Genomic DNA, 72,089 nt, shown 5'->3' with positions numbered 1-72,089 from the left:
CTGAAATCCTTCACATTAACAATTTGGGTGTTGAGAAACATATTGCAGTTGTTTTGGAAAATAAATTAAAATTCCGTTATTTGTTAAAGCCTGGGGCACATATCAATATGTCAAATCCATATGGCAAGAAGTAATGCCTGCCTTATACCAATTAAAAAATATACTTACAAGTTTAAAGGTTCTTATCAGTTTCTTTGCACTCCTAGGAGCAGTGTCACAAATGAGCTCAAACAGATTAACATCTGATGGGTCCATGTGGTCTGTGAATGTAATGCATGACACCATTGCCAATGTGGATTAAAAACTGTTAAAGAGTATGGTTGGTAATTTGTGCATTTTAAAACAACTGAGTCTGAGTAGCAATCGCAGACACTGTTACAGTCAGTGACTGCATCAGAGAGATTGGACTCCTAGAGCACCAAGTTCATAAGATATGTTAGTGCCCCTTGCACCAACCCTACACCCTCACAGATGCACCTGTTAGCTGCATTGCACTCTCTGCTGCTCAAAAGATGGGCAAATATATAAAATATATATCATGCACTCTAGTACAACATATCATATAGTGACATATAAATTCATTAAAAAAAGGTTTTATTGCTGTATACAAAACCTTTTATCAAAAAACTTCACAAAGCATTTAATTACTATTCATTATTGGATACATAGAGTAAATAACAAATATTCACCATAAAAACACATTCATACACTCAAACACACCATTAATTTTTTTTTTTTTAGAGAATCTGTATAATACATTTATTCCACTTCCTCTTTTCACCATTGTATTCTATTTCTCCTGTTGTTCTACTTCCTCCGTTGTTCTACTCCCTCCATTGTTCTACTCCCAACATGTTTCGCCATGCAATCGGCTTCTTCAGGGGAGCACAATACACAGCTCTTCAAAGGTTCCCTCCACAAAATCACCCAAATGTATCCACACATTTAAGGACTCATCCCAACACTCCCATTTTTCAGAGGGTCCACATCTCCAAAAAACCTTAACCGTTAACTTCCATCAGTAACGCTCCTGAGCACTCAGCGTTCTCATAAAGCTATTTATCTAAGCAGTAAACAATTTAAAGGGCTCTACCTAACACTCGCACCTTGCAGAGAGTGCACAACGTCAAAATACCTATGCCGTTGACTTTCATCTATAACGCTTAAAAGTCGGCTTCCCAAGGGCTCAGCGTTCTCAGACCACCGAGCACTGTTATGTAACAGCATTCTCGCTCCACTTTTAGGTAACAAATGCCATCCTATGGTCATTCACCAGTCTTAAACATTTAATCAGTTGAAACATTTTAGATAAACTTTAAAACAATGAGAATCCTGAGGTTTCTCTCACCCAAAATAATTTGTATGACTAGAAGTGAAAAGGAACACACATTTGGGGATCTCCCCACATGTACATTTTTTTGCATACATAAATTGTATTTCCATGCTTAAAAATGTATTTATATGTGTAAATAAAATTAAATAAAACATGCAACTAAAAAAGAGAAAACTGAAATGAATCATATTTTCCTATGAACATCCCTAACCACCACAAACACAAATGCATTGATTAGCTGCATCTGTTTGGGTGCTACTGGCACATAGCACCCAAACAGATGCTATACGTCAGTAGCATCTTTCCGATAGTACAAACCCTGTGACTAGTACTAGACAATATCCATGTTACAAACATTCATGGATTGGCAGCAACAGTGGATATGCACTGTCGCAACAATTAAAAAAAAAATGAAAACAGTGTGGGCATTGGAAAGTGTCATGCATAGTCTACAGGCCAAATCAATTATACTGTCAAATGCAAAACTGTGTGAGATATAGGAGCATGTAGATATGTTTTTTGTTTCATTTCATTTTAGGGGTGGTTCCTTTTTTTCTTGTATAAACTTTTTCGCTTTCACTTCATGTGGTTTTAGGGTGAGCTATTTTACAATGGTGAGCACTAAAAAAAGACACCCCCCCCCCCCCCCATGAATTCCCCATAATCCTCTTAACATCTGCCTTTAACTGGGAACCTCTCCCAGGGCAGGAGCAATCCACCGTCACTCCAGCTTCACCAGCATCTTGTCTCATCATGGCGCCAGACTTTTCATTCACATCCCTAGTAAGTGATACTTCCAGAATCACAGTCACATAAATTCTTTTAAATGTTTACCTATTTCTCCCCCCTATTTTCTTTTTTTTTATTCAAAATTGTTTTCCTACTACACAAAAAATTCACTCAGCAGTGGTTCTTACTTCAAAATGTCCATAATAATAACTACTTGCATGTAATGGCGGCATATTCATTGTGGATATGAAAGTCTTAATATTGTTGTATAGGTGTTTATGAATTGTCATCAGCTTTTAAAAGGCAAGTTACACTGGTATATCCAGGTAGAGAATTATACTCCACACAGGAATTATGTTTGATGATACCCACTCATTGTGAGGTGAGGTATGTGAAGTCAAAGAGAAGAGCTTTTTCTTGATATGGTCTGGGGTTATGGAATTCGTTACCTAGGTCATTTGATTTAACCCAGATTTTGTGAAGTCTTGAAAAAACTGAAAAGCCAGGCTCTTTGCTAAAGCATTTATGAGTGAGTTAAACCTGTGGTGCTTTTGATTAATTCATGTTTTTATTTCTGCTATTTTATCATTTATTTTTGTTTTAGATATTTTTTTTTTATATTATGTGTTCATTCATGTTCTTGCATATTATTATTATTATATTATGTGTTCATTCATGTTCTTGCATATTATTATATATAATGGACTTAGGAGGAAGTGTTGTCTGTCTACAGCAGATGACCTGAAGGCTAATCTGCACACTTCTCCAAGCAACCCCAGAAGATAAACAGGCCAAAACCGAAACAATTGTGGGAGAACTGGCACTACGTGTTGAGTGCCCGCTCTCCTGAAGCGTGCCCAGCCACCTCTCCTGGGCATGCAATCCTATATTTAAATGAGGGGTCATGCGAAAAGGAGGTGCAAGGGAAGAATACATGCCCCTAGTGCCTCCTTGGCCCTGGAGAGGTGGTTCTGTCAGTGGGTTCAAGAAAACGACCCTCAATTTTACGGTTAGGAAAATGGATGCCAGTAAAATTGAGCATCCATTCTCCTAACCGGACTGGCTGGCACTTTTTTTTTTTTTTTACATTTTTGGTTCCTCTGACTTAATATTGCTAGGCTATTAAGTTGGAGGGTGTACAGAAAAGCAGTATCTTCTGCTTTTCTGTACACTTTTCCAGGCTGCTCATAAATTAATGCCTGCCCTTGGGATTGGCTGCACATTTTACTTTTTGAATTCTGGTTGAATGACTAATAGGCCCATCAACATGCATTTGATGAGCACTATTAGTTTTCAGGGGGTTTGGCCGCTAAACCCCTTATAGTATAAGGGGTAATAGATAACCCTCGAAAACCTGTGTTGAACAGTGCACACAGCCCAGCGCACTTTACTGAATTGGCCCAACTGTGAGCTACCTAGACTTCAACTTCCACAGCCCCCGCACCATTTCCAGCTGCAAAAAACTGGAAGGCAGACATCTCCAGAATGCACTGTGATCCAACTAAATTCTAGCATTCACAACCTCTGCATTCTTTATAGCATTAGAGAATCTGAAGGTTCATGTGCATACTTCTCCCAGCAGCCCCAGCAGATGATTCCAGAGGACACAGCAAGCTGCCTAGGTTTCAGCACCAAAAGATGAAAAAGAGACAGAAGTAAAAAACATTCTCAACAAGACTACTGAAGGTCTGTTTATACCTCATAATAAATGTCATTAATTAAAGAAGGGTGTCTGCAAGCTGGTAAACACTTGTGTTCATAAATGACAACTGATCTTCTCTATCATTCACCTTTAATATCCCATTTTTACAAATTTTGTAAATTCACATAAAAAAGTTCCAATCCCTACATCAGCCAATATTTTGTTGCCATAACTTCATCAGAGGAACAATCTATAAAGTTGCTTATCTGAACAGTGCTGTCTCCCAGATTAGCATGTCTCAAGGCATAGTTAATGGAGTCCAAGCAAACTAATGCCATCTTCATATAGCTAGAAAGTAATAGGGATGTGCATTTGTTTTACCCAAATGTTAAAAATGAAGCAAATAGGGCCACTTTACTTTTTTCATGGGGCTACAAAAGGAATTGAGAGGGCCCCTGCAAATTAAACAAATCCCATGGTAGCTAGGCCTGAGGATAGGGCCTTGCCTGGGGAATAGGCCAAGGCCTAAAGCAGAGGCTATGGCCTATGCCCGAGCATGATGCCAATGTTTCAGCCTAGGCCTAGGCCTGAGGCTGGGGCATAGGCTGTGGCCTGACACAGGGGCTGCAGCCTACATCTGAGCGCAACACCGGGGCCTTGATCGAAATCCAAGCAAAGGTTGAGCCCCATGAAAAATTTTGTTACAATTAGGAAATTTCCCAACCCCTACTTACCTGGTCCAGGGGGGATCTGCTGGCAAGTTCGAGGCCCAAGCCTTCTATAGGCTTGGGCCATGACCTTGGTGTAAGCCATATTCAAGGCCTGGGATTAGAGGCCTGATCCCAATACATTGGTCTAGGCCCTACATCAGTTTCTTTCCTTGTCCAGTAAATGAAAAACTAAACACATTTTTTCACCCCTGCACACCCGTAAAATGTCATGATTTCAGACATGACACATTAAACCTCATAGGAAACTGCAAGAAAATAAAATAGAAAATCACTAAACATAATAAAACAAAATTAGATGGGCTATCATACAAAAGCATATCAAAGTCAACCCAGTCTCTAAATAATAGATCCAAATTTGCACCTTTTGTAGTAATCTTTTGGAAATTTCACCCTGGCAATTCTTCTGTATCACATCTATGACACAGAAATGCAACTTTCCAAAGGTAAGCGAGTATTCCATGCAATGGGTAATAAAAGGGGCTGTTAACCTGGTAGTTCTTAATGCAGCTGCAAAGTTTAATGACCTGACATTGACTGGCCGTCAGGTTTTCTTCACGTTCAACATATCACAGGGACACTGAATAATATATATCACTTCTGCTCAAAGAAATGATACAACCACTGAATTTATGTTTGTAGAACATTACACACAGAGCAAGTTCCATAAGGTTCCATATGAGTATATAAATGGCCTGTGACCGACGGCCCGCAAATGCGCAGTAGAGACCAGCTCTACCGCGCATGTGCGGGCGAGCACGTCGCTCTGAGGCAGCTTCAGAAAGAAAAAAAAATGGCGGCGTCCAGTGGCAGCAGCGGCGGTACCGGCAGCGGGCGGCGACGGCGGTAGCGAGCGGCGGCGGTGGCGACGGCGGTAGCGGGCGGCGACGGCGGTAGCGGGCGGTAGTGAGGGAGGGAGAAGAGAGAGAGAGGGAGGGACGGACTGAGTGGGAGGGAGGGACGGAGAGAGAGAGTGGGAGGGAGGGATTGAGTGAGGGGGAGGGATTGAGTGAGGGGGAGGGACTGAGTGAGAGGGAGGGAGTGGGACTGAGTGAGAGGGAGAGGGGGGACTGAGGGAGGGAGTGGGACTGAGGGAGAGTGAGTGGGACTGAGTGAGTGAGAGGGAGGGGGGAGGGAGTGACTGAGTGGGAGGGAGGGATTGAGTGAGGGGGAGGGACTGAGGGAGGGAGTAGGACTGAGGGAGAGGATGGAGGGAGTGGGACTGAGGGAGAGGATGGAGGGAGTGGGGACTGAGTGAGAGTGAGTGGGACTGAGTGAGTGAGAGGGAGGGAGAGAGGGGGGAGTGAGTGAGACTGAGTGGGAGGGAGGGACTGAGTGATAGGAGAGGGAGGGTGGGAGGAGTGGGTGAGGGAGGGGGTGGTGAAGAGTGAGGGGAGAGAGAAAGAGGGGGAGGTGAGAGACAGAGGGATGTAGCCCGTTTTAACGGGCTTAACGGCTTGTATGAGTATATTCCATCTTGGACCCAGGAGTGACATTTCCAATGCAAGTTCTTAAGGAAGGCAGCCATCACAGGTTTTCTTTTTTTTACCAGAACAGCTGGAGAGTATATGTACAGCGCTAAAGTGTGTATTTGTCAGCTATTGTTGCCCATTCAGACAGCCTATGTTTTATTCATCTAGCTGTAGAAGCCTTCCTAGAGTGCACATTTTTTTTTATTTTACTTGCCATTCCTTGTTAAAATAGCATTGAATGAGAGAATGTACCCATAAGTTGGGATGCACAGCACCAATCTCACCTGCAATGCCATTTTGGCAAGGCATAGCAAGAAAAATCAAAGCATAAGCTCTTTGGGGCTGGTACCTTCAGCTGAGCAGTGTGCATCTTGGTGCTGTGAATTCCATGTTGGTAACCTGTTCAGCTACATGTGCCCCTCCCAGAAAGTTTATGCTTTCTTATGCTAGCTGTAGACCTGCCCCAGGGAGCTTAAGCTTTGATTTTACTAGACATTCCTTTCTCTGGAGTGAGCACTTACAGCTAGTGAGTAAAGAGTAAGCTCCTTGAGATGTGCATCACAAGGAGCCAAAGTTGGGATGCACAGCACCCGTGTACTATTCAGCTTCAAGAGTTTACGCTGGAAATTAAATTTCTGGGTCCGAGTTGGAGTAAACTCACATTTCTAATGGCCAAAGTTCTTCTATTCCTTTTACCAGTCTGAAAGAAGCAACTAGATACTACCACAAGGCCACAGAAATGTGAGTAAAGTTATACTCCTGTTCTGACTCAGTAGTTACAATTCCAGCATTAAGAAAAGGTGCTTTATGCTGTCTGCCTTTTAACATACCTCCCTGCATTGCTGGAGAACAGCTATTGCCTTCTTTTACATGGGATTTGCATGCACCTGTGCTAAGCATACTGCAGGTATTTTCGGTGCTAAAACCCATAAGGGTAGATTTTCAAACCTACACGTGGGCGTAAATGTGCATGTGCTACCCGGCGCACACACATGGATGCCCAATTTTATAACATGTGCGCGCAGGTACACACATGTTATAAAATTGGGGGTTGGCATGTGCACGGGGGTGCACACTAGTGCATCTTGTGCTCGCCGACGCCCGCGGCCTTCCCCCATTCCCTCCCCCTAATCTAACCTTCCTACCCCTTCCCCTAACCTTTCCACCCCCTAGCCCTATTCTAACCCCCCTGACCTCTATCTTTTTTGCGCCTGCCTCTGGGCAGGTGCAAGTTGCACGCGCCGGCAGCCTGCCGGCACGTGATCCTCCAACTCAGTGGCAAATGGCCACTGGGCCGGAGGCCTCTGGCTCTGCCCCCACCCCAGGACCACTTTGCCCAGACCCACCCCTTTTTTAAAGCCCATCTTGGGGTCAGGAGGGTCCCCCAAGACTTGCCAAAAGTTCCTGGTGGTCCAGCAGGGGTCCGGGAGCGACCTCCTGCACTCGGGCCGTCAGCTGCCAGTATTCAAAATGGCGCCGATAGCCTATGCCCTTACTATGTCACAGGGGCTACTGGTGCCATTGGTCAGCCCCTGTCACATGGTAGGAGCACAAGATGGTGTCGGCCATCCATTGCTCCTGCCATGGCGCCATTTTGAATACTGGCAGCCGACGGTGTGAGTGCAGGAGATGGCTCCCAGAACGCCCGCTGGACCACCAGGTAGTTTTGGTAAGTCTTGGGGGGGTCAGGAGGGTGGGGGGTTTGTTTAAATTCGCTCCTTTAGACGGCCGAATAATTCAGTGGATTTGTTGTATTCGTGGGGAATCGCGATACGTTTCACTTCCCCACGAATACAACGAATATGGTCCTATACGTTGCGGATTACCAATACGCTGGAAACAAATGCATACCCCTAACGCATATTGTATAGCCGCTAATCCCCTTATTGCATACAGGGATTAGTTAGTGCCTCTACAACCCGCATCCAACTGCGGATTAACAGTGTGCTCGGCTGAGCGCACTGTATTGCATCGGCCCCTAAGTTTGGTAAGCAGAATGGTGTGATTTACAGAATCAGAAGCAGAAGATAAATCTTATTAAATACCAATCTCTGCCTTTCCTGAATCCATGGCTCTTAGCAAGAAATCATTAACAGAAACTAAAATTGATTCTATCATTTTAAATTGAATGCTCATTAAGAAAATCCCCAAGTTGTCTGAGGACCAACTCTCAAGCAACTTTCCCAGGGAAACCAAATTAGAGATTGGTCTATAGCTTTAAACATCATCAGCAGGCAACCTATTTTTATTCATTACTAGTCAAATCAAGGAAAGCTGAAGAATCTCTGAAACCATCCCTTCAGTAAATGATGAGTTAATCAATTTAGAAAGAACCTCTAAAACTCATTTTTCAAAGAACTAAAAATCAACATAGGACAAGAATCTAAAAGACAGTGAGATCTCCTCATCTGAACAAGAAAAGTCTCCCACCTCCACCTTGGACACAAAATCAAAAGTATTCCAACAATTATCAATTCCCACATTAGGAGATACAGGATCATCAAGTAACTCAGAAGGAGCTATCAAAACCAAAGCAGCCATCTTATTTATAAGGAAATCTTCATATCCTTGTGGAATAATATTAACGCTTAGATATTCAGTTTGAGGAGTCTGCAAAAGTTGATTGACAGTGGCAAACAACTCAAATGAGCAATTTAAGGAGGTTTTTGTTTTTTTTTAATGAGCTGAAATATACTGCTTGCCATAAAAAATGCTCTATACTCCAGGCATTGTATGGAAAACCGCAAAGCTCTCAGGTGATGGTGATTTGTGCCAATTCCTTTAAGTTTTCCTCAAAGAACACATTTTTAAGTTATCCAGTAAACCAAGGAACCCTGCACTCGATCTAAGTCGCAATTAATTCACATTAGACTCTTGCCTCCAAAAATTAGACCCTGGTTTTTTAATCCCTTCCCTGAGCAAGCCTTCAGTATTCCAAAATCCAAGACAAGCAGGTATTCAAATAACAAGGATTTTATTTCTTTGAATTACACATGACTAGACATTCATTGCAAATTCATCAGTTTTTTTTACCTTGTCCAGCCAGAAATACACTTAACGCAGTAATTACTGATCACTTGGTTAGAATCAAATCACACACACAAAAAAAGAAAAAAACAGTCTCACTATGTGACATCTCAGCTCTTCCAGCGTCTAGGTGAAATAACTGATATCCATTGAGGATGGCTCAGACTAGCTTGGCTTACAGCAGAGTTAAATTGGCAAGCTTTTGTTAGTTTGGTAGCAAATCTTTGCTTTATGATATGGAGGGCCAGAAACAGCCCTACCAGTAATTAGGAATCTTTCTTGAGCACCATCATTAATTAGCAAAGCTCACCACAGAGGTTTTAGGTTCTCATAGCCAATTTAACAATTTAATTACTTTGATAGTAAGCCTTCTTGTTTGAAAAGCAAAACATCAGTGTCAGTAATTAAGGTCTGTCTTGCAGCAAATCTCCCACACAAAAGTCTCTGCGTTACAGCTCAGTAATGTTACAAGAAGCGGAGCTCTGCCTGGATTCTGCTTCTCATCCCACTCTCCGGAATTCAGATAATACCATCTCGGAAGCAGTAATGATCCAAGGCCACCATGGTTTCCAATTCCTGGGAAGACAGATCAGGACAGTTAACTCATTTATCCAGAGGAATTTCATTTCTATGCAGTTTAAAGTATCTTGCTAGCAGATTGGGTCATCCATTCTGTGACATTAATGTTAGGGCTTGCTTAATGAACTTCACATGTGTCAGATTCTGTCTTTGTAGAACTGCAATAGAGTCTATATGCCACGGTAGCCCTCTACATTTCCCCCAAAATCGTTTCCCTTTAAAGCAGGTTTAGACTTAGTTTTTGGGTACTTGCCAGGTTCTTGTGGCCTGGATTGGCCACTGTTGGAAACAGGATGCTGTGCTTGATGGACCCTTGGTCTGACCCAGTATGGCATGTTCTTAGAATAGAAAACTCCTTTTAACTACTTAGAAGAATTAATTTATCTTTAGCTCTCTTCTTCTTCAGCTGCAGCTTCAGCTGTGGCTCTCTCCCTTACTGCAAACAAGCTACCTATTTACGCTGCTAGTAGCCTAAGGCTATTGTGCTGCTGGCTACACCCTGTCCTACATCCTTACCAATTGGCTGCTGCTAGAATTTAGTCAGTAGGGGTGCTGGGAAATTTAATTTACCTGGCAGCCATCTTAGTTTTTCCTTATTTTAAACTACCCAGATCCCATCTGGTAGCCTTAGAGATGTATATTTTTAAGCAGAGACTAACGGCCTAGTAATCATCACAGATACCCAATGGAGAAAACTTTTAGTAAACAGGCCCCTTAGACCGTAAGCCCTCTGGGGACAGGGAAATTGCCTACTGCACCTGAATGTAATTCATTTTGGGCTACCAATGGAAAAAATGTGAGTTAAATCTAGCCAATCTATTTCTTTATTTATTTAAGGTTTTTCTAGACCGACATTCGTTGGGAACATCACATCGGCTTTACAATGAACAGCGCTGAAACAAAATAAACAACAAGAGGGGGGTTGACTAAATATGAGGGTGGATTTTTGGTAGACTATATTTGAAGTGCTAACTAAGGTATTTTCTTATTTCAATATGGCTACCTTGTTAACTTGTGTCTTATACACTTCCATAGTTTTTTTCTTTCAAGTTTCTTGATGGAAAATATAAAATGCAAATAAAAAGATAAAAAAAAGCCAGTAAGCAATGTCTTAACCAATATGACTGAGAAAGTGATAGAAAAAGCAAATTGAAGGTGACTAGTGGAATGTCAAAAGAATCAGTGCTGGGCTTGGCCTTCTTGAATGCTTTTATTGGTGATATTTTAGAAAGACAAGACAAGACAAGACAGAAAAATATTCCTGTTCCATGATTATATAAATGCTAATACAAAAAAAGCTCATTGTGGACTTACAGGAAGGATAGATGGCAGGGTGTAAATTCATGTGCCCCTTCATTCCTGTTCTCTAGTACCCTTCTCCCACAAAAGGCACTCTATTGGGCTCCCAACCCAGAATGCATGCCCACCTGGGTTTTTGTGGAGTTGTATTACTAGTTGGTGAATGTCACTTCATTGGGGTGGGGGCTGTGCATGGGATATGGGTTGAGTGTGAATAGGTGCCTAGACTGTATATGTGCATGTGTGGCTTGGCTAGATTTGACAGGGTATCCATAGTGTTTGATTGGGGTTGTGTATGGCATGATTGAGGGAGTGAGTATATATCTGGGATGTGTGTGAGGTGGGCATGAGAGGCTGGGATGTGTGTGAAGAGGGTGGGATATGTGTGAAGAGGGTGGGATATGTGTGAAGACCCTAGGACTCAGTGTTTCACAGCAGTAGCAGTAAGGGAAAATAATTGAGAGAGAGAGATAAGCCAAATCATCGTGGAAGCTGTCCCTACCTAAGCTGAAATCAGAAGGACGAGAGACACCAAGAAGAAGAAAATTGTGCCTCGAGGTCAAGAGGAGGCATCGAGTCAGAGACTTACTCTTTCCAAGTTTACCGAGACTGTAAGAGAAGGAGGTGCTGCATCAGAAAAGGAGGGTCCTGAGAAGGATGCCAGGCATTGGATCACCAGGCCTTACTGGCAGTGATCGACATCATCGATGACGTCATGGTTTTTGTTTTAGGACTTACAAGCCATCCATAAGTTACACGATAGGAACCCCAGCGCGGGCTGTGCGCATAAATATTTAGATGCTGGTTCCAATCATAAATCCTGGAACACCCATGCCCCATGGATCCATCTTTGGATCATGCTGGGTTTTTAAAATTGCCATCCTCTGTGTCATCCGCCTGCACATGCTCAAATGGGGCAGGGCAGCAAACACAATGATCAGAAACTCAACTGCCTTTCATATATGTAGCAATGATATAAAACGGAGTATATAAGTCAGGGGCCAAAAAAAATGAAGGATGAATTTTAAAAGGGTGGTCACGTTTTTGGCAACTGAACAATAATTCAAAATAATGCAGAAGTAATTTCAGAAATCCTAGGGTCACATGGAAAGAGACCTTGCTGTCATTACCTGAAGGTAATCAGTGATCAAGAAATGAAGGCTAAAAATATATTTGAGTAAATAAAAAAAGCTCTGGGACAGATTTTCAAGGGGTTATGCGAGCCGGGCCCATTTTGAAAATGCCCGGTGATGCGTGTAAAGCCCCGGGACGCGTGTAAGTCCCGGGGCTTGAAAAAAGGGGTCGGGCATGTGTGGGCGGGCCAGGGCGGTCCGGGGGCAGGGTGGGGGCACGGCCAGAGGCCTCTGCATGGCTGCTGGGCCTGGGATGGCGCTCCGGCAGTCGGCCGGTGCGTGCAACTTACTTCAGCCCCAGGGCTGAAGTAAGTTTTGGAACAAAGGAAACAAAAAGGAAAAGGTAGGGGGAAAGGGTGGGGGAGGTAGGGGAAGGGAAGGGAAGGTGGGGGTGGAGGGGTAAGGAAGTTCCCTCCGAGGCCCCTCTAATTTCGGAGTGGCATGGGAGGGTACCGGGGAAGGTAGCGTGGCTCGGATAGGGCTCGGCACGCACAAGGTACACAATTGTGCACCCCGCGCGCATGTTATAAAATTGAGCATACATTTGTGCGCACCGGATAGCGCGTGCATACCTTTTAAAATCTGCTCCTATATGCAGTAGGAGAATGAAATAATAATTACTCTGGTTCCAATCTCTGGCGAGAAATGTCCACTTTGAATATCATTTTCTGTTCCGGAGCATGCAACAAAGAGATGTTGAATAGGTAGAAGAGATTCAAAATTTCACCAAAAAAGGTTCATTGGTTTCTCTAAAAGCCTTATTTTGAGATAAAGATGTCTTCATATTAAGTAGGGTATATGCTGTGGTGAGTGCTATTCGGGGGTGGACAGAGAAAGACAAGGTGACATCACCGCCTAGGGTGGCTGGACATCCTTGCGCCAGCACTGACTTCAGATAGCTCATTATGCATCTACTGAGCAATTGTACTGTTGTACTAAAATACCTAAGGTGGAGTTCTTTGGTTGCTAGCAGCTAGGGGCCTTCTTTTTGCAATATACTGGGCTAAATAAATAAATAAATAGATAATAATTGGACATGGTGCCAATTGAAAGGCATTAATTACTGCAAGTCATGATCACTGCTTTTAGTTTTATAGTCTCTCTCATATACCGAGTCAAAAATTTCTAATCACTTTGACCAAGCTTTTATAAGAGTTAAATACCAATCAACGTACATTGTAGGAATGAAACTGCTGAAATCAAGAAAGGAACTTTAGCTATATTATGACATTTATTTGATTTATGCAAGTAATATATTCACTGAAACTTAGAAAAACTGGCTAAATAACACACAGAGTGATTAACACAAGTGTAGGAGAGAAATGAGTGTAAAGCTAATAATAGGAAAGAAAAAACACTTTATTACACATTTGGAAAGATAAGACAAACTCAGCTAGGGATCCTTAGAACAATGTTTCTGAACTCTGAATGCCTCTGTGAAAGCAAGTATTACTATTAGTGGAATGGGTCAGAAGGGATTCGCTTATGAAGCCAGAGTCCAAGTGCAATATTTAAGGAATTCCTCCTAGATACTGTGCATACACTTGGACCTCAGTTATTATCTCAGATATTAATTTTAGTGGCCAGGGCAACTTCTAAAACAGACTGACATTTTACAATGTACAGACACATAATAATCAATGAATTAGCTTAAAATGGCATGTGAAGGGCCAAACATAAAAACTGTAGTTCAAATCTTTAAAAAGGACTGAGGAACAGTCTTTACCAACTGTGGAGACATAGAGTGGGGAGGAGGAAGAGTTGATGGAAGAAGAGCCAGTGCCGGTGAAAGACCATCCATTTCAAGCAGTGCAGTCACCTGGTTAAAAACCCTCTGCTTGGTCACATTGGGACATGCCTAGTATAGCCTGGAGTGAGTTTAAAACCACCAAGCCCTTGGCCTCAGCAATCTGTAAGGTCTGTGGACCCTTGATTCTGTGGTGAAGTTCATCTCAGCTTACAGGTAGGCCCCTTAGGACCTCACTGACAGCTGGTGGAGTGACGTAGGAGAGAGACTGGCCAGGAGCTTCACCTATTCCAACCCTTTTCCCCTTGATTTGAGCCCTTGGGTTCTGGGGATCTTCAGGACTTAGATGAGAGTCTCTATGGCAGTGATGTAGGTATCTATCTAGGTGCAAAAGTCCTTTTAAAGTATTTATTACAGTGGAGACGTATAAAAATGCCCAACTCTGGACGAGTTTCACCACTCTTCCAGCGGCTGCCTCATGAGCTTGCTATTCAAGATATGAACATGAATCGTTCATATTTCAGTCTGATTTGAAGTAAAGCATCAAAAGTCGGTGCGTGTCAATTACGCCCTTTTCGGATATGCTGTCTCTCTCTACTCTTACAGATAAGATGAGAGGTACCTTATAGCAGCAAGGCAGAGTGGCATGTGAGATGTCAGTCACTCTGTTGATACACACTTTCTTTATTTATTAATACATTTATATAATGCTAATATACAATTCTTAATGGTTTACAAAATACATACACAACAAAACAAAATCCATAAGAAAAATAAATGTCTAGCAAGTCATAATAATAATAAACATGTAATAACATCATATAAACAAAATTAAAAGAATAAGAGCAATAAAAAAATAAAAAGAACAAAATAATATTTAAAAAACAACATATAAAAACAAAGATATAATTGATCTGCTAATTTTACTTCACTTCATTGCAATCCAATTTGGCCTGAAATTAAAAGAAAAATGTTACCTTTAACATAAGCCTGCTGGAAGAGATGTGCTTTAAACAGCTTTCTAAATTTTAACAAGAAATCCTCATGTTTAATCTTTCTAGGCAGCATATTCCATAAAATATGTCCTAAATGATAAGACAGATAAAAGATCCTGAGAAGTTGACCTATGGATTTGTGTAGGCTGATACAGTTTAAGAGCAGCATTAAAAGTAGGAGAAACTAGGCCATAAATGCCTTTAAAAACAAGCAGTAGGAGGGGAGGAGTAAGATAGTGGCATGAAAAGACATGCTCTGCTGCTGCTATTTAATATTTATCTTCCGTTCCTTTACCTAATTCAAAATGCCTCCTAAACGCAAAAGGAAAGCAAGGGTTTATCCCTCAGAACCTCAACCTTCCTCATGGCAGCTTACCATTCCGCAGTTTGTGTCGTCTGCGTTGGATTCAGGGGCAGGGGTGCCCGTTGCCAGCATCATAAGAACATAAAAACATGCCATACTGGGTCAGACCAATGGTCCATCAAGCCCAGCATCCTGTTTCCAACAGTGGCCAATCCAGGCTACAAGTACCTGGCAAGTAACCAAAAACTAAGTCTATTTCATGTTACTGTTGCTAGTAATAGCAGTGGCTATTTTCTAAGTCAACTTGTTTAATAGCAGGTAATGGACTTCTCCTCCAAGAACTTATCAAAACCTTTTTTAAACCCAGCTACTCTAACTGCACTAACCACACCCCCTGGCAACAAATTCCAGAGTTTAATTGTGCGTTTAGTGAAAAATAATTTTCTCTGATTAGTTTTAAATGTGCTGCATGCTAACTTCATGGAGTGCTCCCTGGTCCTTCTATTGTCCAAAAGAGTAAATAATCGATTCACATTTACCCGTTCTAGACCTCTCATGATTTTAAACACCTCTATCATATCCCCCTCAGTTGTCTCTACTCCAAGCTGAACAGCCCTAACCTCTTTAGTCTTTCCTCCTAGGGTAGTAGTTCCATCCCCTTTACGATTTTGGTTGCCCTTCTGTGTACTTTATTGCAATAATATCTTTTTTGAGATGCGGCGGCCAGAATTGTACACAGAATTCAAGCTGCATTCTCACCATGGAGCGATACAGAGGCATTATGACATCCTCCATTTTATTCACCATTCCCTTCCTAATAATTCCTAGGGATGTGAATCGTTTTAGGACGATTAAAATTATCGTCCGATAATTTTAATATCGTCTTAAACCGTTATGGAACACAATACAATAGAGATTCTAACGATTTATCATTATAAATCGTTAGAATCGTGAGCCGGCACACTAAAACCCCCTAAAACCCACCCCCGACCCTTTAAATTAAATCCCCCACCCTCCCGAACCCCCCCCCAAATGAGTTAAATAACCTGGGGGTCCAGCGGCGGTCCGGAACGGCAGCGGTCCGGAACGGGCTCCTGCTCCTCAATCTTGTTGTCTTCAGCCGGCGCCATTTTCCAAAATGGCGGCGAAAAATGGCGGCAGCCATAGACGAACACGATTGGACGGCAGGAGGTCCTTCCGGACCCCTGCTGGACTTTTGGCAAGTCTCGTGGGGGTCAGGAGGCCCCCCACAAGCTGGCCAAAAGTTCCTGGAGGTCCAGCGGGGGTCAGGGAGCGATTTCCCGCCGCGAATCGTTTTCGTACGGAAAATGGCGCCGGCAGGAGATCGACTGCAGGAGGTCGTTCAGCGAGGGTTCCGGCGCCTCGCTGAACGACCTCCTGCAGTCGATCTCCTGCCGGCGCCATTTTCCGTACGAAAACGATTCGCGGCGGGAAATCGCTCCCTGACCCCCGCTGGACCTCCAGGAACTTTTGGCCAGCTTGTGGGGGGCCTCCTGACCCCCACGAGACTTGCCAAAAGTCCAGCGGGGGTCCGGAAGGACCTCCTGCCGTCCAATCGTGTTCGTCTATGGCCGCCGCCATTTTTCGCCGCCATTTTGGAAAATGGCGCCGGCTGAAGGCAACAAGATTGAGGAGCAGGAGCCCGTTCCGGACCGCTGCCGTTCCGGACCGCCGCTGGACCCGCAGGTTATTTAAGTCATTTGGGGGGGGTTTTAATTTAAAGGGTCGGGGGTGGGTTTTAGGGGGTTTTAATGTGCCGGTTTTGCGATTTTTAGATTTTTCACGATTTTTCACGATATTTTACCCCCCCAAACGGCAACAATACGATTCCCTCCCCCTCCCAGCCGAAATCGATCGTTAAGACGATCGAGGACACGATTCACATCCCTAATAATTCCTAACATTCTGTTTGCTTTTTGACTGCCACAACACAGTGAGCCAATGATTTCAAAGTATTATCCACTATGACGCCTAGATCTCTTTCTTGCGTGCTAGCTCCTAATATGGAACCTAACATTGTGTAACTATAGTATAACAAGGGTTATTTTTCCACATATGCATCACCTTGCACTTATCCACATTAAATGTTATCTGCCATTTGGATGCCCAATTTTCCAGTCTCACAAGGTCCTCCTGCAATTTATCACAATCCGCTTGTGATTTAACTACTCTGAACAATTTTGTATCATCTGCAAATGTGATTACCTCCCTCGTCGTATTCCTCTCCAGATCATTTATAAATATATTCAATAGCATGGGTCCTAGTACAGATCCTCAAAACAAGAGAGAGTTTTCTACAGCTGTGGCTGCAACATCTTTTAAGGATGTGTAGAAGGAAAACATTTGTTTCGTTTCATTTTTCATTTTGCAGGGACCCAAGTTCATTTCATTAGTTTCATAGGGGGGAAAAACAATTTGTTTATTAGTTTCATTCATTTTTTGTTTTGCCATTAAAGTCAATGGGGAAAGTATTTGCAGCCTATTTTTGGCTGCAGAATTGGGGTTTTCTTTTCAATTCTGATGAAACTTCTGGGGAGCAATCATCAGAATGAGAAAAGAGCTCCAAGGTACTTAGACTGTGGCAAAGCAGCACCAAAGTGGATTGAATAGCCTAAGGCACTGTAAAGGGGCAAAGGAGTACCAGGAGAGGCAAGAAGAGTGCTTTAATAGAGGTGCAAAGCAGCAGCGAGAGTGTCAAAAACACAGCACAGTTTCAAAAGAGAGCACCAATAACAGTTGCATGAACCTTCGAAGGCAGCACAACAGGCAAAGTGGCAAGCAAGTGGCATCAACATCCTACAACACAATGAAGGGGGAACATAGCAAGCAGAAAGGGTGTCAGAAAGGGTGTCAGAAAAAACCACAAGGTGCTGATAAATGGACAAAGCTGCATAAAGACTAGCATCAACACACTGAAATACCCATAATGCGTTCCAAACCTCCCAAAAGCACCCTTTAACTGACCATCAGCTGTTACGAGCGCGCGCGGAGCGCAGTAGTCTCAAGCGGGTGGTGAGCCCTTGGGCCACGGCAGGACTCAAGGAGGAGCCCCAAGCCACACCGTGGGAGGTGAGCTGGGCAGGCATGGTGAGCCAGGCGGGTACAAAAGCAGGGAGTAAGGAGTGGAGTCTGACCCTCAGCCGGACCTGCACGCCCATGGCAACCAACACTGGGAAGTTGATTGATGAACGGTCCTCCGACTGTTCCCGGCCCTTTCGGACCTGTCGCTGGGTACGGCAATGGGTGGCAGGCCGGACAGAGGCGAGGGCAGACAGAGTCCTTTACACTGAAGACATCGTAGACAAGGCAGGTGCAGAGACATCGAATGGCAAGGACTGGTGCAGAGACATCAAATGGCAAGGACTGGTGCAGAGACATCAAAGGCAAGGGCAGGAAGGAGACATGGGCACTGTCCCTAAGGGCGCCCTAATCAGCCCACCCACGGGACTGAGTCGCGGACCACCCCGTCCCATACGCGCCCTACTCAGCCCAGGAAGGCTGGTCGCAGACCACGCTGAGAGTGGGAGAGCACCAGGAAGACAAGGCGGAAGAATACTGCACTCCAGGCAGTCAAGACAGGAACGCTGCACTCCAGGCAGCACAAGGCAGGAACGCTGCACTCCAGGCAGCTCAAGGCAGGACATCAAGGAAAAGCAGGAACTGGATCAGGCACAGGATCAGACATCAGGTAACACATCAAGGCAGACATCAGTAACATCAGGTAGCGGACATCAAGGTAAGACAGGACAAGGCGCCATCAAAACAAGGTAGACCATGGAGGACCTGGATCGAGGAAGAGGTACAGGCAACTGTAGCCCTCAATCCGAAGGCGAGTTGCAAGTGACAAGAAAGTCCTTATATACTGGAGGTTGTAGGCAACTCCCTGGGAGGAGTTTGCCAGGACCGCCCCTCGCTGGCCCTATAAGTGGGGTAGAGAGCTGCGGGCCGGCCCCTAGGAGAAGGGCGTCGCCAAACAGGAAGTCCAAACGCAGGCATGCAAGCCACAGGCAGGCCTCAGGAACAGCTAGGCCTCCCAGGCCCTGGAGCAAGTCCCGGATGGTGCACAGGAGAGGCCCTGGCTTCGAAGCGGCCTCCGGGAGGAAGGTAAGATACCTCCTGTAGTGCAGCAACAGGGGGGATCGCAACAATCAGCTATATAATTGAGTGGTGACCGACGTACTACGAATTCGCAGTAGAGAGCAGCTCTCACTGAAGTGCCGTGCTTGCGAGGATGAGACAGCTCTCACCAACGTGCCATGCCTGCGCGGAGAATGCACAGAAAGGAGCAGCTCTGACTGCGCTAAAGAGAGCTCTGATCAACGTGCCGCGAGCATCCAGAGCTCTGACCGACGCGCCGCTAATATCTCGCTCGTTTTAACGGGCCCATGAGCAGCTGTGACTGCGCAGAATAGACAATCTGGCCGGCACACCTTGCCCGTTTTAACGGGCTTAACGGTTTGTTTCTATAATAAAAAATGGTTGTATAATGTCTGTAATTACCAGAAACACCAGTAATTTCCTAGTGTACTCACCAAAAAGTTATAAAATTTGCCTAGCCTACCAGAAACAACAATTTCACCTCCTCCACCAGTTCCTTTACGATATCTGCATATGGACTCTCTACCTGGGTTACATCAAGCTAGGTTGAGAGAACATTGCACAAATCTCATCTTTGTGTGAGTTTCTCACTCCAGAGGTCATAAAATCTTCACAAGAGTGCACTGTTCTGGGGGAGAGGAGAGAGGAGAGAACCAAAGGAACATTTTACAAATTACCTCAAGCCATTTTCCTGATTGGACCAGTTGAGGGTGAGGACATTGCCCCGGACCCGGCCCCAACATCGTGGGGTCACTCCAGTGATGTCATCGAAAGGTCCCAGAAGGCCTATAAAATTGGTCCCTCCTGTGGCACGCAGGAGCCGCTGGTGCGATGCTTTGCTGGAATATTGATGACTGGAGAAAATTTGAATTGATGAAGTGGATTCGAGACTCTTCGTAAGTAATAATATTATTTGTATCTTCTCTCTCTTCAAATCCCCAACCCAGGGATTTAAAGCAATTAATGTACAGAGATTCCCATAGGAAGGAGACTCTAAATCTGATACTTGGCTACAATTGTATGATATGCCGCATACTAAGAGAAAGGCACGGATAAGGGAGATTCAGACATCATCTCCCTTACCCATTCCATTGCAGCCTCAGATTTCCTCTTTATGGCAACAGCAGAGAAGTCAGAGGAAGGGGCTGCAGTGGTGGATGATGCTTTAGAGCGAGAAGTAAATCCATAGGCTGAAGCCATTTCTTTAAGTCCCGGTGCTCTTATTTCTCCCTAGTCCCTCCCCACCATGTGAGAGTTCAAAAAACTTGGTTGGCCCCCTTATGTTGGATGAGGGAACCGAGGACATAAGTATTACCTTAAAGGATGGTTTAAGGAATGGAGACCTAGCCACTGGGGATAGGGAGGAATCCAGGATTGAACCAGAGATTATTTTACATCCAAAGTCATCGGAGATTACCATGGACATCTTATAGTCAGCAATCAAATCCTTGGAACTGGCGATAATTAAATGTACTCAAAATACTGCTAATTTTCAACAGAGAGTATTACATTTGGAAAATACAGTTTCTATATGTAATAATAAAGTGGTTTTGAGTGAAGAGAGGTTGGAAAAGGTGGAGACAGTACAAAAAAATCTAGTGAAATCTGAAGTCATTAAAGAAATTAGAATTTCTTGAGAATTCTTTAAAGTATTCCAACCTTAGGATCTTCAACTTTCCCATGTAGAGTTTAATATCTGCTGGTGAAATGTTCAAGGAATATTTACAATATATTTTAAAAATGCCAAATCAGTCATTACCGGCATTAGCAAAGGCTTATTATTTACTTTTAAGATCTAATAGAGAAAATCAACCTGGAAATATGCAGCCAGTGGCTTCTATTAATTTGTCTGAGGTAAAAGAAACTTCAGTTAGCACTGATATACCTACTAGAGGGACACTTCTTGTATCTTTCTTGTTTTCAACTGAGAGAGATACAGTTCTCCCTTTATTTCTCAGGCATCATCTTGACAGGTTTCACGGACAACAGGTGTGGATATATCCAGAACTTTCAAGGATAACCCCACTGAGAAGGAAACAGTATCGGAAATTAAAATCGGAAATTCTTGCAAGTGGTGCTGGATTTATATTCAAATTCCCATGTAGGTGTGAATTAAAATATCTAGAACAGAAATATGTTTTTTTATAAGATATCTCAATTACAGACTTTCTTGGATTCCCATCCCCCAAATGTGGAAATAGGTTAAGAGCAAATAAAAGTTCCAGCTATTTATCTCTGAATATAATGAGAAATGAGATTTAATCATCTGTTCTCTATAATTAAGTTTCCTTTAAATCGTTCATGTATAATTGGTTTTCCCTGGTAATGCCTTGAGAAAATACAGAGAATGATTATTATTATTTTTGAAATATTTGTGATTATATTTTGATTTATTACAATATGGGGTAGATTTTAAAACCCCTGCGTGCGTAAATCCTCCCAGATGTACGCGCGCAGGGCACTCGCGTGCCGGCGCGCCTATTTTGCATAGGCTGCTGGCGTGCGCAAAGCCCCGGGACGCGCGTAAGTCCCGGGGCTTTCTAAAAGGGGTGGGGGCGTGTCTGGGGGCATGTCTGGGGCAGGGGCGGTGTGGGGTGGGTCCGGGGGCGTGGCGACGGTTCGTGGGCGGGCTGGGAGGGCGGTCCCGAGTCCCCCGGCTCTGCGGCCTGTGCCGGGAGATGCCGGGGTGGCGCGCACAAGTTACGCCTGCTTCAAGCAGGCGTAACTTGCCCAACAAAGGTGTGGGGGGATTTAGATAGGGCTGGGGGGGGTGGGGTAGATAGGGAAAGGGAGGGGAAGGTGGGGGGACGCAGAAGGAAAGTTCCCTCCGAGGCCGCTCTGATTTTGGAGCGGCCTCGGAGGGAAGAGGCAGGCTGCATGGCTTGGCACACGCAGGCTGCCGATTTTGCGCAGCCTTGCGCGCGCCGACCCCAGATTTTATAAGATACGCGCAGCTACGCGCGTATCTTATAAAATCTGGTGTACTTTTGTTCGCGCCGGTGGCGCGAACAAAAGTATGTGCGCGTGTATTTTTTTAAGATATACCTCTATCTGTATACAAGTACAATGTTTGTTGTTAATGATTTTGAAATGCAGAAATAAAAAATTAAAAAAAAAAAGAGTGCATTGTTCTGTTCGTACATCACACTCTGTATGTCAAAGTGGCCCCTAACCCCTACACTAATAGCTACACCTCACCTCGAGTTACTAGGTGGGCCTCCCATAGAGATATAAATACCTACCTAGTATGAGGGCATTATGGCTAGGCACTCTCTCCTCCCCCCCCCCCGAATGAAACTAATAATATGTTTCATTCGTGGGGGATTGCTATTCATTTAGCGGACGCACAAATGCAACAAATATGTCCCTATTCATTGCGGATGACACATTCGTTGAAAACGAATGCACATCCCTAACATCTTTTAGCCCTCTGGACAACCAGCCTCCATCCAATATCCATGGCTCTACCCCGGACGCATCGCATTGCAGCCTGATGGTGTAGATGGATATGATAACTCTGGGGGAGCCAAAGGAAATAGAGGCCACGTTGAAGAAAGTTTATCATCGCTGGGAGGAAATGGCAACATTTCAGCTTCAAGTGCGGGATCAACAGTCACAAGAGTAACTTTGCCTTATTCACCTCTATTGTTTAATTTACTTTAGTTACGCTCCAGTTATACCCTTGTTAAATGTAAACCGATCCGATATGGTTATTACTATGAAGGTCGGTATAAAAAAGTGTTAAATAAATAAATAAATAAAGAGGGGGAGAGAGTCCTCCTTCTGCAGACTAGACACTGGCTGGTGCTAGTGTTAGTTACTCTGGATGCACTATGGGACTATCACTAAGCCTGGGCAAGCGTTCTCTGAGAGCGCAAGGAAGGTAAACGATATTTCTAATAAACTTGAATCTTTGACTGCAGATACAGTCCAACATCAACAAGAATTCTCTGTCAAGATTTCTTCTTTGGAGAGAGAAGTTAATGTGGTCAGAAAGATTCAATCTGCTATTAAACAGGACTGTGCAGGTTTCCATAGAAGAGTGGAATTTATAGAAAACAAGCTGAGACATTTAAATTAGCGCTTTTTGAACTTTCCTAAAGTGGTGGGCAAATTACCTTGTATAATCTTAAATAGATATTTTATAGAAGTTTTGTCATGTACTCAAGAATCTCTTCCCCCCACCAATAAGGTTTATTTTTTACCAAATGGTCAAATGAATCAACCTGCAATAATTGCTAGGGATCTGTCTGCCTTCTTGGAATCCTCCACAGTTTTTAAATTTTCATTATCCAAGAAACGGTGCAATCTCCGTAACATCCGCAATTTTAAAAAGGCTTTCTTAACAACATTATTAATCTGTGGGTGAAAGAGAGGGAAGTATCCAAAATGACCCCCAAATTACGAACCGTACTTAATTTATTTTTTTTATTGCAATTTCAAATATAATTCAAGAAGCTACACTTGAAATAGAAATAAGAAACGGACATACATTCTTCACATTACAGAAAAAATACCATGATAGAAATAAAAGTAATACAAACATACAAAGAACTATCAACACTACTATAATTCTCAAATATAGGGATATCAATACCACAAATTTGAGGCAATACTGGTAAATATCAAATTAAAGTAAATAACTGGCTAGTGAGGACTATATCTGAGATACCTACATTCTGCCTTATGACAATTAATTGTGCATTGGTGTAGATACAGATAAAGAAGTTATCTTGTTAGACACAAAGGCAGTCAATTGAAATGGTTGAAAAAATATATAGGAAGCATTTTGATATTTTATGATGCATTTACAAAGAAATTTTAGAATAAAGAATGCTCCTATCTCCAAAACCATTGGCTTAAGGTGTTGCAGTTGAACACTGCTGGAGAGATAGTGGACCCTTGGGCCGGCCTACCTAGGGAGACAGGGTAGGCCGGGGGGCGGAGCCACAAGCAGGAGGTGTTCACCCAGGAACCAGGGACCCCCCGGGAGGAGCCCGTAGGGCACCGGGTCCTCGGAATAGAGACAGAAAGTCCAGGGGCTGAGATAGGCTTGACCGGGACCAGAGCAAGCAAGAAGGATAGGAAGTCCAAGGTACCCGGAAGGCAGGGGAAGGGCTATACAGGTCCGGGGGCCAGCTGAAGGCAGGGCAGCAGGCGGCTGCGGAGTCTGTAGCAAACCGGAGGCTGAAGCAGGCTGTAGGCTGTAGCGGAATCGGTAGCAAACCGGATGCCGAAGCGGGCTGTAGGCTGAAGCGGAGTCGGTAGTAAACCGGATGCTGAAGCAGGCTGTAGGCTGAAGCGGAGTCGGTAGCAAACCGGATGCTGAAGCTGGCTGCAGGCTGAAGCGGAGTCAAAGGCAAACTGGAGTCGGAGGCAGGCAGCAGGCAGAAGCAGAGTCAGAGGCAAACCGGAGTCGGAGGCAGGCAGCAGGCAGAAGCGGAGTCAGAGGCAAACCGGAGTCGGAGACAGGCAGCAGGCAGAAGCGGAGTCAGAGGCAAACCGGAGTCAGAAGCAGGCAGCAGGCAGAAGCGGAGTCAGAGGCAAACCGGAGTCGGAGGCAGGCAGCAGGCAGAAGCGGAGTCAGAGGCAAACCGGAGCCAGAAGCAGGTAACGTGGAGACCACCAGGAACGCAACTAAGAACAACTATGGAGTTGTGAACCTCGTTGCAAGGCGATGAGAGAGAGTTTGAGCGCTGGTTATATCGGGACTTGGGCGTGATGTCAGCAGTATGGGCGGGGCCAGGCTTCTGGGAGCTGAGCGTTCAAGACGGACGTCCTCGCGTGCGTGCGAGACTGAAGGGAAGCAGGCACGTAATGGCGGCCGCCACGTGGAGTGAGAGAAGCCCCCGGGGTCCGGAGCGGGCGGAATGCGGTGATCCCTGAAGTGGAGGTAGGCGGACTTGGGCCCTAACCGGAGGGAAGCGGTAGAGACCGCAACATAAGGAGCAGAAATTGCTTCCTCTTTTTTTGGGACTGCTTTGATATATCTGGAAAACGTTGCACTTTCATATTCAAAAAAAGATCCATCTTGTGACGAAACACCATTTTGAAAATCCAGTCTTTGTCAGATTCCATCAAAAAAGAAATGACTAGAGTTGCTGGGGTAACCAAGTCCTTTTGGGTTTCCAAAAGAGCGGTGACATTTAATGGTGATTTTACAATAGGAGAAATTGCTAATATATCACTAGAATCCTTGGAAATCTTCTTGAAAGTTGGAACATAATAAATCTGAGAAATGAGTGGGAAGGCATTTTCATGAATCTTCAAGATCTCTAGCAAGTATTTCTTCCACATTTCCTTAGGGGCCATAATAGGGTTGCTTGGAAAATTAATAAATTTAAGATTTTTGTTTCTAAGGCCTGGATTTATCAAAATGCACTAAATATTGCATGTTTATTTATTTATTTGTTTATTGAGTTTTATATACCGTCATTCGGTGAAGCCATCACAAGATTCAAAGTGTCATGTATTTAACAATTGTGAATTAAGATATAACAGGAATGTGATAGGAAAAGGAGTGTGTTTTATGGTAATAGGCAGTTTATCGCAATTTGTGCTAATACCTATGTGAAGCATTGCGATAACTTTTTCACACTATGCAATAAGTGCCAGAATTGTATTTCCTACATACAACCACTGGAGGGACCATGTTTAGTAGGTCTAAGCTCCCAGAGAGCCTAGCTGTCAGGGCCCTTCTACAATGTGAGAGAGAAAGAGAGAGAGAGACTGACTAGCTGTATTGCCCTCTCAACCTAGCTTGATTGACTCTCTACCTGGGTAACATCAAGCTAGGCTGAGAGAACACTGCACAAATCTCATTTTTGGGTGAGTTTCCTCACTCTGAAAGTCATCAAATCTTCACAAGGGAGCACTGTTCTGTTTGTACGTCTCATTTTGAATGTCAAAGTGGCCCCTAACCCCTACACTAATACCTAAACCTCACCTCAATTTACTAGGTGGGCCTCCTATAGAGATATAAATACCTACCTAGGATGAGGGCATTCTCATTCTTTCTCTCTCTCTCTTTTGTTGTAGAGGGCCCTGACAGCTACCAATCGTTAAAGGGGCTTAACGCATGCAAAAATGCCTTATAGCAAATTGATAAATGACCCTGTAAGTTGGTTTCAAGATTTTCCAAGCGAGTGGTAAGCCAATGATTTTCCCTGATATTACATTGCTGTGGATCCGTCACCTTTCCCAAAACATTCTTTGAAGAAACACAGTCCACTTTAATATTATTTATGTCAACTTCTGCTATTTTTATATGCTCATCCAGCTTCCCTATAGAAATAACCAGAGGGTTAATCTGGCTAGTAATATTATTATTGAGCACCTGTATAGCGTCCCAAAATGCATCAATTGTTGCGGTCTCCACCGCTTCCCCTCTATCCGCTCTGCACTGCGCTTACCTACAGTGGTGGAAACGCCGCCCCCGCGGCTCTGTCGGTCCTTCAGGGCGTCCGCCATTACCAGCTCGTCTCCCTGCCGCCACGCGTGCGCGTGAGGACGCGCACTATGGACGCACAGCCGCCGGAAGTCGGGCCCCGCCCGGGCTAACGATGCCACGCCCCAAGCCTGATTTAACCGGAGTTCGGTTACCGTCTCATTGCCTTGCAACGAGGGTCGCTACTGGTTAGTAGTTCTGAGTTGCGCTTCACTTGTTCCACGTTCCTGCTTTGACCTCAGCCTGTTCCTGACTCTGCTTCTGCCTGCCGCCAGCCACCGACCATTACCCGTGCCTGATTCCGCTCCTGCCTGCTGCCAGCCTGACCTGGGTTCGTCTCCGTTCCTACTCACAGTCTGTTCCAGTTCTCAGCACTCTACAGACTCCGTTCCTGCTCGCAGGTTGCTTCATCTCACGGCACGCTACAGACTCCGTTCCTGCTCACAGTCTGTTCCAGTTCTCAGCACGCTACAGACTCCGTTCCTGCTCGCAGGTTGCTTCATCTCACGGCACGCTACAGACTCCGTTCCTGCTCACAGTCTGTTCCAGTTCTCAGCACGTTACAGACTCCATTCCTGCTCACAGCTTGCTTCAGCTCATAGCACGCTACAGACTCCATTCCTGCTCATAGCTTGCTCCAGTCCACAGCACGCTATAAGACTCTGTATCTGCTCACTATCTGCTCCAGCATACGCCGGCCCCAACCAGCCCACGGACTACAGCATTCTTATTGGACTACCTTATCATACTCTCTGCCCAGGCCTTCTTCTACTATAGAGACTCTCACTGTTCTCCTAAGTCCCAAGGTTCTAGGACCCTACGGGCTCCTCCTGGGGGGTTCCTGGTTCCCGGGTGAAGACCTCTGCCTGTGGCTCCGCCTCCCGACCTGCCCTATCATTGGGTTAGTTCGGCCTAAGGGTTCACTCCTGGTCTGCAGCTTCCCAGACTGCAACATCAATAGTCACAACCGAAGGTCTTACGAGCGCCACAGGTTGGTATAATGGAGGTTTTAAGTTCTTTACGTCATCTTGCCCGACAATGTCATCAATGGAAGAGTCCCCCACCCTGGCTTGATCCTCCACAGGTTCCAACAGGGTTGCAGCATCTTGAAGATCTCGAGTTGACGCTCTCTCTGACTGCTGGGTCTGTGCATGAACCTCAGCAGGGTTAGAGGGGGTGAGCCATTCCTCCAGTGAAAATGAGATGAAATGCTCAGGGAGGTGTATTTTTTATGGGAATGAAGAATTGGATGTCATCCACATACAATCAAAAATTTACATCCAGATTTTCCAAAATGTGACATATTGGGGCTATTTAAATATTAAAAAGAGATGTGGAAAGAGCAAACCCTGAAGGACACCAATTTTAAGGTCAAAAATAGAAGATTGAGAGTTAGGAAGAACAATCCTCTGGGCATGCTAGCTGAAAAATGAAGCAAACCAAGTGCATGGGGAGCCACATAGCCCAATATCTTTCGACGTTTCAAAAGCAATGAGTGATCAATAGTGTCAAAGGCTGATGACAAATCAAGAAGTACCAGAAAAAAAACAGTTCCACTATCATATTCCCTTCAAAACAATTGAATTGAGAGCAATTGAATTGAGAGCAATTGAATTGAGAGCAATAATGTTTCAGTATTGTGTCCACTTTGAAGTCCATATTGATGGATATCAAGTATGTTATGAGTGTTCATAAATGTAATTGACTTAAAACAACCTTTTCTAAAATCTTGGCCAGGAAAGGAAGGTTAGAAATTGGATGGTAATTTTTTAAATCAGAAACATCCAGATTCAATGTTTCTAATACTGGATAAACTGTGACAGCTTTAACAATGCAGGTAAATGCCCTTCTTTAAGTGAGAAATTAATAAACTGAGAGATAAAACCAGCAAGCTCAGAACGTAGTCATTTCATTGAAGCATTTGAGCCATCATTTAGAGGACAATAAGTAGTATTTAAATACTTGATAATTTCTGCAATTTCAGAGGCGGACACTTCTTTAAAACAATCTATTAACACAATTGTGAAAAACGGTCGTCATCATCTGGTGCATCCCCAACCTTGCCAATTGTCAGATTCAGTACAATAAAATTATCATTTTTTGACATAAACTTTTATTATATTCCCTGCTTGAACTTGATCTAGCTGCTGAGTGGAATTTTGATTTTGTTGTGAAATGGGCTTTCTGAATGAAACTTATCACATTCAGAACATGTAAATAGATTCTAATGAGTGTGGTTTGGTTTTCCTGGTAATTTGTAAAGGTCGCTTTATTTAGAAATATCTTCTCATATTCTGCAGCTTAACTCTAGCTATTCCATTTCCTGATTTTCTGGTTTTGCATAAGTTTTCTTTGACTACTGTAAGTGTTTTCACATTCAGGAAGTAGAAATGAATTCTCTTATGCACTTTTTCTCTTGAGGTGGTATTTCTTCCTTCTGTCTAAGGTTGTTGTGGACAAATCTCCCAGTGTAATCAACCATCAAAAAAGGTGGTAGAACTAGGCTGGGATTCTGGAGAGGTAGAAGAACTATAGAACAGGTGTTGAGATAGTAGAAACTCCTCTATGGTGGAATAAGCAGCATGGTATGTAGACATGTGGCAGAAAATAGAGATGTGCTTCATTTAAAGATATCTGGTTGGGCTTCAGATTGGCCACTATGTGAAAAATTTCATTTTCACATGATTCTTTTTTTTCGGCAATTTCCGCCGTTGTGTAATAATCTAGTATCTAGTATCTAAATAGAACAGAAATTTATATATGACTTTAAGGCTACAGCTCCCCATGGTTTAAATTTGGATATAGATTACTCTGTTTTTTTATGATTTTATTCATTCATCCACTGTGTATTTTACAATCCCTCATATCTTTTACCTCAACATTTTTTAAGTACATATTTTCATGGTTTTATTAGCTGGCATGTTTTCTTAATTCATTTGTTTGCTTTTTTATTTTTTATTTTTATTTTAAGTATTATATTTTTTATGATGTCATTATTTATATTTTTTTTGGATTAATCGTTCTTCTATTTTTACATATTTTCAAATTCTTTATATTATACCATTTTTTGTTTATATTTTATTTTTTATTTATTTACTTATTTAATTTTTACATGCCAGCTTCATAAGTACCATTTTTTGAGATATTTTAAATTTGTTTCAATATTTTTATATTACAGACTATCTTAATGTACAGTCTTTTTTAAGACTTGGATTTTTTCACCAGTACACGAATTGAGTTGAGGTAAAGGTCATATATTTGTTGATCTGATCTAATTTATTACACATAACTGTCACATTTTAAATGTCACCCCACACTTTTATGTTACCATTTTATTTGTGTGTTTGAGTTATGTTTTTATGATTTTTATTATTTATTGATATGTGTTATTTGTATGTTGTAGCCCCTGATGTAGCCCCATTGTAAGAGGGTGAAACTCGGCCAGAGTTGGGCACTTTTTACATACTCGTGTTACCTTCCAATAAAGAAATCCATTTCGGACATCTGGCTGCTAATCCTGTTTTGTTGCCCCCACGGCTTTGTTAGACAGCCTTCCTTGCTGTTTCTTCAGTCCAGATTTTCAGGACAGGTTGATCTAGCTCTGGTTTTACCCCACGGCCTGCAGGGACTTGTAGTCCTGCTTTTCTTAAGGAATGCAATAGGGAAGTCAGAACTATAAGTTCCTGCATTCCGTGGGGTAAAACATGCACTGGATCAACTTGTCCTGAAAATCTGGAGCCAGTTAGCAGCCCTACCCCCATATGCAGCACCATGATTCTTTTCCACACGCAAGCAGACCTGCACATCCCTCTGATTTTCTGTCCTCCAGCCCTTACCTTATGACATGTGACACTCCTCGGGGGGGGGGGGGGGCAGTAACGATGCCCAATCACTCTTGCCCGCCTGGCAGTCACAGTAAATACAGTGTTGGCTTGCTCTCCTTGACATGTGCAGTCGGTGTGAAAGACACAAACACCAAAGCTGGAATGCCAGCCGCCTAAGATATACAGTGTGAGGATTCCACTCTGTTGGCTTTTGTAATAAGTATGGTATTTTATTGCTGTTTTTTTATTGCATTGTTATAGGAAGGTATGCTTTACAAATAAATGTTCTTGTGTTACGATTGAAATATAATGTTGCTAAAGAAATATTTCTCCTGTTTAAATGTGATGTTTAACCCCATGGTTACTACCTTGACATGCATCTCTCAGAAGAGTGCTTGTGGTATTACTGTGACTTCACTCACAGGTAATAACAGGACAGAAACTGCACAATTCAGTATCCATTATACCAGTTGCAATGACAGCCATTGACCTATTGCCATGCACTTGTGTAATAATGAGCCCGGGATTTACTGTAGCTCCACTGTTTTCATCTGCATTTATGCCGGCTGGCTTTGAAATTGGGAATGTGTGACATTTTATGAAAGGGGTTCAACACGCTGAATAAACATGACTCTTGAGTTGTCTGGGCTGCACTTCCTGACTCAATCGCATATAGAACAAATACATTTATTAAGCGAGAACACCGGGAGGAGAAATGATACTCTCCTGTCAGCGAAAGGATACAGCAATCAAAAAGATAAGGTCAACCTTAAATGTAAAAAATGTTTATCCTTTTCATGCATAGACAGATTGCCACGAATGTATCGCCACTCGCCAGCCTATCACAGTCTCACTAAAGAGAAGCGTCAGCTCTGCTGTCCTTTATTCCCGGGCTGTCCCATTCAATCATGCCAAAAGATATTTCGAAGGGAAAGAAAATACATTTTTCAGTGTGACAAAGGCAGCTTAAGCACCAGCTAGCTTTATGCACTCTCCACACATTGCTGTGATTTACCGAGAGATTTGTCAGTGGAGTAGAAAGGTAGAGTGTAAGGATTAAGATGGCTGTTGGGTGTGCAAGAGCAGGTTTCATGTTCTTTTCTCCCCATCAGTCACCGGCCACACATTCATCTCCCTGCATATTTCTCCCCCATCATCTTTCGCTCCTCCTTCCCCATTTATTTTTCCTCTTTCTTTTGGTGTCTTCCTGCTTCTCTTGCCTTCTCTATGCTGCTAGATGTTGCTGACTTTCTCTCTCTCTCTCTTCTTCCAGTATTCAGTGGGGGAAAATACTACAGGACTGGCTCCTTCTCCTTTCTGTGGTTTGCTGCATGTATATATTTTCTTCCCTGATCAGCCTCGTCCTGCCCTCTTTCTGCAATAGAGTCTTATATTCTTCTTTCAATGTATTTCTGCCTTGGACACTGTTTTATCTACCCTCATAGGCAATTCCTGCTATGTAATAATATCATAATTTTAGTCTTAAACTAGAAATTTCATTGCATAAAGAGGCAATACTATACTAAACAAATAGTATGAAGAGAATGATTTGTTCCTACTAGAAAATAGTCTGTATGCTACAAATCATATAATATTGCATCACATACTAATATAACTAGCATAAAGCAAAAACTAAAAGAATCATTAAGTCTTAGAGGGGACAGAAAATTTAATGTAAAAAGTAGTCCATTATAGTGGACAAAGAAAAAGACAAACTAGCAGGATAGACAGAATATTTACCTTTACCCTCACTATGTCATACGACCTGTATGACATAGTGAGGGCAAAGGTAGCGCCGGCACCATTTTGAATATTGGCAATACGGCCCGCGTGCAGGAGGTCGCTCCCGGACCCCTGCTGGACTTTTGGTAAGTCTTGTGGGGGTCAGGAGGCCCCCCCCCAAGCTGGCCAAAAGTCCCTGGGGACTCCTGCACTCGTGACGTCGGGTGACAGGAACCAAAATGGCGCCGGCGCTACCTTTGCCCTGTCATATGGTAAGGGCAAAGGGCCACCGGCGCCATTTCTATTAACGCAGCTGTGGCCCGAGAGCGGGAGATCGCGCCGGGACCCCCCCACTGGACCCCAGGTAATTTAAAACATTTTGGGGGGCTTCGGGAGGGTGGGAGATTTGTTTTAAAGGGTCGGGGTGGGTTTTAGGGTTGTTTTGGTGTACCGATTTTCCCGCCCTCCCCGATTTACGATTTTTTACGATTTTTTACCAAAAAAAAACATGACGATTAGATATCCTTCCCCCCCCCCCAGCCAAAATAGATCGTTAAGACGATCGATCACACGATTCACATCCCTAATTTGTAACATATACATACTAAATAGAAATGATGGTAGAAAAAGACCAAATGGTCCCTCCAGTCTGCCCAGCAAGTTTCCTATGGTAGTAACTGCCGCATATAAGAGGTATGGGAACCAACTTTTCAAACTGATTGGGGGTTGCTAAACTCCTCACAGATTAACATTCCCTGGAAACAGTGAAGGAATTTGTTCAATTTTGAAATTACTGAAGCACCCATAGCATCCACAAAGCCGACGCCTATGGATAGAGGTCTATAAAATCTTGAGTGGGGTGGCATGGATGAGAAGAAAAGAGTTATTTACCCTATCAAATAGTAGTAGGACTAGGGTCACTCCATCAATCAAACAGGCAGCACATTTAATTTAAAACAAATTGGGGAAAGTATTCTTTTACTCAGCAAAAACAGTTAAAGGTGAATTTTAAAAGCCCTAAGCACGCCAAAGCTGGGAGATACATGCGAGGCTCAGACTGGTGCTTGCCACAAGGATTTTAAGAAGCTCCTGAGAACACGCATATCTCCCAGTATGCATATAAATTGAAAAGTTAAAAAGGGGTGGAGCATGGGTGTAGTCTGGGCAGAATATCAGTGGGTCATGAGTGTTTCAGGAAGGTCACTGTTATGATAACATGTGTTTTGTGGATCATTGGGTGTTGTGGAGGTGACCACGCCCATGGGGAGGAGCCCTATGAGGAGCCATAGCTCTGGGCTAGACTCGTACACACAAAACACAGGAAGGTTCTTTATTATACAGCTTGATGATCTCCACCAGAGGTGGCAGTAGTGAGGCAGTCTGTAGTTGTAGTCTCAAGAACCTCGGCAGAGGGAGCCCTTCTCTCCTTTGCTGACGTCAGGAGGTTCCGCAGCAGGTCTCCCAGCGAGGAGATACTGTGGATGAGATAGTGAGTACTCTAACTCTCAGTCTAAGTGTTAGCTGTTGGTATGCGATTCCACCAGGTATGTTGTAGAAGGTACAGGCACCAAGACAGGGAGAGCAGGTCCTCGAGGAGTGAGTATCTGTTCCCTGTAAGCACCTGAAATAAAGCAGAGGGCCCTCGAGGAGAGGGTACCCAGTTTATCATATACCCCGAAGGGTAGAGAGAGCTTCCTGCGGCAGCACGGAAGCAACAAAGTAGCTTAGACAGGAATGGATTCGAGTCCTTGTTAACTTGGGGAGCTAGCAAATGAATGAAGGTAATATACCCAGATGGCATGATGTCAGCATGAGGGAACACCCTCGAGTTTCATGCCAAGGATGGTACAAAGATGTGGGTTGATCTCATGTGTGCACCCTAGTAGGTACCTGGGAGGAGCAATGGTGGGAGGCTGCACCATAGCTATTCTGGGGACACCAGAGAGGTTGGCTTGACAATGCTGCAGTAGCCATCTTGCCCAGGTAAGCAGGAGGAGCCGTGAATAAGGTGAGGCAAATGGGGCAAAGCCGTCGAGGACCGACAGACACAACAGTACCCCCTTCAAAGGGCGTCCACGCTGTTTCCTACCAGGTCTTGGTTTTTGAGGATGCAAGTTATGGAAGTCCTGCAGCATCTCTTTATCCATGATATTAGACATTGGTTTCCAAGATTTTTCTTCAGGGCCATACCCTTCCCATGACAGAAAGTATTTCCATACTCTGCCTCATCTTCTCACATCAAGAACTGCATCTACTTTATATTCGATGTCTTCTTCTGCATCAATAGGTGTAGCTTCTGGTACCTTGTTGGAGAACTCACTATGGATCAATGGCTTCAATAGTGAGACGTGGAATGCATTGTGGATCTTTAAAGTAGATGGTAGCTTCAGACTGTGAGATTGCCCAGTCATCGGAGAATGGGAAATGGTCCAACGAAGCGAGGAGTGAATCAAGCTGAAGGCAGTTTAAGTCTTAAGTGCTTCGTGGAAAGTCAGACTTTATCACCAGCTTGAAGTCTGGAGCCTTGCAGTGATGAGCATCTTTTCCTTTCTTGCTCGAAGTCCTGCTTTAGTAAGCATCTCTTTTGTCTATCTTTGGCAGTAGATTGAGCTGCCAGGGATGACACTGATAACAGAAGTAACAGTGGTGGCAGGGGTAGTCATCCGTAGACCACTTCAAATGGTGTTGATCCAGTGGATGTTGCTGGATGAGAATTAATGGCAAATTCTGCCCAGTGCAACAGTTCACGCCAATCAATCTGGCGAGTGTTCACGTAGGCACGACTGAACTGTTTATCCTCTCTGTTTGTCCGTTGGATTATGGATGGTATGCGGAGGTGAAGGAGAGAAATATTGAACTTCTTACATAGTGCCTTCCAGAAGTTAGCCGTGAATTGGGCTCCTCGATCGGAAACTATGTGCTTAGGCAAGCCATGCAGGCGGAAGTTGTGCGTCATGAATAGCTTGGCAAGCTCCATAGTGTTGGGTAAGCCTGGGAGAGCCACAAAATGAGCCATCTTCGAGAACCGATCTATGGTTACCCAAATAGTGTTGTTCCCTCCTGAAGATGGTAAATCAACCATGAAGTCCATGGCGATACGTGCCCAAGGTTCCTCTGGCACTGGCAAGGGTTAGAGTAGACCCCATGGATGACCCGGTGGAGTCTTCTGTTTAGCACAGTTTGCACAGGAAGCGATGTAGGAGAAAGTGTCTTCCTTCATGGTGGGCCACCAGTAATAAGTCTGAAGTTTAGACAGGGTTCTACATTGACCAGGATGTCCTGAAAGTTTAGAGTCATAGGCCCAAGCCAATAACTTCTTTCTGAGGTTCTTGGGTATGATAGTCTTTCATGCAGGTACAGGGTGGGTAGCTGCCAATATGACCTTCTCTGGGTCAATGATGTGTTGTGGTTCTTCAGGTATGTCCTCGGAGAGGAATGAGCAAGATAGAGCGTCGGTTCTGATATTCTTTTCTCCAGGGCGGTACTTGAGCACAAAGTTGAATCTGTTCAAAAACAGAGACCATCTCGTTTGTCTATGATTCAGGCACTGTGCATGGTGGAGGTACTCCAGATTCTTATGGTCTGTGAAGACTGTTACTTGATGTTGCGCTCCTTTGAGCCAAGGTCGCCATTATTCAAATGCCATCTTAATAGCCAGAAGCTCCTTATCTCCTATTCCGTAGGTTTTCTCTGCAGGAGAGAAGTGGCGGGAGAAGAATGAGCATGGTTGTAGAACTTTTGAATCACCAGCCTGGCTTAATACGGCCCATACGCCAACGTCTGAGGCGTCGACCTCCACGATGAAAGGCTTGGAGGGGCCTGGGTGTCAAAGACACGGCTTGCTGGAAAAGGTATCTTTTAGTTTCTGGAATGCAGCTATAGCCTCTGGAGACCAATTAGCAACATTGGCACTTTTCTTTGTCATAGCTATAAGCGGTACCGTAAGTGAAGAGTAATTCTTGATGAAGGTCCTGTAATAGTTGGTGAAACCTAAGAAGCGTCTGAGAGCTTTTAACCCAGTGGGTTGCGCCTATTTCTTGATACTCTCCAGCTTCTGTGGGTCCATTTGGAAGCCTTCTATGGGTCTATTTGGAAGGCTTAAGACTTGGTTATTTAAACAAGCCTTTCCCGAGTCTAACTGAGTCACTAATATCCATTAAGAGTCCTTACTGCACAATGTAAATTTTTTACTTATGTAAAGATACTGTACTGCACAATGTAAATAATTTACTTCTGTAAATATTCTTTTATTTTTGTCTCCTTCCTCCCCCAGTTCCAGCAACCCTGTTATATTGTAACTTTTTGTTTTCTTCTGCACTTGTTAAATGTACAATGTTATCGCACCCCCTGTTATCTGTAAACCGGCATGATATGATTGTATCATGAATTCCGGTATAGAAAAGCTCTAAATAAAATAATAAATAAATAAATAAGCCTTGATTGGAAATGATGTAGCCTAAGAAAGGCACTGATTCCTTGTGAAATTCACATTTGGATAGCTTGGCGTAGAGATGGTTCTCCGGAGTCTCTATAGTACTCTCTTAACATCCTCCTGATGAGTGGTCATGTCTTGCGAGAATATCAGTATGTCGTCCAAGTAAACAACAACACACTTATATCCCGGTAAATGTCGTTCATTAAATTTTGAAAGACAGCCGGGGCGTTGCACAAGCCGAAGGGCATCACTAGATACTCAAAGTGACCGTCCCGAGTGTTGAAGGCCGTCTTCCACTCATCTCCATTTTGAATGCGAAGTAAATTGTAGGCTCCTTTCAGATCCAGTTTGGAAAAGATTTGAGCTCCTTGTAGTCTGTCGAATAGCTCTGAAATCAAAGGCAGGGGGTAATGATCCTTTATTGTTATTTCATTGAGGCCCCTGTAGTCTACATATGGACGTAACATACCGTCCTTTTTGCCCACAAAGAAAAAGCCTGCACCCGCAGGGTACTTGAATGGTCTTATAAAGTCTTTTTGGAGATTTTCCTGAATATATTCGGAAATGGCTTTATTTTCTGCCATGGACAGGGGATACACTCTACCCTTGGGTGGCTCTGTATTAGGCTTTAGATTAATAGCGCAGTCATAAGGTCTGTGAGGCAGAAGTACATCTGCAGCTTCTTTTGAAAAGACATCTTGGAAAGATGCATATTGAGGCGGCAACCCCAGCATCACTGGGGTGGTAGGCATTCAGGGTAACGGAACTACCTCCTTCAGGCATTTATCATGGCAGTCTGGACCCCATCTAGACAGTTCCAGTGTAGCCCAATCGAATTGAGGCATATGCTGCTGCAGCCAAGGTAATCCCAGTACTATAGGGTGCATGGCCTTCTCTAAAACAAAAAAGGAGATGGTCTTAGAATGGAGGGCACTGATCCATAGACACACTGGTTCAGTGCATAGTGTTACTTCACCTGGTAGGGGTCACCATGGATGGATGAAAGAAGTAGTGGAGGCTTCATAGTGGAAGTGAAGATCCGTAGGTGCTCCACTAATCGTTGTAGAATGAAATTGCTTCCTGTCCCAGAGTCCATTAGGGCAAGAGTCTGGTACTCTAAAGGTCCACAGATCAGGGATACAGGAAGAAAGAGCGGAGGAGGAGGAGTGGTGAGACCTAAGAAGAGTCCTCCCGCAGGACTTACGTCTGCCAGTTTCCCGGACATATAGGGCAATTTTGGACAGCATGACCGGCTTGTCCATAGTACATACACAGCCCCAATTTCTTCCCGCATTCTTCTCTCTTTAGGAGTCAGATAGCTTCAGCCTAACTGCATAGGTTCTTCTTTGCCGGCTGCTGGGAGCGGAGGAGCATGCCTGGGTGTGGACTTAACTTGAATTTCACTCAGACAGGGTCTCCTGGGAGTCTTGGTCTCTTGAATCTTGTCGCGAAGTCGGCGATCGATCCTTATAGCCAATTTCACTAGTTCAGCCAAGGTCTCAGGCATCTCACGAGTGGTGAGTTCGTCTTTCAGATGAGAATTCAGTCCTTCAAAGATCTTCTGGCATCTCGGGTCCCAGGATAATTCAGACGCCAGTGTCTTGAATTTGATAGCGAAGATTCTGCAATGGTATACTGGGCAGGATCATCGAAAACTGACTTAAACAGTTTGAAAAATCCTTCAAGGTCATGAAGGATTGGATCCTTGCACTCCCACAGCGAAGAGGCCAAGACAATGCTCGTCCATCTAGATATGATAGAATGTAGGTAGTCTTGGCATAGATTGTGAGAATGTGGCCAGGTTGTAATGCAAAGGGCATGCAGCACTGATTAATGAAGCCTCTGCATCTCCATACTTCTCCCGAGAAGCGGGTGGGAGCTGCTAGAGGCACAGTAGTCTTGACCGTCACCTCAGACGGTTCAGCTTCTTTACCTGAAGTGGAAGGCGAGTTCATCTGTGTGTGCAGTAGATTAAATGCAGTGGTCAGTCCTTCCAGTGCAGTCCGCTGTTCGGTGATCCGCTGAGCCAGGCCTGGAATGGCCTGCAACGCAGTGAGCTAAGCCATATCCATGGAGTTAGCAATCTGTTATGATAATGTGTGTTTTGTGGATCCTTGGGTGCTGTGGAAATGAGCACGCCCACAGGGAGGAGCCCCATGAGGAGCAATAGCATTGGGCTAGACTCGTACACACAAAATACAGGAAGGTTGTTTATTATACAGCTTGATGATCTCCACCAGAGTGGTAGTAGTGAGACAGTCTGTGGTTGTAGTCTCAGGGACCGCGGCAGAGGGAGCCCTTCTCTCCTTTGATGATGTCAGGAAGTTCTGCAGCAGGTTTACCAGCGAGGAGATACTGTGGATGAACTAGACTGAGAGTTAGAGTACTCACTACGTGTTAGCTGTTGGTATGCGATTCCACCAGGTATGTTGTAGAAGGTACAGGCACCTAGGCAGGGAGAGCAGGCCCTTGAGGAGCAAGTACCTGTTCCCTAAAAGGCACCTGAAATAAAGCAGAAGGCCCCCGAGGAGTGGGTACCCAGGTTAGCATATACACCGAAGTGCAGAGAGAGAGAGATTCCTGCGGCTGCACGGAAGCAGCAGAGTAGCGTAGACAGGAACGGATTTGAGTCCTTGCTAACTCGTGGAGCTAGCAAATGAGTGAAGGTAATATACTCGGTTGGCATGACGTCAGCATGAGGTAACGCCCTCAAGGTTTGCAGCAAGGGTGGTACAAAGATGTGGGTTGCACGCGCACCCTAGTAGGTAGCTGGGAGGAGCAATGGTGGGAGGCTGTACCATAGCCGTTCTGGGGACGCCAGAGAGGTCGGCTTGATGATGCTGTTGTAGCCATCTTGCCCAGGTAAGCGGGAGGAGCCGTGAATAAGGTGAGGCAATTGGGGCGAAGTCGTGGAGGACCTAGTAAATAACTAGGCGGTTGCTTGGCAAACTATATTGTAGCCAGCTGAGGGGCCTATTTATTAAAGCTAATTAAAAACTTGATTTAACAAATATATTTGATGTTCTTCAAGGGGGATTAGCTGAAGGGTGCTACTCCTTTAAGGGCAAATTTTAAATGCCTGGCACGAATAAATCCCGGCCTTTACGCTCGTGGCCAGGCCTTATGCACGCCGGGCGAATCTTCCAAGAGGCCAGGCCTTTTGGAAGGGGCGGGCCGGAGGGCGTGTTTTGGGCAGAGAGGTGTGGGGCTGGGGCGGGATGGGACAACACCATTGTTCGCTGTTCCTGAGCCTTGCACACCTGCCGGCTGCCGGTGCATACAACTTACTTCAGCTCGGGAGCTGAAGTAAGTTGGGCCACAAAGGTAAAAAAAAAAAACCAAAACATTTTGATTTAAGGGTTGGGGAGGAGAGGGGAAGGAGAAGGAAGGGTAGGGTAGAGGGTATGGAAGTTCCCTTCCAGTCCGCTGCTTAATTGGAGTGGACTGGGAGGGAACTGGAGAAAGCACTGATGCGTCACCGTGCGAAAGTCACAAAAATGTACCCTCCCTTAAGAACATAAGAAATTGCCATGTTGGGTCAGACGAAGGGTCCATCAAGCCCAGCATCCTGTTTCCAACAGAGGCCAAAACCAAGCCACAAGAACCTGGCAATTACCCAAACACTAAGAAGATCCCATGCTACTGATGCAATTAATAGCAGTGGCTATTCCCTAAGTAAACTTAATAGCCACTAATGGACTTCTCCTCCAAGAACTTATCCAAACCTTTTTTGAACCCAGCTACACTAACTGCACTAACCACGTCCTCTGGCAACAAATTCCAGAGCTTTATTGTACGTTGAGTGAAAAAGAATTTTCTCCGATTAGTCTTAGATGTGCTACTTGCTAACTTCATGGAATGCCCCCTAGTCCTTCTATTATTCGAAAGTGTAAATAACCGAGTAACATATACTCATTGAAGACCTCTTATGATCTTAAAGACCTCTATCATATCCCCCCTCAGCCATCTCTTCTCCAAGCTGAACAGCCCTAACCTTTTCAGCCTTTCCTCATAGGGGAGCTGTTCCATCCCCTTTATCATTTTGGTTGCCCTTCTTTTTTGAGATGCAGCTACCAGAATTGTACACAGTATTTAAGGTGCTGTCTCACCATGGAATGATATAGAGGCATTATAACATTTTCCGTTCTATTAACCATTCCCTTCCTAATAATTCCTAACATTCTATTTGCTTTTTTGACTGCTGCAGCACACTAAGCCGAAGATTTCAAAGTATTATCCACTCTGATGCCTAGATCTTTTTCCTGGGTGGTAGCTCCTAATATGGAACCTAATATGGAACCTAACATCGTGTAACTACAGCAAGGATTATTTTTCCCTATATGCAACATCTTGCACTTGTCCACATTAAATTTCATCTGCCATTTGGGTGCCCAATCTTCCAGTCTTGCAAGGTCCTCCTGTAATGTATCACAGTCTGCTTGTGATTTAACTACTCTGAATAATTTTGTATCATCCGCAAATTTGATAACATCACTTGTCATATTCCTTTCCAGATCATTTATATTTATATTGAAAAGCACCGGTCCAAGTACAGATCCCTGAGGCACTCCACTGTTTACTCTTTTCCACTGAGAAAATTGACCATTTAATCCTACTCTCTGTTTCCTGTCTTTTAACCAATATGTAATCCACTAAAGGACATCGCCTCCTATCCCATGACTTTTTAATTTTCATAGAAGCCTCTCATGAGGGACTTTGTCAAACGCCTTCTGAAAATCCAAATACACTACATCTACCGGTTCACCTTTATCCACATGTTTATTAACCCCTTCAAAAAAATGAAGCAGATTTGTTAGGCAAGACTTCCCTTGGGTAAATCCATGTTGACTGTGTTCCATTAAATCAGGTCTTTCTATATGCTCTACGATTTTGATCTTGAGAATAGTTTCCACTATTTTTCCCGGCACTGAAGTCAGGCTCACTGGTCTATAGTTACCCAGATTGCCCCTGGAGCCTTTCTTAAATATTGGGGTTACATTGGCCACCCTCCAGTCTTCAGGTACAATGGATGATTTTAATGATAGGTTACAAATTTGAACTAATCAGAAATTTCATTTTTGAGTTCCTTCAGAACCCTAGGATGCATACCATCTGGTCCAGGTGATTTGCTACTCTTTAGTTTGTCAATCTGGCCTACTACATCTTCCAGGTTCACAGTGATTTTGTTCAGTTCGTCTGACTCATCATCCCTGAAAACCATCTCTGGAACTGGTATCTCCCCAACATCCTCATTAGTAAACACGGAGACAAAGAATTCATTTAGTCTTTCTGCAATGGCCTTATCTTCCCTAAGAGCCCCTTTAACCCCTCTGTCATCTAATGGTCCAACCGACACCCTCACAGGTTTCTTGCTTTGGATATATTTTACAAAGTTTTTATTATGAGTTTTTGTCTTTATGGCCAACTTAATTTCAAATTCTCTCTTCGCCTGTCTTATCAATGTTTTACACTTAACTTGGCAATGCTTATGTTTTATCCTATTCTCTTCAGATGGATCCTTCTTCCAATTTTTGAAGGATGTTTTTTTGGCTAAAATAGACCTGTTCACCTCACCTTTTAACCATGACAGTAATCGTTTTGCCTTCCTTCCACCTTTCTTAATGCGCGGAATACATATGGACTGCGCCTCTAGGATTGCATTTTTAAACAATGTCCAAGCCTTTTGAACACTTTTAACCTTGGCAGCTGCACCTTTCAGTTTTTTTTTCCTAACTAATTTCCTCATTTTATCAAAGTTTCCCTTTTTAAAATGTAGTGTTAGAGCTGCATATTTACTTATTGTCCCCCTTCCAGTTATTAGTTTAAATTTGATCATGTTATGATCACTGTTGCCAAGTGGCCCCACCACCGTTACCTCTCTCACCAAATCTTGTGTTCCACTAAGAATTAAATCTAAAATAGCTCCCTCTCTTGTTGGTTCCTAAACCAATTGCTCCATGAAGCAATCATTTATTACATCCAGGAACTTTATGTCTCTAGCAAGTCCTGATGTTACATTTACCCAGTCAATATTGGGGTAATTGAAATCTCCCATTATTATTGCACTGCCAAATTGGTTTGCTTCCCTGATTTCTCTTAGCATTTCATCATCTGTCTGACAATTTTGTCCAGGTGGACGGTAGTATACTCCTATCACTATACTCTTACCCAACACACATTGGATTTCTACCAATATAGATTCTACTGAGCATTTAGTCTCTTGTATGATCTTTATCCTGTTGGACTCTATACCCTCCCGGACATTAAGTGCCAGACCCCCACCACATTGATCCTCCCTATCATTGTGATATCATTTGTACCCTGATATAGCGCGCACCACTCCCAATTTTATAACATGTGCACACCAGCACGCACATGTTATCAAATTGTGCGTCCATGTGTGTGGCCAGGTAGCACGTGCACATAAACCTGCATGCATATGTTTTAAAAATCTACCCCTTAGTGAATCCCACATTCATGGGGACACATGTTCCTGCAGCCTAAAATACAGTGTTGAGAATCTGCTAGGGAGATAGCACTCTGATGTAAATCTGCTAGTGAGTTAGCAGTCTGTTAGGGTTCTCCGTGAGGAGTTAGAAATCTGTTATATCTGTTAAGAAAGCTGGGCGTTAGATGGGAGGAGCAATCTGAATGAATGGCTCCTAATAAGGAGGAGTCAGCTATTTTGTAGTGTCTCAGATTCTGTTATATTCCGCTATGCTGGGAGTTAGAAATCTGTTATGAATCTGAGATAGTGAATCCCTGGGCCGGTGGCAGATGACCACACCCCCGGGAGGATATCCTGAGAGGGACCACCAGCTAGGCTTGAGTATGGAGACAGACACACATTAGTTCTTTTATTAAACATGTTTTGGAAACCACCAGAGGTGGCAGTAGTGAGCTGATATGCCCGTCAGGGCTGTAGTTCCTCAGGCACTGGACCCGTGATCCAGAATGGCTGAGCTGTTGAGAAACTGTAGAAAGTGAGTACGTAGAGTAGACAAGGTTCATGAACAGAACTAGATGACAAATCTCACATAATGTCTCAAGGAAGCTCAGGAGCTGGAAAGGTTTAGGCCCTTGAGGAGTGAGTACCTGGTTCCAGGGAAAGCTCTGAGAGAGCGATGGTAACTCACAATTGTTTACAGCAGCGATAGCTTCCAGGCAGTAGAGAATCTTCAGAGTGTCCAGGAACATGGGCCCTCAAGGAGCGAGTACTGGTTCCTATCTGTAATCTGAAAGTAAAGAAAACAGCGAGGCCCCCGAGGAGTGGGTACCTCTGGTAAGTCCAAGGAGGCAGAGTAGCTTGGGAGTAAAACCGAAGCAATCCCCTTGCTATCTCAGTTAGGTAGTGAATTAGAGACCTTTAAATATTGGAAGCGGATGACGTCATCTCAGGGGGACGCCCCTGAGGTTCGCGCCCTTGCTGGTACTTCAATCAGAGCGCATGTGCCCTAGGTCATCAGGCAACATGGCGGATCTGCAACATCAAGCCAGTCTGGGGACACCGGAGGGAGACGGCATGGGGATGCCGTGGCAGCCAGCCATCCATCAGACCCGGAGGCAGTCGCCACAGAGGTAAAGAGGGCAGAGTGAAGGTGTCGAGCAGCGATGGACGCAACATACAGATATTATCAACATCAGCAGTAGGGCCAGTGCAAGGGCCAGTGCAAGGGCCTGTAGGTCCCTAGGCAGACCGATGTAACACTTCCCACACCATCAGCCTGAGTTGAATGTGCCCTCTGACAGTGGTAAATATATACAGTTATGGTCACCCTTTCTCTTTCTCTCATGTCGCGCAAACCTAGTGGTGCTCTGTGACTAAATTTTCAAGCCACCCTAGGCCCGCCTAATGGTTGCTCCAGCCCTGCAACAGTGTTTGTGCATTTCCAGCAGCAGACACACACTTTCCTACCCCCTCCCCACTCTGATCCTTAAAGTAACAGGTTGCCTTAAGTTACATTCAAAAGTCTCCTTCCAAATGAGAGCACCCCCTAGTTCCCAGCCCCCTCTTGGTACACCCCCTCAACATATGTAAGATGTTTTATCCCCTTCCTTCATCTAAAACCCCACTTCTTCCCAACACACAAACATGTGCCCCTCCTCCCCACCCCCCACTGTTTCCCCTATGACTTCCCCCTTACCTAATTTTGTAGCTTCTGGTCCTTCCCCGGGGCTTAAGCAATCACAGCTACTGATGTCCTGCTGGCATAATCATTCAAAATGACACCGGCTGACCTAGGTCCTTTGCCCCTCACGTATGGGGAAAAGGGGGAGTCTCAGGTCAGCCGGTGTCATTTTGAATGGAGGTACCAGCAGAGCAGGAATAAGTGGGGAAGGAGATGGAAGCTTCAGGATAGAGTAAATGAGCTGTCGGGATGGGGGGAAGCGGACATGGGTGGGGGTGAGCAGCTTTGTCATGCTGGAAGTGGTGGGGTTTTAGTAGAAGGTGGGGGCTAAACTCACATAAGTTATGGGGTTGTACAGGGAAGGGAAGGAGCTGGAGGGGGATTTCATGTCAAAGGGGACTTTTTTTTTACAGTGGTTGTAGCTTTTGAGTGCAGAGAGCTGTTGTAACTTAGGGCTGCCTGCCCCTTAAGTATCTGGGAGAGGAGGGGGGCCGGAAAGCATTGTCAGTCATGAGAGCCTTCCATTTTTCTTAGGGTATGAGGGACGGGGAGAAAAGTTACAGTAATTATACCTCTTGAAATAATTGAGATTCAGGATGACTTTAATTTTACAGTTGTTTCTGGTGTGTACTGACAATCTAGGCTAGGTATCTTTAGATGCGGTAACCCGAAGCAATGAAATTGACAAGGGAGATATTCAGAACTACTTAGCCAGATAAGTTAGGATTATCTGGCTAAGTATTAGTGGCTGACTCTCTGTCCCCACTGAACAGCCACCACTTAACCAGTGAAATAAATGGCTGGCTAAGTGACGGGAGGAATGATGGTGTTCTGAGGAGGAGCCAGCTTAGGCCTAGATTCATCAAACTATTGCATGTGATAGGAAGAGGGGTGTGTTTTATGGTAATAGCTTATTTATTGCAAAGTGTGCTGTCATAGTGCTTTGCATAGGTATTACTGCAGAGTGTGAAAAGTTATCACACTTTGTGGTAAGTGCCACAACTGCTGTAATAACCACTGGGGGGGGGGGGGGGGAGGGAGAGAGAGAGAGAGAGAGATACTGGCCATAATGTCACTCCAAGATGAGATTTGGGCAATGTTCTCTCCACCTAGCTTGATGTTACTCAGGTAGAGAGTCCATCAAGCTAGGTTGAGAGAACATTGCCCAAATCTCATCTTGGAGTGAGTTTCCTCACTCCGAAGGTCATCAAATCTTCGCATCTCACTTTGAATGTCAAAGTGGCCCCTAACCCCCTACACTAATACCTAAACCTCACCTCAAGTTACTAGGTGGGCCTTCCATAGGGATACAAATACCTATCTAGGGAGATGACATTATGGCCAGTCTCTCTCTCTCTCTCTCTCTCTCTCTCCCCCCAGTGGTTGTATGCAGGAAATACAACAGGTCTGGCACCTATCACAAAGTCTGATAATGTTATTGCAATTTGCACTAACTTAGCTCTTCACATAGGTAATTAGCACAAATTGTGATAAACTGAATATTTGCATAAACCATACCCCTTTTGCTATCGCATGCGATACTTACCGCATTTTGATAAATCTAGGCCTATGTGTGGAAAGCTTTTCACCTGTAGAAATCCCCTTGGGATCTGCCCTCTTTGAGGGTCATTTTCACCACATGCATAACCCACATGCAAAATAGTGGGTTATGCATGGTCCTAGCTTTCTACAAATGTGCCTCGGGTTTGTGCATGTGAAAGTCACCATGTAATGCTATTTGACCCCTACATCCGCCCACATTGAGCATAGGCATTCTGGGGGAGGGGAGGGGGGAGAGGGGTTGCCAGGGATTCTGGGCAGGGTTAGCATTTACATATGCACTTTTCTATTCTGAAAATTAGATGTGAAATTTTTCTCAGGAGAAAAAAACCCCTCATTGCACAAATGACCAGATTTGGGGGAATTTTGCCAGGATAATTTTCAAAGCAAAAGTATGCACATAAATTCACCTTCAAATTTAATATACGTTCTGTGCCTACCAGCCAACATATTCCTGTGGCATCTCTGAAAATTATCCTCCCAGGGTTTTACATTTTCCAGTTTCCTGTTCATTTAATGGATCCAGAATACAAAATAATTCATTTAACAACATACAACTGAAATATTACAACATGAATGCCAGATAGCGCTGCCTTTTATTCCGAGTTAGCCAGATAACTTACCTAGATTAGTCTGATCGGCCCATAGGACTGTCCTAAAGTTAGTTAACATAGCCAGATATATTCAGCTACTCGACTGCTGATAAGTTTAACTGGCTAACTAGCTGCTCAATTTCTACCTCCAGATTGCATCTACATTTATTGTGAGAGATAGGGTGCCAAGAGCTAACAGCTTGATATATATTAACCTGGTCAGAAAGTCCATGGTACTCTGCATGAAGCAGTTTCTCTTAATAATCCCCTCTGTTAGTCCAAATATTTCTTCTGTGTGTATCAGTAGCACACGATTGTTCTCCCAAGGTTTACGGGCCTACAGGTTTTAGGCATCATTTAGAACGTGCCAATAAAAGGATAGACTAACATCAAGTTTTCCAACTGGAACAGCATGAGCCTTAGAAAGCTCTCTCATTCCTCTCTATATTCCTGTGTGAGGTCTTTGTTAAGTTTCCTGTAGTATTTATTAGTCCCTCTTCTATGTAATTTTCAGTATGCACAATCAGCACAGAGCCTCCATTGTCTACTGTCTTAATAATAATATGCCATTTAGTAAATCTTTTATTGCAATTCCTTTTTTGAATGAAAAAAAAAGGCTGTATGGGATTTTTCTTCTCTTGTTGGAAAACTCTCTATATAGTTGACTAATTGACTGTTGTAGCTACTTGAGGGGGGGTTCAATTATGTTTCTTTTCTATTCTTTTCTTTTTTAATTTTGAATCCAGTGTGTTGGAAGTGTTTCTACCTTGTGAAAATGTACTTTTAAGTGCCATTGCCTTAAACAAAAGAAAAAAAAATCTGAAGAGCAGAGTAAAGTGGAATTTCATCCAGTTTGGTAGAAGGGGAGGCTGTCAGCCACTCTGAAAGTAGTAAAACCTTACGCTGTGTGGCTTCAAGCAGCTTCTTATCCCCATTTGGTTTGCACACCCTGCAATGGTGCTAGTGAAGGTTTTGTCTGCGGACGTTCTGATGATACTTCTTAGGTTCTTGTGCAACCGTGACAGCAATTTTCACAAGTGCATGGCTGGGCAGGAGCCAAGCCGGCGGGTCCTTTCACCCAATGGATTTCACAGCAGTTGCCAAATCAAAAAAAAAATTTTTTTTTGTAATTTCTTTGGGGGGAAAAAAGAAAGCACCCCCAGAGATTTATAGCTCCTTTTTCTGCAGAACCAGGTTTATAGTTCTCCCCTGACCTAACATCTCAGCCCACTGCCTCCCCTCTCCCTAATCCTGAACATAGAACCCTGCAAAGTGGGACTATGCGCAGAATGCTTTTCATCTGTAGAAATCCCTTTGAAATCTGCCCTCTGTGAAGGTCATTTTCACTGCCATTTCTGCATGCAAAAAAGTGGGTTATGCATGGACCTAGCTGCTACGAATGTGCCTCGGGCTTGTGCATGTGAAAGTCGCCGTGGAATGCTATTTGACCCCTACATCCGCCCGCATTGAGCAAGGGCATTGCGCGGGAGGGGAGAAGGGGGCTGCCAGGGATTCTGGGCAGGGTTAGCATTTACATATGCACTTTTCTATTTTGAAAATTTGAAGTGAAATTTTTCTCAGGAGAAAAAAAAAACTCATTGCACAAAATAACAGATTTTGAGGAATTTTGCCAGGATAATTGTCAAAGCAAATGTATGCGCATAACTTCACTTTCAAAATTAATATACATTCTGCGCCTACCAGCCAACAAATTCCTGCAGCATCTCCGAAAATTATCCTGCCCGGGTTTTACCTTTTCGAGGTTCCTCTTCATTTAATGGATCCACAATACCAAACGATTCATTAAAGAACATGCAACTGAAATTTGACAACATGAATGCCAGATAGCACTGTCTTTTAACAGCTTCATATCCTTTGTTTTACAAAGAGTATTTAAATGTATTTAGAGAAGAGAAGCGGTGTCATAACTATCAGCACTTCAATTACAAAAGAAATTATTTAATGGGGAAGCAAGTGACTTAAATGGTCATGAATAGATATTTAATGTAAAACTAATAAGAGAGCTATTGTGCGTTAATTAAATACTAATTGACTATTCATGCATATTTAATAAGATTAAAGCTATATCAGGGGCACATGTGGTTACAGTGCAAATAGATTAATTGATAGCAGCCTCTGACTTTAACTTACCATTAAAAATTAAGTTCACTAAAAGGGACATTGTCAGTCCTATGGGACAATCCCCATATTGATTGCATTAAACTTAAAAGAAAATTACACAGAGGGAAGGAAGAAAGAAAGAAAAATACTTGTGAATCCTGAGCTATTAGCCCATGTGGATCATTGTCCAAAAAGATTTAATAAGAATAGAAAACAAGTAACCACTTTTTTTTATTTTTTGTGGTGGGGAGGGGATCAATTTTGAGTAGACCAACTGGTTGCATGGCACAGGAAGACCTTTTTTTTTAATATTATTGTCCTATTGCAGCTTGTTTTCAAAAGAAAGCTTCCCAGGTTGTTTGCTTTCCACAATTAGCTTCCACAAAATCAATGCCAACAAAAGGCGCGCACGCTTCTCACCTCCTTTTTTGTGTGTGGGTGGCCAATAGGGGAGAAACGTGCAAGGGAACACTTGAAAGCGTAAATGTGCACATACTATCTACTCCCCTCAGCTAAAAACACCCAATGTGATGAAACCTTTTAACCCAGCTGAAGGTTTGCAGGATGTGGAAACCCACAGGCACTTTCAGCTAAGCATAAGGAAGGGAGAGCAGCTCTGAATCAGAGCAATTTATCAAGAAACTGCACAGTTACTGGTGTACATGACTATGAAAAACTGTCCTCAAACATTAAAGAGAAGCCTGAACTAGCAATAACTGAGAAAAAATTGAAAACCTATTTGATCAAGCAGGCCTTCGATTTAATTATTTGAATGCTGCTCTCCAGCACAACCAGCCTTACCTTGATAATTTAGCTGGATAATGGTTAGGGATGTTCATGCAACTGTTTCTTGAAATGACTTGAGCAGGGATGAATGTCTATCCAGTTGTTTCCTGAATTGAAATGAGCAGTATTTTCCCTTTATTTTTACTTTTGTTTGTATGTAAGGTGTTTCGGTTTTAAGGTAATCCACCTTGACAAAAACTTGCATGAAGTGGAATATAGATCTTTTAAATCAATCAATCTTGGGGATGTGAGGAGGTGGTGAATGCTTGCAGAGTTGATGCAAAAGAGGCTAAATGCTGGTAGGTGAGAAGGGGAGGAATGCTGGGGAGAGGTGATGAGGGAGTTGAATGCTAGCAGGGAGGGGGTTCTGAAGACCCCTCCCCCCTCCGATCATGGTGCATTCATAGGGTACATTCATAGGGTGCCACTGGTACTAAAGCTGGCGCTGCTTGCCAATGGGAGTGGGGCCAGGATAATCATGCAAAATGTGTTTGCTGTGCCATGAGGATTGAGCAAGTGTGCCACAAAATAGAAAAGGCTGAGAATCAATTCCCTAAAGGAGAAGAAAGACGGGGAAACTATGATAGAGATGTTAATAGCAAAAGAGAAGAAATCCTTTTTCAGTGGAAAGGAAGGACTAGAAGAAGGAGTCATGGTACTGGGGTTCCAATGGTGGCCTGGGCAAATAACCCCGAAGGAGTCAAATTATAACGGAAAATAAATGAAAAGGCAGGGAAGTAACAGCCTGAATGCCAAACCTTAACTTTCAATTCGTATAAATAATGTTTCCTGACGCCAAATTGCCTGTGGTCACAGACATGTTTATCTAGTCTCTAAGACTGTCCTAGCTTCTGATACTGTCCTTTCTTTGTACTAATAATAGAGATAGAATTTTGCAAAAAAACTCCTGGGGGGAAAAGTAGAGATGTCCATATTCAGCGGCGTAGGCAGTGGGAAAGTTCTCCGAGTAAAGTTAGCTGGATAACCTTGCTCACACATTCAGTGGGATACAGAATTGCTATGCATTTTCCTGCTGTGCCAACAATTCCAGCTTTTTAAAACTGAGTTTGTTTAATTCAACTCACTCAGTCTCTCTGTACACTGGCTTCAGTGGGCTGGCAGTTTAGCAAACTGAACTTTATTATTGGGACAGTCTGTGCAGTTGAAATCCCCAGTCTGCCTCTTTTGTGCTTACAAACAAGCTGTGTGTGTGTGTGCACACCACACACGTTACATTAGTGCATAGCAAGGCACAGTGACAGTGGGCAGTGGGTAGTTTAATAGGCTGAACTTTATTATTGGGAAAGTCTGTGCAGTGAAATCCCCAGTCTGCCTCTTTTGTGCTTACAAACAAGCTGTGTGTGTCTGCACACCACACACATTACATTAGTGCATAGCAAGGCACTGTGACAGTGGCAGTGGGTAGTTTAGCAGACTGAACTTTATTATTGGGACAGTCTGTGCAGTGAAATCCCGAGTCTCCCTCTTTTGTGCTTACAAACAAGCTGTGTGTGTCTGCACACCACACACATTACATTAGTGCATAGCAAGGCACTGTGGCAGTGGGCAGCCAGTAGGCACTAGGCAGTGCATTAAATCCATAATGTCAGGGAAAGCTAGATGTGGTCAAGTGATTGGGACTGGCAGAGGAGGCACTTCAAAAGGCATTAGTGCCAGTCCCCCATTAAAGTTAAAAGGGTCCTGTTGCAATCTAAACTCTTTGGAGGGCAGGCAATTCCATCCAGAAAAAAATGAAATCTGACCATGATGCATTGCCATCGCCACCACCTGTTTCTGACCCTGTAGTTTTGGAGGTGAGGGAAGGGGAGGCTGAGTCATGCCAGACAAAATGTTGATACCCAAAAGTAGCAGGGGGACAGAAGTCTCGACTACGACAGCGTTGACAATGTAGCCCAGTCACTGTTTGCTTCTGATTCAGATGAATCATCTTGTGTGGGATTCTCATCAGAAACAGAAGTAATAGCTGTCTTAGCCTCCACTTCAGTACAGCTGGGGAGAGATGAAACTTATGAGGATGAGGAAGAGCAGTCAGTGCAGGCACAGAGGGTGACTGAGGCCCCTGGCATTGCTTCTCAGGGTACACCTACTACTTCAGCTCCAGTGCCAGCATCCACCCCCAAGGCTTTAGAGAAGGGAGGATCACGAAAGACATCTGCGATCTGGAGCCTCTTTAAAGTGACAAATGACCCACGTTTTGCTTTGTGTAATTACAGTGGCAGGGCTACTAGCAGAGGCAAGCAAATGGGACATCTATCTAATTTTGGCATGACGCATCATATGAAGAGGCAACACCCAACAACAGTACTGTCATCTGGGGATGGTGGCAGTACCAGTCAGGGGACCCATTCCAAGCAGCATAAAGTGGTTCAAAAGCAGCAGAGTCAGCCCACGCCCTCATCACCTTCTAGCAGTCATGTGGCAGGCCAGCAACCCCCTGACATGTGGCAGAAGCGACAACCCACCATAGAGGAAATGGGGTGGAGTGTGGTAACGCTATACTGGGGTAGGAGGCAGGCAGCCTCAAAAGTTGTAACCAGGAGCATGTGAGAAATGATTGCCCTTGATGACCAGCCCCTGCAGTTAGTGGAGAATGTAGGTTTCAAGCATTTTCTGAAGGTCATAGTTTCAAATTAAAAGTCCCCTCCAGAACCACATTTAGCAGAAAGGTCATCCCCAGCCTGTACAAGCAGTGTCGCAGTCACATGCAAGTGCTGCTAGCTAAGGCAGAGGGGAGAGTGCTTTCACCTGTGATATCTGGACCGCCATGAATGCTGCATACTCTTACCTCTCCCTGACAGCACACTAGTGGGACCTGGCTGAAGCAGGGGCAGGCAGCAGCTCTATTACTGAACAAGTATCAGGGTGGAGGTGGGCTTTACTGCACACCCACCTATAGGACCAGGCCCATATCACAGCTAATATTCTAGCATGCATCAGACAGATGCTGGAGGGCTAGCAACTACACCAGTGAGACAGGAATCCACAGGCAGGGTTCTTTGTCACAGACAATGGTACAAACATGGTTAAGGCAATAAACGACGGGTGTTTTAAGAACATCCGATGTTTTGCACACACTCTGCACCTGGTAGTGAAGTCAGCTCTGGGGTTGGATTCCAATGACAAAGAGAATGAATACCTGCATAGGTTAATACAGAAGTGCAGGAACATAGCAGCGCACTTCTACAGAAGTGTGAAGGTGGGGCAGGTTCTCTGACAAAAGCAGACTGATTTGGAGATGCCTCACAATTGTCTCATATAAGACATTGCTACCCGGTGGAATTCCACCTTTATGATGTTCGAGAGGTTAGTGGAGCTGCAGACACCCCTTCATGAACTTTCTGGTAGAATGGATATAGGTGTGTAGAATCCCCTAGGGCATCATGATTGATTAGTCATGAGTCAGCTGGTAAAAATCCTGCAGCCCTTCAAGGATGTCACGGAGGAGCTGAGTTCCAGAAGTGCCACCTTGGCTGACATCATCCCTATAGTTAATTTCCTGGATGAATATTTGGAGGCCGTTAAACAGGAAGAGGGAATGACAGTTGAGGTGCTGCATTGTCTGGATGTTTTGCAGCAGCAGGTGGAAGAGAGATTAAGGCCTTTAACAGAACAGAACACATCCATGCTCGCTACAGTCTGTGATCCCCTTGTGAAAGGAAACTCGCCCTACAGTACGATTGTCTCTTATTGGTGAAGGACCTGCTGTTAGCAAAAGTCAGTGAAAGGAGCGCCGTAGGCAGAGACAGATTAGGTGTGAAGCAGAGGTGGAAACAGCGAGCACTTCAGAGAGTTGTACTAGCCCAAGCAGGAGCAGCACTCTGTCAGCGACAGATAGTACCTCCTCTTCCACTTCAGAACGCCAAAGGCATGTTGCCCATAAATATTCATCTGTTGTGTGATGGGCGAGAGAGAAAGCAGCTGGCATGAGTGACTCTCAGCCCACCCAAGAAAAGGAGACACCAGCACAGCTGTCAGTGACATGGTATCTCTCAGAGCTGACAGAGAACATGCAAACAAATCTGCTGGCATATTGGGCATACAAGTCTACTGTCTGGCCACACCTAGCCAAAGTGGCTCAGCGATATCTGTCAGGTCCACCAACCAGTGTGCCCAGTGAACGTGTCTTTACAATGACAGGGGATATCATGCACCCTCACCGCTCAAGGCTGGCACCAGAGTTGATGGAAATGCTAGTGTTTTTGAAAGTAAACCTGCCTTTGCTTAGGTTTCCAAAATTTCCCTGTGAATGACAAGATGAAGAAAAGCAATTGAAAGCCTTGCAGCAGCTTAAACTGTCTCCTATGTTCCAGATAATATAAGCACCGCAGCACATGTACCTGACCTGAAACGCTGTGAATGACCATCCACTATCCAGGCAGTACGTCCCTACAAGGGCCTGACCTCAAACGCTGTGCCTGACCATCCACTGTCCAGGCCGTACATCCCTACAAGGGCCTGACCTCAAACTCTGAGCCTGTCCGTCCACTGTTCAGGCCATACATCCCTACAAGGGCCTGACTTTAAACGCTGTGCCTGATCAACCACTGTCCAGGCCGTATGTCCCTACAAGGGCCTGACCATCCACTGTCCAGGCTGTACGTCCCTACAAGGGCCTGAAAAACGCTGTGCCTGACCGTCCACTGTCCAGGCCGTACGTCCCTACAAGGGCCTGACCTCAAACGCTGTGCCTGTCCATCCACTGTCCAGGCCATATGTCCCTACAAGGGCCTGACCTCAAACGCTGTGCCTGACCATCCACTGTCCAGGCCGTACGTCCCTACAAGGGCCTGACCTCAAACGCTGTGCCTGTCCATCCACTGTCCAGGCCGTACATCCCTACAAGGGCCTGACCTCAAACGCTGTGCCTGTACATCCACTGTCCAGGCCATATGTCCCTACAAGGGCCTGACCTCTAACGCTGTGCCTGTCCATCCACATTTGGAATGTAAGAACATAAAAAGCTGACAAGATGGTTGGACCTTGCAAATTTCCTATGCTCAATATTTTTCATGACCTTGCCAACAGTAATGTTTCAAGTACTATTGAAAACTGGTGGTAGTTGTACTCTAGCTCATCCTCTGTATTCCCATTGTTTACAGAGGCACTGTGTAAACCACAAAGTCAACATAGGTTGATATTGTAGATTTTGACTTGAACAGCGGTTTTCTTATTTCTGAGAGTTCTTCATGTTCCTTTGTCATCAGCTGAAGTGCATAAGTACAGTTAATAGCTTCTGGGTATTCAAAAATAATCTCCAGCTCAGTTCTTGCTTCACAAATGGCAGTCTCCATTGCTCTAAAAGCATCCTATGTTGAATTATCTTTCAGAAATGAAAAAGATACCATTTTCTTCTGGCAGTGAACCAGTTCAGGAAGAAGTGGCAGGTCAAACCACAACATACCTGCACAAAGGAAATCCTCTATTGCTGTGCTTGTCCGTCCAGGCCTTATGTCCATACGTGGGCTTGACCTCGACTGCTGTGCCTGTCCATCCAGGCCTTATGTCCCTAGGTGGGATTGACTCTATCCTGTATTGCTGAGCCTGTTCGTCCAGGCCTTATGTCCCTACAAGGGTTTGACCTCGATTGCTGTGTCTGTTCATCCATGCGTGGGCTTGACCTCTGTCCTCAACTGCTGTGCCTGTTCATCCAGGCCTTATGTCCATACGTGGGCTTGACCTCTGTCCTCGACTGCTGTGCCTGTCCGTCCAGGCCTTATGTCCCTAGGTGGGATTGACTCTGTCCTGTATTGCTGTGCCTGTTCGTCCAGGCCTTATGTCCCTACAAGGATTGCTGTGCCTGTTCGTTCAGGCCTTATGTCCATACGTGGGCTTGACCTCTGTCCTCGACTGCTGTGCCTGTTCGTCCAGGCCTTAAGTCCCTAGGTGGGATTGACTCTGTCCTGTATTGCTGTGCCTGTTCGTCCAGGCCTTATGTCCCTACAAGGGTTTGACCTTGATTGCTGTGCCTGTTCGTTTAGGCCTTATGTCCATATGTGGGCTTGACCTTGATTGCTGTGCCTGTTTGTTCAGGCCTTATGTCCATACATGGGCTTGACCTCTGTCCTTGACTGCTGTGCCTGTTCATCCAGGCCTTATGTCCCTAGGTGGGATTGACTATGTCCTGTATTGCTGTGCCTGTTCGTCCAGGCCTTATGTCTTATGTGGGCTTGACCTCTGTCCTCTATTGCTGTGCCTGTCCATCCAGGCCTTACGTCCCTAGGTGGTATTACTCTGTCCTCGATTTCTGTGCCTGTTCATCCAGGCCTTATGTCCATACATGGGCTTGACTGCTGTGCCTGTCCATCCAGGCCTTATGTCCCTAGGAGGGAGTGACTCTGTCCTGTATTGCTGTGCCTGTTCGTCCAGGCCTTATGTCCATACAAGGGTTTGACCTCGATTGCTAGGCCTGTTTCTCCAGGTCTTTTGTCCATACGTCGGATTGACCTCTGTCCTCGACTGCTGTACCTGTTTGTCCAGGCCTTATGTCCAGTCCTAATAGCTGAACCCTCGTTGCAAAGAGAAACCTCAGTATCTGGCAATTAAAACTAGTAATCCTTCACAGCATGGATCCTTAAATAAAACAGTTTTCTTTAATTTCAGGGCAGAGTAGAGAACTTCCTCCGTCTTGTTTATGAAGTCATGATCTGTTTGCAAATGCTTAAATCCTAACAATTTGAACCATTATACACTCTAGGGGCCAATCCATTCCAGGGAGCCCTGTCCTGTTCAAAGAAAGGGAACTCTCCCCGGTGTTGCAGCCTATCTCTTAGTACCTGTTGACCCATGTTGAACCACATGGCACCCTGCTCCATGTTGCCATGCTTTGATGGCCACTCTAGGGACCAACCCATTCCAAGGAAGCCCTTTCCTGCTCAAAGAAAGGGAACTCTCCCTGGTGTTGCAGCCTATCTCTTAGTACCTGTTGACCCATGTTGAACCGCTGTTCACAGTGAGACCTCTTCCTCGTCACCACGCTTTGAAGGCTCGTGCCCCACTCCAGGGGCCAACCCATTCCAAGGAAGCCCTTTCCTGCTCTAAGAAAGGGGACTCTCCCCGGTGTTGCAGTCTATCTCTTAGCACCGGTTGACCCATGTTGAACCGCTGTTCACATGGTACCCTGATCCACATCGCCACGCTTTGAAGGCTCGTGCTCCACTCTAGGGACCAACCCATTCTGGGGAGCCCTTCCTGGCTCAAAGGAAAGGGAACTCTCCCCAGGTGTAGCCAGCCTGTATCTTCCCTCTGACCCATGTTGAACCGCTGTTCACATGCACCCTCCTGTCTCAGCTTTGAAAACTCTCGTTTGTATATCAGCTGTGTCCACCAGATTTTAAAAGACCAGCGAGAGCTCACTAGACACCAATGGAAACACTCCAGTCTAGGGTCAAACCTATTCTAGGGAGCCCTTTCCTGTGCAAAGGAAAGGGAACTCTCCCTGGGTGTAGCGAGCCTGTATCTACCCACTGACCCATGTTGAACCGCTGTTTACATGGTAACCTCCTCCGCCTCAGCCTTGAAAATTCTCGTTTGTATATCTGCTAACTCCAGCAGATTTTAAAAGACCAGAGAGCTCACTAGACTCCATCGGAAACACCCCATTCTAGGGTTGAACCCATTCTAGGGAGCCCTTTCCTGCACAAAGGAAAGGGAACTCTCCACGGCTGTAGCCAGCCTGTATCTAACCTGTGCCTCTGTACCTTGCTGCCATACACCAGATGACTCACTCAACTCCTTGTGGTGTTCTGGCCACTATCATAGTTGCTCAGTGTGTTGGTGCTAGTGTTTCTGCTTGCTATGTTCCCCCTTCATTGTGCTGTAGGATGTTGATGCCACTTGCTTGCTGCTTTGCCTGTCATGCTGCCTTCAAGGGTTCATGCATCTATTATCGGTGCTCTTTTTTGAAGCTGTGGTGTGTTTTTGACACTCTTGCTGCTGCTTTGCACCTCTATTAAAGCACTCTTCTTGCCACTCCTGGTACCCCTTTGCCCCTTTAAAGTACCTTAGGCTATTCATGCCACTTTGGTGCCACTTTGCCACAGTCTAAGTACCTTGGAGCTCTTTTGTTGTTCTGATGACTGCTACCCAGAAGTTTCATCAAAATTGATAAGAAAACCCCAATTCTGCAGCCAACAATATGCTGCAAATACTTCCCCCATTGACTTTAATGGGAGGCGGAAAATGAATGCACGTATTAATGTATTGGGGGTGCCATTGGATGTATGCAACGACTTTACCCGCCGTCGAATACGAATACCGAATCGGATGAATCCTTACCCTCTGCACATCCCTACAAGCTACTCCCTGCATTTTTGGTGAATGGAAATCCTTTTTTTTTCACATTTCCTCTTGCCGTTGAAGCATAGAGCAATGTCGGAGTCGCATTTACCGTGTGTCTGTCTATTGAATAAGGGTATTATCTCCAGGTAATAGCAGTCTTTCCCACAAGCCTCCCTCCCTTCCTTCACATCCTCCAGACTTTATGGATCCACAGTGTTTATCCCATGCCCCTTTGAAGTCCTTCATAGTTTTAGTCTTCACCACTTCCTTTGGAAGGGTTGTTCCAGGCATCCACCACCCTCTCCATGAAGAAATACTTCCTGACATTGGTTCTGAGTCTTTTTCCTTGGAGCTTCAAATCGTGACCCTGGTTCTGCTGATTTTTTTTTCCAATGGAAAAGGTTTGTTGTTGTCTTTGGATCATTAAAACCTTTCAAGTATCTGAAAGTCTATAACATATCACCTCTGCTCCTCCTTTCCTCCAGGGTGTACATATTTAGATTCTTCAATCTCTCCTCATAAGTCATTCGATGAAGACCATCCACCTTTTTGGTTGTCCTTCTCTGGACCACCTCCATCCTATCTCTGTCCCTTCTGAGATACAGTCTCCAGAACTGAGCACAGTACTGCAGGTGAGGCCTCACCAAGGCCCTGTAGGACTCCTACATCAGTGTTTTTATGCCTATATTTTCCTATACTTAGCTTCATGAAGAGTGTTAGTATACACCAGGGGCTTGTTTAGACACTGAGTTTGAAATCTGCTTTAATGGAACCATCAAATCCTTACCAATCTCTTGCTATAGAACAGATGTTTCATAAATAAGGAGGAAATGTTTCCCAAGTGGTCAAGAACCGCCTCTAAAGACAAAGCCTCCTTTGAAAAAATTTGCAAAGTTGTCTACTTATCCCACCCAACCAATCCAGTATCTGAAAAATGTATCATGCAATGATCAATCCAAGAGACTGGTTGAATGAAAATATCTTGCACAGAAATCACATGGTCTTTTGCTGAAGGAGAAAATAATAAGACAGTGACCTGCCAAATGTCTAGAACCTCTAAGCCTTTGTGCCAAACCACAAAAGACATAGGGGTTAAAAGTCAACAGCATTTAGCCATATAATTGGGAGAGTGATATTCAGCGCCACTTATCTGGATAAGTACATAGCCCGATAAGTATTTATCCGGCTAAGTGGATAGTGAGAAATGGGCATTTCAGGGAGGAGTTACTTATTCAGTTAACTCAGCCAGATAAGTGTCAATATTTGGATTTCTCCAGTTAAGTTAACCTGTTAAGTTAGATAGCTCAAGAGCAGGTCTAAAGTTAGCCGAATAAGACACCCTGCTAAATAATGATTTTTTGGGGGGATATTAACAGCTTAGCTGAGGAATATCCCTTGTACGCGAGCCGGGTAAGTCTTATTCAGCTAACTTACCTAAACATTTATCTTTCAGAGGTCCGTATTCAGCTACTGTACCACTTGGCTAGTTAAGCAGATAAACCTTTCTGGCTAACTTAGGCCTGGATTCACCATTTTATCTCAGAATGGTGAATCCAGAGAAAACGGGGGGCGGGCCTGCGAAAGCCAGCAGCCTTCGCACCACTGCGGTGTTTTCGCTGCTGGCTTTCACACCCAATAGCGCCACCGTGAAAGTTGGTGCTATTGGGCATGCTACTGGCGACGATAATGTTCTTTACCTTATCACCGCCAGCGAAGACACCACCAATCTGCCTCCTTGCCGCCCCAACTCTCGCCCTTCCCCTAAGGGGCGAGGCCGTGCCTCCCTTCCCTTCTTAAAGGGATAGTGCAGGTGTGGTCCTCTGAAGACTCCTCCCTGGGTGTTCCTGGTTCAGCCCTACAAAAGGGCTCTTCAGCCAGTCCATCATCGCCTTGGCAAGGAGCTAGTCCTCCTGGGAGCTTCTCCTCTCTTGGACTTCGCTGTGTCCTGTTCCTGCCTGGCTTCCATTGTTCCAGTCCTGATGTCTCCGCTGTTCCAGTCATGATGTCTCTGCTGTTCCAGTCCTGATGTCTTCATCTTGTCCCAGGTCCTGAGTATCCATGCCTCCGGAGATTCATTGCTTTTACCTGATCCGAGATTCCAGTTCCAAGTTCCGTGGTTTTAAAGACTGTTCCTGTTCCGACTCCGGAGGATCCAAGGGGTAACTAGTCCTGGCCTATGTCCACATCCAGAGCTTGCACGTTCCTCTCGTGGTCCATGACCAGCCATCTGGCTGAGTAGGGTGCACAGAGGACAGCGTAGTTCGTGACCAATATGTAGGGCACCTGAGGGACCTTGCTCACCTTGTCTCGTCCCCTGTGTTCCAAGCTCCACATCTTGTCTTAGGAGTTCCAAGTTCCACGTCTTGTCTTCAGAGTTCCAAGCTCCACGACTTGTCTTTGGACTTCCAAGCTCCACGTCTTGTCTCCAGACTTCCAAGCTCCAGTCCCAGACTAGGTTTAGTCTTGCCGCAAGGGCACATATCCCTCGTCCCGCTCTAGGGAGCGCCCCCTAGTGCTCCCTTCCACCGCAGCACAACAATGAATAGACATGGAAGATAAAATCCTTCTTAAACACATTTCCCATAACTCTGTCCTCTTTTTCCTATGCTAGCAATGTGTAATAAAGCATGCTCTGGGGGCATCACCTGAGAGATATTTACCCCTCCCCCCATTCTCATTAAATCATGTTTCAGTCATAAACAAACATAAAAAAAACTTGATGTTCAATTGCCAGGTTCTGTAAAATATGCCATTTACTACATGTAGATCCAGCAAAGCCATCAATGTGTTTAACAATGCGAATTAGGGTGCATTCTGTCCTGCATAAGCATTTTGGAGGAATGGACAAACATCTGTTAATTTTCCTATCCAACATTATGCTGGGTGGTTTTTGAATTCCTATAAGTAACATTTCGATTTTGATCCAAAACAACAGAAAGAGAAGCCACCTCCTCCCCACCTCCCCAGTCTACAAAGGAACCTAAATAGACCTTCACCACTGGAAAAAAATAACAAAACCATACAAAACCAAATACAGGCAAAATACCATTCTCAAACGAAAGTATATTACCAGGGCCATTTCTCAAGGGGTCACATCTCTTTTTCTCTGTTCCATACATAGATATCTGGAATCCATGTATTATATATGCACACAAATAGATATAGATTATCTATCTATCTATCTATATATATATATATATATATATATATATATACTGTATATGCAGGGAAAGATATAATTTAAATATATCTATGTGTGTGTCTGTGTGTGTATATAAATATACATTATTTTTATAGTAAAATGATTTGGTAACTTTAGGTCTAAATGAGTATATTATTTGCGTTTTTCTAATAAATAAAAGATTTTGGCTCATCTGAAAAGTTTTGGGAGGTTTACCGGTATTTTGTTTAAGTAACTACCAAGTTAAATTTACATGTGTTCATTTTTTGTCATTTCAAAGTATGTATATATATATATATATATATACACACACACACACACACACTCACACAGGTAAGGCAGTAAGAGATTGATAAAAGCTAGGCTCTTTGGCCTCGTGTCACATGCGCCGAAGGTTTGCAATAAAATACTTTAATGCTCTCCATGCCCTGTTGTATTGCTTCTTTATTCCATAGAGACCTTGTCTAAACAAAAGACAAAGTTCTCAATTAATACATAATGGTGAGTTATCAGCAGTGCAGAAAATTGTTTTACCACAGATGCATGTCTCCAGTGCATCAAGCGCAGTAGCTCATTTACATTTCAGACAAAATAATTAATTTGCTTTTGCTTTTGGATTTTCTTTGCATATCCTGCATTTAAATAAATAAATATTTCAAAGGCAGTGCTGGAAGCACTGCCTATAGTATATCTGGGATAGGGAAAAGTGCCAACCCCCGCTCCCCACCCTCTCTACAGCAATTACCTGCCAAAGTGGAAAGATGCGGTTTATGTAAACTGTAACACTGAGGCTTACAATTTGGAGCATTTGGGTTTATGCTTCTACAACTGATATTTCTCCGACTATATTTCATATTTCATTAACTTTTCATTGAGAAAGTTGTCATGAAATCTGTCAACGAGGATTGCCACATGAGGAATGCACACACAGTGATAACATTTTAGTGAAGATTAGATGAAGTCATTCTCTAGAGGGGGTCTTTTTTTTTCATTTTTCGATATGTTCCATTTGACGGGTTTTATGAGGTATTTTTCATTTTGAGTCGAAATAATTTAAATAAATAAAAGCCCCTGGCTACCTGCCCCACAAGAAGTCAGGAGTGGGGCTTGAACCTTCAGCCTTGAGTAGTCACAGGGACTGTGAATTAGTAGGAACCTTGGAAAACTTACTAAGCACGTTAAAGTCAGGGAGACCCATCTCTGGAGAATTCCAATTGGAATATTTGGGGTTGGGGTTTTTGGCTAAAATGTACTAACCTCCTCCACTTCCACAGCAATAAATTAAACAGGCAACAAAGAAAGATGGGGTTTTCTGTAAACTACAGTACTAAGGCTTACAATTTGGGGTATTTTTGTAAATGCTTCTATGACATATTTCTCCTTCTATACTTCATATTTTCATAATTATTCAATGAGAACGTTGTTAGACATTTCAGCAAGGATTTCTAGACACACACACAGACACAAAAAAACCTTGATAAGCTCCCTTTCACATACATATACAGAAAAAAATACAGGTGTGCCCCCATTTTCACACACACACACACAAACAGACAGCCTCCCATCCTCACACACACACACGCACAACCCAGGCAGGCTCCCATTCATACACACACACATACACACACATGCACAATCCAGGCAGGGTCCCATTCTCACACATTTACAACCCATGCAGGCTTCCATTCACATACCCCCCCCCCCACACACACACACACACATACACCCAAGGCAGGCTCCCATTCACAAACACACACACACACACATACAATATTCAGGGAGGCTCTCAGTCACATAAACACACAACCAAGTCAAGTTCCCATTCAGTCATACACACACACACACAACTCAGGTAGACTCTCAGTCACATACACACATATACAACCCTGGCAGGGTACAATTCATTCATACACAACCCAGGCAGGCTGTTAAAGAGGAAGGAACTCTGGGGTCTCATAAAGTCCTCCACTGCTGCTGCATGCATCATTCAATGGGAAAGGAAAGCGGAGATCCTTCTACAGCTGAACGAGTCCATTCTGTGGCTCCAGCTGGTTTGCTGGCCCCACAGTATTTAAAAGCCATGGAGCTAGTACTTCCTCTATGTAGATCTCACAATCCAGGAGAACGTGGAAGTGCTAGCTCTGCAAGTTTTGAATACCGCAGGACTGGCGCACCAGGATGAACTGCAGAACAAACTCTCTCTTCTGTTCTGGAGTCAGCAGCATGTGGGTTGGGATCGACTAGAGGCTGCACAGACGTCTCTCATCTTGAGCCATCGATGGTATGGGCTAGGGGTGTGCATTCGTTTTGAACGCATATGTAAAACGCAACTTATATTTTTAAAAGAGAAAAAAAAGGTTTGATGCGCAACGCATCGCGACTCCCCCCCCCCCCCCCCCCCCCCCCCCCCCCCCCCCCCCCCGAATTTAAAAGGCCTGAACCGTGGGAAAAATGAAATTTCCCGTGGCGGGCCAAAAATGAAGCCCGAACCGAAACTTAACCGAACTCTTAACCTTTCCAACTGCTCCTTTCAGATTTTTCCTAATCATTTTCCTCATTTTATCATAGTTACCTTTTTGAAAGTTAAATGCTGTTGCATTAGATTTCTTTAGTGTTCTCTCTCCATTTATTAAGGCAAATTTGATCATGTTGTTTTCATTATTGTTTCAACACTATTACCTCGCATCGACTCCTTTGTTCCTCTAAGGACTAGATCTAAAATAGTTTTCCCTCTTGTTTCTTGTACCAGATCCGCCATGAAGCAATCATTTATCCCATCTAGGAACTTTACCTCTCTAGCATATCCTGATGTGATGTTCACCCAGTCAATACTGGGGTAAATGAAATCACCAATTATTACTGTGCTGCTGATTTTTAGGGATGTGAATCATTTATGAATGATTAAAATTATCGTCAGATAATTTTAAAATTTTCTAAATCGTTAGAGTGCACGATACAATACAAATGCCCCCGATTTATCGTCAGGGGCATTTGTATTGTATCGTTAAATAGGGCGCGGGAATTATTTGGGGGAGGGCAGGAAAACCGGCACACCAAAACAACCCCTAAACCCACCCCGACCCTTTAAAACCAATTCCTTACCCTTCCCCACCCTCCCGAACCCCCTCAAAATGTTAAGTTACCTGGTGGTCCAGTGGGGGGGTCCCGGTGCGATCTCCCACTCTCGGGCCATCGGCGCCATTTTGGCTGCCACTAATTAAAATGGCGCCAATGGCCCGATAAAAAGAAAACCCACCCGACCCTTTAAATCGACCCGACCCTCCCGACCCCCCCAAAACCTTTTAAAATTACCTGGTGGTCCAGGGGGGCCTCGGGGAGAGATCCAGGGGGGCCTCGGGGAAAGATTTCCCGTTCCCAGGCATCAGCTAAAAATAAAAATGGCGCTGATGCCCTTTGCCCTTACCATGTGACAGGGTATCCGTGCCATTGGCCGGCCCCTGTCACATGGTAGGAGCACTGGATGGCCTGCGCCATCTTTAAAGATGGCGCCGGCCATTTTACTCATCAGCCCCTATTATACTATACTCTATAATTACTAGAGATGTGAATCGTGTCCTCGATCGTCTTAACGATCGATTTCGGCTGGGAGGGGGAGGGAATCGTATTGTTGCCGTTTGGGGGGGGTAAAATATCGTGATAAATCGTTAAAATCGTTAAAACCCGCTAAAATCGTTAAAACCCGCTAAAACCCACCCCCAACCCTTTAAATTAAATCCCCCACCCTCCCGAACCCCCCCCCAAATAACTTAAATTACCTGGTGGTCCAGCGGCGGTCCGGAACGGCAGCGGTCCGGAACGGGCTCCTGCTATTGAATCTTGTTGTCTTCAGCCGGCGCCATTTTCCAAAATGGCGCCGAAAAATGGCGGCGGCCATAGACCAACAGGATTCGACGGCAGGAGGTCCTTCCGGACCCCCGCTGGACTTTTGGCAAGTCTTGTGGGGGTCAGGAGGCCCCCCCCAAGCTGGCCAAAAGTTCCTGGAGGTCCAGCGGGGGTCAGGGAGCGATTTCCCGCCGCGAATCGTTTTCCGTACGGAAAATGGCGCCGGCAGGAGATCGACTGCAGGAGGTCGTTCAGCGAGGGTTCCGGCGCCTCGCTGAACGACTTCCTGCAGTCGATCTCCTGCCGGCGCCATTTGCGTATGGCCGGCTCCATTTTCCATACGGAAAACGATTCGCGGCAGGAAATCGCTCCCTGACCCCCGCTGGACCTCCAGGAACTTTTGGCCAGCTTGTGGGGGGCCTCCTGACCCCCACAAGACTTGCCAAAAGCCCAGCGGGGGTCCGGAAGGACCTCCTGCCGTCGAATCCTGTTGGTCTATGGCCGCCGCCATTTTTCGGCGCCATTTTGGAAAATGGCGCCGGCTGAAGACAACAAGATTCAATAGCAGGAGCCCGTTCCGGACCGCTGCCGTTCCGGACCGCCGCTGGACCACCAGGTAATTTAAGTTATTTGGGGGGGGGTTCGGGAGGGTGGGGGATTTAATTTAAAGGGTCGGGGGTGGGTTTTAGCGAGTTTTAGTGTGCCGGCTCACGATTCTAACGATTTATAACGATAAATCGTTAGAATCTCTATTGTATTGTGTTTCATAACGGTTTAAGACGATATTAAAATTATCGGACGATAATTTTAATCGTCGTAAAACGATTCACATCCCTAATAATTACTCTATATTATACTATACTCTATAATAGGGGCTGATGAGTAAAGATGGCTGGCGCCATCTTTAAAGATGGCGCAGACCATCCAGTGCTCCTACCATGTGACAGGGGCCGGCTAATGGCACGGATACCCTGTCACATGGTAAAGGCAAAGGGGCATCGGCGCCATTTTTATTTTAGAACAGCTGATGCCTGGGAATGGAAAATCTTTCCCCGAGGCCCCCCTGGATCTCTCCTCTCCCCGAGGCCCCCCTGGATCTCTCCCCGAGGCCCCCCGAGGCCCCGCTGGACCACCAGGTAATTTTAAAAGGTTTTGGGGGGGGGTCAGGAGGGTCAGGTCGATTTAAAGGGTCGGGTGGGTTTTTTTTTTTTAGCGGCACGGGCCTCCCTAAAAAAAAAATTAGCGATGTGAATTGGAATCGGAAACGATTCCAATTCACATATCTTAACGATCAGATTTTTCCCTCCCCCCAGCCGAATCTGATCGTTAAGACGATCTGGCACATGATTCACATCTCTACTGATTTTATTAACTTCCCTAATTTATTTTACCATTTTATTGTCTGTTTGTTCAGTCTGGCCATGTGGACAGTACTATACCCCCACTGCTATTTTGTTCCTCTTTTCACCTGGAATTTCTTTCCATAAAGATTCAACATTGCATTTGGTTTCCTGCAGAACTTATAACCTGTTTGCTCAATGCCCTCTTTAATACATAGTCCCACCCCTCCATCAATTTGATCCATCCTATCATTTTGATGTATGTTGTACCCTGCTATCACAGTGTCCCATTGATTATCCTCCTTCCACCAGGTCTCAGAGATGCCAATTATATCTATCCCTACATCCAGTGTTATACATTCTAACTCTCCCGTCTTATTTTTTTTTAGACTTCTAGCATCTGTATACAGACATTTCAAAGTCTGTTTCTTGTTTATATTAACAACCTGCTCATCAGGTTGGTAATTTAGAATCTATCTGCCCTTTGCTTAAAGGCACCTGCTCCATTTTAGCAACTATTGCAACCTCTACTGGGCTGCTCTAATTTCCCTGTTCTATTAGTATCCTCCAAAGATACATCATTCTGCACAATGCACTTATCAGTGACTGCCAGCTAGTTTAAAAGCTGTGCTATCTCCTTTTTAAAAGTTAGTGCCAGCAGCCTGGTTCCATTGTGATTAAGGTGGAGCCCATCTTTTCAGAAAAGGCCCTCCCATCTCCAAAATAATGCCCATTTTCTAATAAACCTAAAACCCTCTTCCTTGCACCATCATCTCATCCTCAGATTTAGACTGGAGCTCTGCCTGCCTCTGGGGTCCTGTACGTGGAATAGGGAGCATTTCTGAAATGCTACCCTAGGTGTTCTGAATATTAACTTTCTACCTAAAATCCTAAATTTGGTTTCCAGAACCTATTTCCTGCACTTTCCTATGTCATTGGCACCCACATGTATCAAGACAGCTGGCTTCTCCCCAGCACCATCTAAAATCCTAGCTATGTGGAGCGTAAGGTCCACCACAAGGCAGGCACGTTATCAAGCAATCCTTATGTCCACCAGCCAACCAGCTACCTACCTTCCTAATAATCGAATCACCAACTATAACGACCATCCTAACCCTACCAAATGCCCGTGGAGGATATGTCTCCAGGGGCAAATGCCCCTGGAGACATATCCTTAGAGACATATCCTGGAGACATAATAGATCACCTTGAGGGTAGGTCCTAGCTACAGGATTGCTTCCTGCCTCATCAAGCTGATGTTCTCCAACCAGGTGACCTTTCTCCTGCAAAGCAGCACAGGGGCTGCCTGATTGGAGGTGGGACTCTACTATGTCCCTGGAGGTCTTCTGTTTATTCATCTCTTTCTCCCTTAGCTCCTCCAAGTCTGTTACTCTAGCTTCCAGAGATACGACTCTCCAGAGGGCTAGGCGCTCTTTAAACCTAGTGCACACATACAACCTCTTGCCAGCTGGAAGATAATCAAACATATGGCACTCAGTGGAAAAGATTGGAAGCCTCTGTTTTGCTGCTGGACTACTATCTGCATCTTAATTTTGTTGATTTGTTATCGAGTTAAATTTCTAAGGGGGTAAGGATGTAAAGCTAATCAAAAGTACTTTTAGTCAATTGATTTATTTTATATTTATCTATCAATGACCCTCCAAACACCACAATTAATCTAGTTATATCTACCTAGTTACCCATCTTATTGATGCTTATTTTGAAGTAAATTCCTTCTGTATAAAATCTGTAAGTAAATGTATAGAAAGGAGGTTTGAGGTGCATGCACCACTAATCATGCCCTTCTGGTACTGTTGAAGGTGTGGACTCTTGGACCGAGGTAGACTTGGCATAACCTACAGGAAGGAGCCCTGTATGCTCCACCATTGGCTGGTGGAGCTGGCTGTGGCAGAGGTCCAAATGTAGCTTCACCTATACCAGCCCTCGTTCCCCTTAGGCTGAGCCCTTGGGTGCCTGGACCAACAGGTCTTAGGCGGGGGCCTCTGCTGATGAGCTGGATGTCTGTGGAAATGGTCAAGTCACAAGCCAGGGTCTGGGGCAGGTGAAGCTGAAGTATAAATGGAGGCAGATGGTGGTCAAGGCAGGCAGCGTTCGGATGTGATCAGAAGTCAGGTGGGGTTCAAACATAGTCGTGAGTCAAGCAGTGATCAGTGGCGAGCAGAGTTCAAACATAGTTGAATGTCAACAGGTCGAAGTCAGACCTGAGATCCATCCAAGGGAAGGCAGGATGGGTAGGCAGGCAGGGAAACAAGGAGCAGCACAAGCAGGCAGGCAAGACATGGAAGACACAAGATGAGGACTGACTACAGTACAAAGATGAAGACCAGGACCTGAGGAACAAGGACTAGAAACTGAAGAGACGAAGACCAAGAACACAGGTAGGAACACTGAGGCAATTTGCTCTACTTCGCAGTAGTGGACCTATTGCCAAGACAAAGAGGAATTGCTGCAGTGGATTTTTGTATGCCTGTTGTGATGAGGTAATCAATGAGCACCACTGGCCTTTTCCCTCCGCGGGCCATTTAAATGAATGTGCATCAGATGTATGCGGGCCTTAAGGGGTTCTGGGAAGAGCAGTGGCATTGGAGGCATGCTGAACATGGTGGCCTACCACGCATCCATTCGGGGTGCTATCTAGCATCGGAGAGTGTTGCTTCAGCCTCAGGACTGGAGGTAAATGTAGCAGTCGATGGGGCAGACCCATGGACCGTCAAACACAACAGGTCCTCTTCTGCTGCAAGGGGTGTAGGGCCTCTCTGGATTCTAGGGCTATAGAGCTTGAAGCCTGGATTCACTTGTGGTGACCTCTGGAGTCTTCTCCTGGGGATTGCTGCTATCACTGGCATTTTTCCTAGTCTGAACTTTTTATGTGTTGCCTGAGGATGAAATATGTTCACCATTTTTGCTTTAATCAGAACATTTTTCTCACTAGTGTATGTGTAGATAGATAGATACACTAGATAACTCCCATTGAAATTTTCACACAGTCCCTCGTTGGGAGTCCAAGAAGTTGGGCTGAAGGGGAAGGCCTGCCTGAAAGGCTATGCCTTAGTTTTTTTCCTGAACTTAAGGCAGCTTGGCTCCAGGTGCAAGGTTAGTGATACTTTGTTTCAACATTATTGGGACATAAAAGCTGAAAGCGTGGAGTGTCATGCAGGGCGATCTGGCAGTACTCAGCGGAGGAGGGGAAAGAATAGCCATTTCTGCAGACTGAAGTTTCCTTAAGGGCATGTAAGGGGAGAAAAGCTGGAGGAGGTATTTAGGGGCCTGTTAATTCAAGCATTTGAAGAGATGGCAGAGATGTTTTAAATTTTAGCCTGCTTTATACCGGAAGCCAGTGAAATTGATACAGAATTGGCTTGATATGACCAGTTGCTTTTGCACTGAACCAAAATTATCGCAGGTTGAACATTGGCTTGATCAATCCCACACAGTAGATCAACTCTGTGATTCAGCAGTTAACCTTCCCAGGAGGTGGCCATGTAACACTGCCCCTTCAATGATGGGAACAATTCTATATCTACATGTGGCACACTCTGGCCCCAACGGGACTGAATTCTGCAATTGGTTGTGAGTCCTTTCTGCAAGGGTAGCCCATGGAAAAGTAGCCTGCCTGCGTGGGACTGGTATTGGAGGCAGGCCACGTTTCCATGGGCCACCCTGTATAATCCATTTTGGTTATGCTTTCTATTTGTTTTATTTCCATAAGGATTTTTTCAGCGCTCTTTTTGAACAGTCAGGAACAACGGCTGTCACCGTCATTTATTAGTTGGTACTAGATTAAAAGGTTCTTTTGATGTTTGCCTCTCAAGAGCCTCGTTTTTGATTCCTTTCAGATCAAGTATGAAGGAGAAAGGCTGAGACAGGTCGTACGGAGATAGTGTTGTGGTCATTTCATATCATTTATATATTTTCTCATGACCATAGCAATATTGCACATAATAATTTATTCCCTGTTTAATCAAAATGGATTGGGGTATTAGGAGGCTGGGTGCTGATCTTGGGCTACAGTGGCCATTACTGGCTGGATTCTGTGTATGTGTTTTAGATTTATTTTGCCTATTGTTTATGTTTCCTTTTTTATTATATAAATTTTGTTTTTATGTTGTTGGCATCAAGAAATTTTATTGTACGCCACCTTGCCAGCCTAATTGGGCTGGGGAGGTGGTTTATAAATATGATGAAAGAAAGAAAGAAATGAGGACCAAAACACAGCATCTTGACCATCCAATCTGGCCTGTTATCCTGTCGCCAATGATTACTGATTCCTCCCAGTTTCCAGGCAATAAGTATGACCACCTGTCCTGTCCATTAGGGATGTGCATTTGTTTGAAATGAATGCTGTTTCCATAATGAAAAAAGTTGATTTTTGATTTGTTACAAATGGGACAAACTGAAAATGAACTTACCTGAAAATAACCAAAAATGTTCAGGTCTGGCTCACTTGTGAGGTGAACGGAGGAGCTCAGGTGGCAGTAGTCGGACAGGGGGCTACCTCCAGGGAGACCCCGCTTATATTCTTTTATATATATATTTCTAACATGTATTTCACTTTGGTAAATGAACTGGAAAGAAATAAACATTAGGAGGTCATTTTCAAAGAGATATGCAGGAGTTGAACAAGTAAAATGTGCACGCACATGAATACAGTAGCATGTAAACATGTTTGGACTATTTTATAAAACTTGTGGGTATATGCATATTTGCAGTTTCATGAGTAAATATTACCAGGGGGGGGGGGAAAGGGACAATCTAGGGGCAAGGTTCTATAGTACAATTCACAAATTATTTGTATTACCAAACTTGATTATTACCAAACTTTTCTGAATAATTTTACGCATGCTAATTGACTTGCACAATTGAAATTGGACCCGTGATTCCTCTGTAGTTTTGAGTGGAAGGTCTGGATGATCTGGTGAGGGTTTAGGGTGAAGTGCTGGAGGGTTCAGCTGAAGGTCTGACTGAACTTGTGCAGTATCGGTGAACTGATGTTTTAAGTAAGTGCACAAGTATTTTCAGAAATGGAATATGCACAAGCTTTATATAATACCTGCCTCCATCTTTAATTCTAGGTGATTTCTTGTAAACTGTTATAATTATTATGATTTTATTATCATGATTTTTATATTATACTGTGGGTATTTCCCCTGTCCTCAGAGGGGCTTACAATCTGAGGGTGAATTTTAAAAATGTTGCTTGCATTAAAAGAACATATATATGAGCCACACGTCAGCAACTCATATTTTAAAAGCTGCAAATTACATGCATAAGGGACGGAGTTGGGGCATGTCATGGACATTCTTAACTCGTGACATCCTCATTTATTGGCATGCGCACGAAGGAGCGCAAGAAAGGAGCTTGCCCCTTTGTGCGCCTCTTCGCGCGTGCCTGAAGTGATGCCTGCAATAAATATTTAAACACCACCCGTACCAAACAGCTATTACAATGGAGTCAACCTTCTTAATTGAAACCATCACAGGACAAGGAATATATGGAAATCTTCATAGAACCTCACAACACAAGCAAGGAAAAAGTGCAAAACTGATCTACCCCACGATAAGTAATAACTCTCCTATAATCTCTTCTTGCCTAATGCTTACTTTCCTATTCTGAACGTTCAATCACTGTCAAAGAAATTTCCATTGATAAATGGCTCCTTGTGACCCTGGGCAAGTCACTTTC

The sequence above is a fragment of the Rhinatrema bivittatum genome, chromosome 2, assembly GCF_901001135.1.
Source record: "Rhinatrema bivittatum chromosome 2, aRhiBiv1.1, whole genome shotgun sequence".
In the NCBI taxonomy this organism is placed as follows: Eukaryota; Metazoa; Chordata; class Amphibia; order Gymnophiona; family Rhinatrematidae; genus Rhinatrema; species Rhinatrema bivittatum.
Note: the sequence above shows the minus strand (reverse complement) of the source record.